Below are 72,089 nucleotides of genomic sequence, written 5' to 3' on the forward strand. Positions count from 1 at the left end.
AGGGGATCTTCCAACTCAGGAATAGAACCCAGGTCTCCCACTTTATAGGTGATCTCTTGCATTGCAGGCAGATACTTTACCAACTGAACCACCAGGGGTTAATAGTGTATATGTAAGTGCTTGTCACACTCTGCCATATTGAAAGCAAAGAGATGTTAGCTAGGATTTCCTATTAGAAACATTAATTCCAGTAGCTTATCATTAAAATTTTTGTCATCTTTCGATGCTTGAAGCTTTTAAAGTCCTTTTTTTCTTCTCAGACAGCAAGGGAATGTTTGTATAAAAATGCAAATTGGTACAGATAAAGACATTAAACTCATAATTTTTGAAAATTTAAGGGGGTAAAAGATGAATTTTCATAGAAATTTATACTTTTCAATAAAGGAGTTTGAAAAAATACAAACCACTTAAATGTTTATGAAACACCAACCTAACTTTCTTGTATCTCCCATTATTAAACTATACATTAAATATTGTCATAAAAAATAAACAGCAATTTATATGAATGAATACACCACAGTTCGGAAATATATTTACATAATGTGACACAAGTTATATAATATTAAAAGCAAGAACCTTACATCATAAAGTATAAATATGTTAATAAAGTATAAAGTATTAACATCAAAATATTAATAAAAGTACTTTCATGTCCCACAATAGTATCTCTTCAAAATACTTAAAAGCAAAGAGAAAATAAGCCATTACCTCATTTGTAATTTCCATTTTCACTTTGAGGCAAATAGAAATTCAAGGACACTCTTCATTTTATGTGGCAGGTATTCTGAGTGATGAGAAAAGCATTTGAGAGGGATTTTCTCAGTGAGGCAAACAGAGAATCAGATTCAAATAAGAAGACACAAACCACAAGCCAAAGAAGTACCTAGAAAAATGACAGCACCTGTGTTATTTGCTTGGATTTGAAAACTGTGCTGATGAATTGCCCTCTGGAATGTGTGGGCTGCTCCCCAGGTGAGAGCTTAGCACCTGGAAGATATGTCCATCTTCCTAATTTACTGATTCACTTATTCCTTCACTTAGGGACATCTCTTTTTTGGATACATTGTGCAGAATGGACTGGGTTCTACAATTCTGGCCTCATGTGTTGACGCATGAAGTATGCGGTGGATTAAAAGGGAAATCATTTGTAACATGGTAGATGAAGGAAGTGAAGGGCAGCAGCTACTTTATATTGAGATTTACTGTGTGCTCATCACCATAAGAGAAGCTTTGCCTGCCTAAACTTATTGAATTGCTTCATTATCACCAGGAGTAAACCCAATTGAAGATGTGAAGCTAAGTCTGGAAGACCATTTGATGGTGCCCAGCTCCTAGATTGAAGAAGGCAATGGCACCCCACTCCAGTCCTCTTGCCTGGAAAATCCCATGGACGGAGGAGCCTGAGAGGCTGCAGTCCATGGGGTCACTAGGAGTCGGATACGACTGAGCAACTTCACTTTCACTTTTCACTTTCATGCATTGGAGAAGGAAATGACAACCCACTCCAGTGTTCTTGCCTGGAGAATCCCAGGGACGGGGGAGCCTGATGGGCTACTGTCTATGGGGTTGCACAAAGTTGGACACGACTGAAGCGACTTAGCAGCAGCAGCAGCAGCAGCACCTAGATAAGTGAGAAGGAACTGACAAGGAACTGAAGGCAAATGTCCATTTCTCCAAGGCTTACTTCAGGGTCAGAAAGCAGGTATCCTACTCTCTGATATCAAAATATACTACAAAGCTACAGTAATCAAATTTGATTTGTTTGATTTGTACTGACACAAAAACAGACTCAGATCAGTGGAACAGAATACAGAGCTTATACCCACATCTGGGGACAGTTATACTGTTACAAAGGCAGCACTAATACACGATGGAGAAAAGACAGACTCTTCAACAAATTATGTTGGGGAAACTGGAGCTATATGCAAAAGGATCAAATGGGACTACTCTCTCACACCATGCACAAAAACAAACTCAAAATGGATTGACTTAAATATAAGACCCAAAACCATAAAGACCCTAGAAGAAAACACAGGCAGTATGTTTTTTGACATCAGTCATTGTAATTTTTTTTTTGGCTATATCTTCTCAGATAAGGGAACAGAGGCAGAAATAAAGAAATGGGACTACAACAAACTAAAAAAATTTTGCACCATGAAGGAAACTATCAACAAAATGAAAAGGCCGTCTACTATATGGGAGAAGATATTTGCAAATAATATATTCAGTAAGTCATTAATAACCAAAATATGCAACATATACTGGCTTCCCTTGTGGCTCAGGGATAAAGAACCCACCTGCAATGCAGGAGATGTGGGTTTGATCCCTGGGTTGGGAAGATCCCCTGGAGAAACAGTAGCTACCCACTTTCTTATTCTTGCCTGGAGAATTCCATTGTGGGGAAACAAGAGTTGGACATGACCTAGTGACAAACCACAGAGGACAATAAACGATATCCAAAATACACATCAAGAAAAAAAAAAAGGACCCAAACAACTGGGTTTAAAATAGGCAGAGGTTCTGAACATTTTCCCAAGAAAGACATACTAATAGCCGATAGAAACATAAAAAGATGCTCGACGCCACTAATCATGAGGAAAATGCAAATCATGCAAATGAAAAGTGACTCTTTGGGGTCACAAAGCATCAAACATGACTGAGCATTCACACATACCATCTTATCAGCTTGTCGCTGTAAAGATGGTCAACATACACTGAATTTCTCTATGCCTTTCTGGTCAACTCAATGAGACACAAGGCACTGTTTATTTGGCACACATTCCCAGTCCCTTTCTATGGTAGTCACCGAGGATTGCCTTTACTTGTCTCCTCTGTGTAGTCTCTATTTTCTGTGTATTCCTTCTCCTTTTCTATGGCACCTACACTCCAGGAGCTCCTTCAGGTTTGGAGCAAGATAAATGCAGTTTTGGAGATCTTGTCCATCTAAACACATGTATCCCCCTTGACTGATACTTTCGTTGGGAGGAGCCTGGTGGGCTACAGCCCATGGAGTCACAGAGTTGGACACAACTGAGTGACTAACACACACACACACACACTCGCACACATACACACACACAGTTGCAAGTAAGAAGTCAGCTGTCTTCAGAAGTTTGAAGTTATTGCTTTTTGCTCTCATGTTGCTGTTGATGAGCCCAAACTTTTCTTTCTACAGAACCTTATGGGATCTTTGTTCCAGGTGTTATATAGTTTCTTAAGGGTATGCCTTCATTTTGGCCTATTGACCTGCCCCTTTGGAGTGCTTTGTAGACCCTTTCAATCTGCTTTTATAAGGTGTTAAGTCCTGTGGCACTGTTTTGAATTATTCCTCAAAATTTATTTCCCTTTTGTCTCTCTTAAACTTCTATTATTTAAAAGATGGTGTCCTTTCTTCATTTAAAAACATATTTTCCCATTTCTTTACTGTCTCTTTTAGCTTTTGCTTTCTGAGATATTGTATCAACCCTATTTTACAAACCTTCTTTTTAATTTAATTTTTACTGTATTTTTTTTTGTCATGGCTTTAATTTTCAGGGGTTCTTTTTGTCCTTAAAGAGTTATCTTTTTAAAAAATTATGCTATTAAAGTTTTCAAAATTTTCTTCTTGTAGTTTTTCATTACCTTCACATCTCTAGAAAGTTTCCCATTTCTTCCTACTGCTCTTTTCCTAGAAATAGGATATGCTGATATACTGGGAAAACTTGAACATTCTTCTCTTGAGTAGAGGCGAACAATTTAAAAACTGACGTAATTCTCTGAGCATTGGATGCTAAGAGGTGTTGCTGTCTCTCAACTTCACGTGGGAGAGTTTTGCTGGAGAGTCTCTGGCCTTCTTTGGCAAGGTGACTTCTCCAGAAAGTCTTCAATCTCCTGTGTGGACAGTGTGGTCCAGCTTTTAGCGATCTGGGGCTTGTGTGCAGCACTTATTGTGCATGTGAACTCTTACTCCTGTGATTTAGGTGGGGTAAGACTCCACTCTGCTCCTGGGGTCCCAAGTACAGAAGTCACTTGACTGCCTTCTTTAAAGAATGTGCCATGTATTTGTCAGAGTGGGGAAGGATGGTAAATAAAGAGGATGTATTGTGTAAGGGCTTTTATCCATCTTTTCCAAAAATGTCTCGAAACTGTTCCTCTCTATTTTAGGTTACTGATGCTTCCTCCTTGAGTGCTTTAAAATCAGCTGTGGTGAAAATCAGCTCCCTACTTTTCCAGCCAAGGATCTGCTCTGGGCTCTGACTGCCAAGCTAGGTAGGCCTTGTCCTCCCATCTCCCAGTTTCCCAAGATTTAGCTCCTCTCCTGTTGTGGTATCCTCTGCTGTTGAAGAAGACACCAGTCCTATCTTATAGGGACCCTTCTCTACAGTCCACAACATAAGGTTCTGTGTTTCTGTTGTGTGTTAACCACTTGGTGTATATACACTTGTGTATATGGCAGAACAAGACTAATTTAGTGACATATTATTTTATTTAAAATGAAGATAAAGTGAGTTTAGAGAAAATGAGATTGCATTTGTGTATTCAAGGCAATATTAAATCTAGGCTTTGTAAATTAATTTCTAATTGAAGCTTTGCACCTTGAAATATTGTTGGAGTGTGTTTTATATGTGTTTTATGCTTGACTACACTTTAAAAACTACATTTATGAGACGCTGACGTTGCAGCAATTGTATTGGGACTTAAAATACATTGAGAAGCTGAATTTGACTTAAGTAGAAGTTGAAAGGAAAATAGGGACTAAATTTTAATAAGTACTTGTAATAGATGCTTAGAAGATACATCATATTGGCATCCTGATTACCTGAAATGGTACCTAGGAACTTAGGACACAACTGGGTGCTCAATAAAATATTTTTGAAATTTTGGTTCATAATATAATATATAATTCAATAGATGTTAGATTCAAATGCAGACACAAGGCTGACTCAGTTGGCCTTTCTTTTCTTCTCTCCTTCTCTCTCTTCCTACTTCCTTCTTTCCTGCCTCCCTCTTTCCTTCTTACTTCCTCCCTTTCTCTTTTTTTCTTTCTCTTGGCTTCTTTCTTTATGGCAGATTTAAGTTCACAGCAAAATGGAGGGGTAGGAATAGGAATTTCCCCCTTACCTCCTGCCCCTATACATACTCAGCCTACCCTGTTATAACATCTTACATCACAGTGATATAACTGTTACACAGTTTAGGAACTTACATTGATACATTGGAATCCCAAGGTCTGTAGTTTTCATTACAGCTCACTCTTGGTGTACGCTATATGGGTTTGGACAGTTGTATGACAGCATGTATGACCTCACAATTGCACTCATCTCACATGCTAGCAAAGTAATGTTCAAAATTCTCCAAGCTAGGCTTCAACAGTGTGTGAACCAAGAACTTCCAGATGTTCAAGCTGGATTTAGAAAAGACAGAAGAATCAGATCAAATTGCTATTTGATCAAATTGGATTATCAAAAAAGCAAGAGAATTCCAGAAAAACATCTATTTCTGCTTCACTGACTATGCTAAAGACTTTGACTGTGTGGATCACAACAAACTATGGAAAATTCTTCAAGAGATGAATATAAAAGACCACTTTACCTGCCTCCTGAGAAACCTTTATGCAGGTCAAGAAACAACAGTTAGAACAAGACAGGGAATAATGGACTGGTTCCAAATTGGGGGCTGTATATTGTTATCCTGCTTATTTAACTTATATGCAGAGTACATCTCATGAAATGCTGGGCTGGATGAAGCACAAGCTGGAATCAAGATTGCCAGGAGAAATGTCAATAACCCCAGATATGCAGATGACACCATCCGTATAGCAGAAAGCAAAGAGGAACTAAAGAGTCTCTTGATGAGGGTGAAAGAGGAGAGTGAAAAAGCTGGCTTAAAAATCAACATTCAGAAAACTAAGATCATGGCATCCAGTCCCATTGTATCATGGCAAATAGATGGGGGAACAATGGAAACAGTGAGAGACTTTATTTTTGTGGGCTCCAAAATCACTGCAGATGGTGATTTCAGCCTTGAAATTAAAAGATGCTTGCTCCTTGAAATAAAAGCTATGACAAATCTAGGCAGAAAGCAGAGACATTACTTTGCCAAAAAGGTCCATGTAGTCAAAGGTATGGTTTTTCCGGTGGTCGTGTATGGATGTGAGAGTTGGACCATAAAGAAGGCTGCACACTGAAGAACTGATGCTGCTGAGCTGTGGTGCTGGAGAAGACTCTGGAGAGTCCCGTGGACTGCAAGATCAAGCCAGTCCATCCTAAAGGAAATCAGTCCTGAATATTCATTGGAAGGACTGATGCTGAAGCTGAAGCGCCAAACTTCTGGCCACTTGACACAAAGATCCAATTCATTGGAAAAGGCCCTGATGCTGTGAAAGATTAAGGGCATGAGGAGAAAGGAATGACAGAGGATGAGATGTTTGGATCACTGATTCAATGGAAATGAATTCGAGCAAGCTCTGGGAGATGGTGAAGTACAGGAAAGCCTGGTGTATTGCAGTCCATGGGACTGCAAGGAGTAAGACATGACTGAGTGAACAACAAATGATGTCATGTATCCATTATTATGGTATTATATAGTACTTCCTGATGTTCAAGCTGGTTTTAGAAAAGGCAGAGGAACCAGAGATCAAATTGCCAACATCAGCTGGATCATGGAAAAAGCAAGAGAGTTCCAGAAAAATACCTATTTCTGCTTTATTGACTATGCCAAAGACTTTGACTGTGTGGATCACAATAAACTGTAGAAAATTCTGAAAGAGATGGGAATACCAGACCACCTGACATGCCTCTTGAGAAATCTGTATGCAGGTCAGGAAGCAACAGTTAGAACTGGACATGGAACAACAGACTGGTTCCAAATAGGAAAAGGAGTTCGTCAAGGCTGTATATTGTCACCCTGTTTATTTAACTTATATGCAGAGTACATCATGAGAAACGCTGGACTGGAAGAAACACAAGCTGGAATCAAGATTGCCGGGAGAAATATCAATAACCTTAGATATGCAGAGGACACCACCCGATGACACCACCCTTATGACAGAAAGTGAAGAGGAACTAAAAAGCCTCTTGATGAAAATGAAAGTGGAGAGTGAAAAAGTTGGCCTAAAGCTCAACATTCAGAAAACGAAGATCATTGCATCCGGTCCCACCACTTCATGGGAAATAGATGGGGAAACAGTGGAAACAGTGTCAGACTTTAGTTTTCTGGGCTCCAAAATCACTGCAGATGGTGACTGCAGCCATGAAATTAAAAGACGTTTACTCCTTTGAAGGAAAGTTATGACTAACCTAGATAGCATATTCAAAAGCAGAAACATTACTTTGCCAAGAAAGGTTCGTCTAGTCAAGGCTATGGTTTTTCCTGTGGTCATGTATGGATGTGAGAGTTGGACTGTGAAGAAGGCTGAGTGCCGAAGAATTGATGCTTTTGAACTGTGGTGTTGGAGAAGACTCTTGAGGATCCCTTGGACTGCAAGGAGATCCAACCAGTCCATTCTGAAGGAGATCAGCCCTGGGATTTCTTTGGAAGGAATGATGCTAAAGCTGAAACTCTAGTACTTTGGCCACCTCATGTGAAGAGTTGACTCATTGGAAAAGACTCTGATGCTGGGAGGGATTGGGGGCGGGAGGAGAAGGGGATGACAGAGGATGAGATGGCTGGATGGCATCACTGACTCGATGGCCGTGAGTCTGAGTGAACTCCAGGAGTTGGTGATGGACAGGGAGGCCTGGCGTGCTGCGATTCATGGGGTCACAAAGAGTCAGACACTGAGCAACTGATCTGATCTGACAGTACTTCCCTCCCCTAAAAGTCCTCTGTGCTCCACTTGTTTACCCTTCCCTTCTACTCACCATGCCCTTGCAATCACTGATCTTTTTACTAACGCCATAATTTTCCTTTTCCAGAATGTCATAAGAGTTGGAAACATATAGTATGTAGTGTTTTCAGATTAGCTTCTTTCACTTATTAACATGCATTTAAGGTTCTGTCACTTTGTGTAGCTTGATAGCTCATATTTATGTTAAGTTGTGTTTAGTTCAGGCTTCCCTGGTAGCTCATCGCCTGCCAAGCAGGAGAAGCAGGTTCAATGCCCATATGGAGAAGATTCCCAGGGAAGGAAATGGCAACCCACTCCAGTTTTCTTGACTGGGAAAGCTCTATGGACAGAGGATCCTGGGGGACTACACTCCATGGGATCGCAAGGGGTGGAATGTGATTTAGTGACTAAACAACATGTCTAGCTTTGTAGGAAATTTACAAATTGTCTCCAAAGTGGCTGTACCATCTTGCATTCCCACCAGCAATGAGAGCTCCTGTTGCTCCACATTCCCAGCATTTGGTGTTGTCAGTGTTTTGGATTTTAAACATTCTAATAGTGTTTAAAATCTCATTGTTGTCTTAACTTGTATTTCCCTGATGGCATGTGATGTGGAGCATTTTTTTCAAATGTTTATTTGTCATTTATCTATCTTCTTTGCTTGGTTGTCTGACCCTCTTTTTCAGTAGGTTATTCATTTCTTTTTTTTTTTTTTTTTCTTTTTCTTCTGGCTCTGTAACTGTTGTTTTCATTTATTTATTTTTCTTAAGAGTTCTTTGTATATTCTGGATAGCATTCCTTTATTAGATGTGTCTTTTGCAAAAATTTTCTCCAGTCTCTGGTCTGTCTTCTCATTTTCTTTGTATTGTCTTTCACAGACATTTTAATAAACTCCAGTGTAACAAGCATTTCCCACGTGGATTGTGCTTTTATGGTTGCATCTGAAAAGTCACTACCCATGATGGCCTTTAGATGAAATCTTTTAGACTGTCTCTAGATTTGCTCTGATTTTGGTGTAGTGAAATCCAGGCAATTTTTATATCCTCAGGTGAGTCATTTTTGTTTATCCACTTATAAAAATCTAACCAATGTCAGTCAATATCTAGATATGATTTTCTCTGAGTCCCTCCAGCATGTCTTTCTTTTTGATAGTAGATGAAAGCTGAGGACTTGAGATTCTGAATCCCTCATTTTCTGTGAAGAGTCAGATAGTCTAATTGTATGAAATGGGACGTTAGTCAACATCTCAGAACTGTGGTTTCTTCTCTGTAAATACAAATGATTGAATATGTCTTCCAGAGACTTTTAAGGGTGAATCTAAATGATGTTTAAGAATATATTTTGAGGATTAATCATACAGGAGGACATTAATGAATTGTTCTGCAGCTGATGACCCACAACTTTATTTTCTTAATATGTTTCATGAAGATCACAATTCTATGCAGTGTCTCATGGGTAATGTAATATATTACTCTCTATTTCTCCTATCTGTTCTTTATTTTCCCTTCATCTGATATCCTTTTGTTTACTGCACTGGGGAACTTTGGGGCAGCAGGATCTAAAGAAGAAATGGAGTCCAGAAAAATAGAGTATACCTCACTTGTTTTTAAAGACACAATCCCTGTGAAACTATTACGTTCATTGAACCTGGATGCAATGTGAGCAAAGTGCATATTTTGATTCTGTGTATGTGTGTCTATTGGTGACAGGGATGTTTTTCATAAGCCTGAGTGGCAGAGTTTTTTTGCTTTTGTTTTTTTTCTGTTCACTCAATACAGAGACTTCAAGCATATTTCCTTGACTCTTTCTGGTAAGAGACAGGCGGCTTATTGCTCCCTTCTGAGGCTCTCTGGCTGCCTCTCCATCTCTTGTTTGCTTCCTGAGCTCTGCCCGCACTTCTGAAAAGACCATTTTCTTTACACGTCTTCAGCATCTCTAACACAGTAAAAATACCATGATGGGCTGCAAATCCTATATTTTCCCCTGCCTTCCTAATATTTCCTAAGTTATAGGGATGGGAAAAGGATTCCAACAGTAATTAACATTAATATGTCACCAAACCATAAGGCGAGGTTTATCATTAGTGTTTACATGAGTTGAAGGTAACATGTGTTGTATAAATACATTTGTGATTCCAACTCTATACTCACTCCATATATAGAAGAATATGGATAGCATGGGATATTGTGATGGCTAAATAAACAAAAAATTATTTCACACCATCTAGTTCCATATCCGAGGCATATTATTTGCTGAGTAAATGATAGATGCTCTTTCTTGAAGTTGACTTTGTGATATGTCATTTATTGTCCATCTGAAGAAAAGTAAGTGGCGTCTATTTCCTTAGTAAAGTGGCCTGGAAACGGTTCCATGGCCTGGATGCAGGCAGACTTGGATTTCCCCTCCCTGTGAATGCTGGGGTGATATGAGACCAGAAAACATGTGGTCAGCTGCATTAGCCTTTACTTGGGTGCTGACACCTTTGATCCCCTCCATTATTTATCTTTAGGGCTGGGTTGATGTAGTGAGCCTCTGGGAGAGCTATCTAGAAGAGGTTCCTGGACATGCCGATGTGTACCTGTGTGTCCTCATTCATATGTAAAGTAGGATATGACATCCGCTAATGACAACACTGTGTATGAAATGCGAGTAACAATAGAATTAGTGACATTTCCTAAATAAGAGGAAGCCAGCCATGTGGTACGCTGTCTACAGCACAGCGCTGAATTTGGCTCTGTAAGGTGTGAGTCATCTTCCCAGGGCTCTGTGTCAGTAGCTGTGTGACAGTAAGACCTTTCACAGAGGCATCACAGATGCTGACTTCCTGACAAGTTCACTGACTCTTCTCAGTTAGGGATTGTGAGGTCCATACACTTTTCAAAATGAAAAGTGTGGGCGTGAAATCCACCCCTAGCATCAAAGTAGTTCCCATTTTATTCAAAAGTGCAGTCCTCTAGCAGTATGTTCTTGAGAAACCACAAGATGTTTGATAATCATCTTTGTTCAGTAAGTATGGAAGTCCATCAGCCACAGAGCACAGCTTTCTTTCGAAATGCCTTGTATTGGTGATGTCTCATGAGCAACTCAAGAACTTACCTGGCAATCATAGCCTCTGTCGACCTCAGAGTGTCCACAATTCATTCTCTTTGAATGCTGAACTTGTCAACTGGTTATAGTAAGCCACCTAACCAAGAAATATTCATTAGGAAACAACTTTTCTACTAAAGGCAGTGATGACTGGAAAATAGTTGTCATGCAATAGAAAAGATACATGGGCTCTTTGTCACTTTTGAAAAAAGCAGTACAAGGAATCCAGGCTGTTCAGCATTGGCAAAGCAGACATTCAGACGGAAGTAGCAGACAGCATTTCTAAAGTGGTCAGAAGACTGAGCCAGGAAGTGTCTGACATTTCCAATGCTGGCAAATCTGAGTGATTCTGAAATAAGCATCCACCTGGATGTGATATAACACTGACTCCGATCCTTGTACTCTCCAGTTAAAAGTTAAATAACACCCATTATATTAAGATGAAATTTGAACTGAAAAGTAAAACAAAACCGAGCAAATGACTTCATTTTTTTCTCCAGTGGTTTGTGGAAAGACACTTTCTAAAGTCAGAGTTTCTGAACTATCAGCAAGTTTCTTAAGTTTCTGAGTCTAGATTTTATTATCCCTTATCTGTGAAATAGGGTTCATGATATATTCAACCTCAGGATTGTCATGAAGATCAATTGTCAAAGTCTTTATCAACACTTGAAGGCAGTGATGATATATACTAAGGTGAATCATTATACTCTTCAATAAATTATAAATGTCTACAAAACTCAGGTGGTGACATGAATGGAAAGGAACATTTTGAAGAAAGAAATACCATAATGTTGATGAGTTATTAGATGGGAGAGTGGCAGGAGAACCAGAAGATCTAAAGTTAATTCATATTCATTCACCAAAGTCAAGCACTTAAATGGTCCTCAGCTAATATGGAGTCTGGAACCTGATTATGAAGAAGGAGGTTGGAGAGGTCGGTGGAGAGTGGATGGTTGACCGAGTGGACCTTATTTAACCTAATGAATAAATTAGTCTCAGGCAATAACATAGAACCATTTCCCTGCAGTCTCTTAGGGGATCCAAGGTCAGGACCCAGTTAAATCTGTAAGGAAGTTGCTTTACAGAGAGTCTGATAGCTCCAGGAAGCAGGCGGCAACAGTGCATTGGAATAATCTCATTAAGCCAAAATAAGGATGCGTGTCCTATCCTGAAAATGTTCAGACACTTGGGATTTCTTAATAGATACTCTGTGCACAGCAAATTAACTCGGCATCATAGTTGTGTGTTAAAAAGGTGAAAAACAGGTTTGTCACCTAGGGTGTAAAGCTATTTACTCTAAACATCAGCAGACACAACTGATAAATACAGATTACAAAGGCACACAAAAGCAGACTTTGCTTATGGAAAATGTTGGAAATTAGCAATAGGGCTTTGTTCCTTTAAAAAAAAAAATACTGGAAAATCCTTAAAAAAAAAATGCAGAGGACTACTAGACTACTAGTTTGGTGCATTAAAGGAAGGAGTATCACCACTTTCTGATTAAAAATTCTTGACAAAGCATGTTCACACCTTTCCAAAGTACTTTCATACATCTGGGAGGAAAATGTTTCCATTGTATACTTAATTATGTTGCTTGCCACAACACACGGTTGAGATTTGAACCAAAGTCTTTTAAATGCCAATAATTTATCTCCATCACTCTGCATTTCTTGGTATATTTTCAATAAGCTCCCCAAATGCCTTTGCTTTCACTAGCTTTCTCTTTCATCCATCCTTACTGCTGCTCCCTGATTAATTTGCACCATTATACATCCCACTATCTCCAATCACATTAACTGTGTACCCAAAAGCCCAAACTTAGCAGTTAAATGCAACTTTCTAAAAGCCCTATTATGCTCTAGAATTTCCTCTCATCAACATCAGTCTGCCATTCAGGCGTATTGATCTCCTCATCATCCTCTGAACAAGACCAGGCTTTTCAGGTCTTCTCAGGTTGAGTCTCTGTGATGGTCATTTCTGATTTTTCCACTCAAAATCTGAACCCGCCAGCAAGAACAGCTACAGCCTCCCCTCCTTGTGAAGATGAACCACCTTGACTCAGAGTCCACTCATACGTGTGGGATTGGTGGCCATTTTGTAAGCATCACCTTGGAGTTAGAAGTTAGTTATGCTTTACACTCTCAGCCTTTACACAAGACAAGCTATAATAGTTTAGTCACTAAGCAAAGCCAAGGACCTTTGGTTACTGCTCAAGGTCTATAGATAATATTCTGAGCCTGTGAGCTCTTTTGAAGATACTGAAGCCCCTGGTGGAAGAAGATGACTACAAGATGACCAGATTGAAGCCACGACATGAGCTACTCCACTTCACCCAATTGCAGGAACTGGCCTCAAAGAAATGGGAACAAACCCTGGAACTAAAGACCAACTATATTTAAAACACCCAAGATGACACTGATCAGACCACCACATCATTGATTTCAAGATGACCGTCAGGCTGACTATGCTGTTCTACTCCTTTTCTCTAGAAATCTAGAAATCCCCTTTAAATGCTCCTGATGCATGAGCAATAATCAGGAGATGGTTCTTGGACAGAAGTCCACCTTCTTCCCCAGGTGCTGGCCTCCAAAATAAAGCATACCTTCCTTTTCTACCAACACTTGTCTCTGGATAACTGGCTTTAGAGTGGCAAGCAACTGGACTTGGGTTTAATAACAGTTTCACTACTGGGGAAAGTGCCAGGCGTGGGAGAGATCTTGAGGACCATGGAAAGGAATTTTTATTTTTGCTCAGATGGACAAAAGCCACTGACACATTTTAAATGAGGTGGCACGTCTTGGGTTACATGGCATCATTAAGAATCAAACTGAGAGAAGAAAGCAGTGATTGTCCACCCAAGAAATAAAGGCTCACAAAAGTGAACAGAATTGAGCTTATACTGCACAGCTGTACCACCTGGCTTGTACGTGGCATTATATTTTGCTTCTACAACATCTGGTGACCAGAAGGCTGTGATTGTGCTCAAGTGGCTTCCATTACAGTGTTTTTAGCTCCTTCTGCATTATGCTAGCATGACCCAAGTAGTAGACACCTGCATTTATGTTCTTGGAGAGAAACCCATTAGCAAGCCCCAGCCTGAGTGTTGGGAATATTAATTCCCTGTCCATGTGTTTCTCCTCTATTGAATCTGCTCCACCTCTGTGTGTGTGAGTGTGTATCTCTCTGTGTCTTTCTCTCTCTCACACACTCATACACACACTCTAGGTCTGCTATGATTACAGGGAAGCTCAGTGCCCCCACAGTTGACCCTGTCTCTTTGTACCAGGCCCCTGATGACTCCATCCCAATCCACAGAATAAACAGAGTTCACAGCAGGTTTTGCTTCAGAATTTTCTAGAGACCCAGTTTGAGTCCACAAACATGACCCTCAGTCCTTTGCTTTTGGATTACAGCAGCATCTATCATGTCTTAGGTGGAGAAACTTTTTCTGTTACTATTTTTTTGTAAAAAAAAAAAACTTTCTCTGCCACTTCTTCAAATAAATATTAGGAATTGAAACAGAAACTTCTCTTTGTGTGCACTGGACTCTCCCCAAGGGGAAAAATGCCATCAAGTTGTTTTTCACACAGCATCAGTCTTGGAGAACAAAATCAGCAGGTGAGAAGAAGAAAAACTAGCCAGGAATGTGAACTTTGATGGTGGCACAGAGAAAAATTTCAGTGTGGAAAAAACCTTAGAACTCACCAGTGTCTTTCTTTAAGAAGGTAGTAATCCTAGAGGGCCTATTAGAACTGCCCGCTTTTAGGTATCTGTGCAGTATTTACTGCCTGTACAGGAGGCACCATTTACAAGCTACTTGCATCTCTATGGCTTTTTATTAAAAATCTCAAAAACTAGATAGAGCATTTGGCATGAGCCCTTATTTGAAGATCCTGCAACAGTTTTAGGAAGGCTGCAGTCTATGGCTATCACACATTTGGATCCTCTGGATGTGAATTCTGAGGCTGTTTTCTGACCCAGAGGCCTGTCCTGGTCCCTGGTGGCTCAGAGGTTAAAGCATCTGCCTGGAATGTGGGAGACCCGGGTTTGATCCCTGGGTTGGGAAGGTCCCCTGGAGAAGGAAATGGCAATCCACTCCAGTACTCTTGCCTGGGGAATCCCATGGAGGGAGGAGCCTGGTAGGCTACAGTCCACGGGGTCGCAAAGAGTCAGACACGACTGAGCGACTTCACTCAACCTCAGTGAAGTGCACACTATCTCTTGTCTCCTCACGGTTAGCTGGATATTTATCATCATAAATCAAGGTACACTCCTGGCCTTGCAGAAACTGTGTGTCCTGGGAAAGTGAACTGACAAGTAGGTAATAGTGGAAGGAAAAATATTAGAAATCAGAGGAACTACATTATCTCCAACCCCGTGATGAATGATAATTTAATGAAAATGTGGTATTTTGGTTAATGTTACACTGTAACTCAGAATTGCACGTTGGTATTTATTGGCTGACTTACTTTATGTCTCCCTGTGGAACAAATCTCTGTCATTTCTCCCTGGAACTATTATCATATGTCCATGACTGGGCTTCCAATTCCTAGATTCACCCCTCAGACCTGAATTCCACAGGGATCCATGTAACTGTTTAATCATGCCACTTTCCTTGTCAAAAATGTTTGATGGTTTCCTACTGCAAGTATTTATTTACTTTTTATTTTTAAAAGCAATTAAACAATTTATTTGAGGGAATTCTCTTTTGAAGCCTAAGAAAAGTGGTATTGATAGAGATTGCTTCCAGAAATTCTGAAGTGCTCACTTCCAAGGAGCTATAAGATCAAAGGGCACAGGACTGCTAAAATAACCCAAAGATTATTCCAGAGCTTCTCTTGGAAAACTGAAGCATAAATGTCTTTGCTGGTGACATTGATAGAGGAAAGATTTTATTTATGATTCCAGCTTCAAAGGGGTGTCCAGGGTAAAATTTGTTCCATATTTATGAGATTAAACAGGGAGCCCTACTCAGTGCTCCCTGTGACCTAATTGGGAGGAAAGTCCAAGGAAGAGGGGATATGTGTGTGTGTGTACGGGCTAAGTCACTTCAGTCTGTGGGGCTTTGTGACCCTATGGACTGTAGCCCACCAGGCTCCTCTGTCCACAGGATTCCCCATGCAAAATACTGGAGTAGGTTGCCTTGCCCTCCTCTTGGGGATCTCCCCAACCCAGGGACTGAATCTGCATCACCTGTGTCTTCTGCATTGGCAAGAAGGTTCTTTACCACTAGCGCCACCTGGGAAGCCCGAGGTATGTGTATACGTATCGCTGATTCACTTTGCTGTACAGTAGAAACTAACACAACATTGTAAAGCAATTATATGCCAGTAAAAAAAAAAAAAAAAACAAAAAAAAAAACACTCTTTCCTTATGAAAGAAGACTCGCAGTCAAGTCACAATTTTGTCAATTAAGTCTCAGTAAAGCTGAAAAACTAAAATACTGACTTTTGCTTTTAGATGAAGCCAAACTTAGCTAAGCAGTTAAGCATTACCAAAACCAAAGACACACACACACAAACAACGCAAGGAGATTTTCATAATTCATGGCCTTTGTTTCCTCAGATGGACTTCAAGTCCCTTAATAAATCATGTTCCCTCACGGTTAAATGTTCTGTGCTTTCTGTGTTTTTTGTGTGCCTTCCTAGAAATGCCTGAGCTGCCAGTCTTATTTGTTTTCTATTCTACCCGCTTCCCAGTGGAGTGAATATTCTTGATGAAAGGAGTGCTCTTACTTATCAAAATATCTCTAGCATCATACCTGGCATTCATAGACAACTCATTTTTTCAGTTAAGTTGTGTCCACCTATTTGCAACCCTATGGACTGTAGCATGCCAGGCTTCCCTGTCCTTCACTATCTCCCAGAAAACTCATGTCCTTTGAGTCTGTGGTACCATCCAACTATCCCATCCTCTGATATCCCCTTTTCTTTCTGTCTTCAATCTTTCCCAGACTCAGGGTCTTTTCCAGTGAGTCGGTGCTTCGCATAAGGTGGCCAAAGAACTGGAGCTTCAGTTTCAGCATCAGTCCTTCCAATGAGCATTCAGGATTGTTTTCCTTTAGGATTGACTGATTTTATCTCTTACAGTTCAAGGGACTCTCAAGAGTCTTCTCCAGCACCATAATTCAAAGGCATGAGTTTTTCAGGACTCAGCTTTCTTTATGGTTAAACTCTCATACCCGTACATGACTACTGGAAAAACAATAACTTTCACTATGTGGATCTTTGTTGGCAAAGTGATGTCTGCTTTTTAAAATACATTGCCTAGGTTTGTCATAGCTTTCTTCCAAGAAGCAAGTGTCTTAATTTCATGGCTGCAATCACCATCCACAGTTCTTTTGGAGCCCAAGAAAATAAAATATGTCACTATTTCCACTTTTTCCCCAGTTATTTGACATGAAGGATGCCATGATTTTCATTTTTTGAATGTTGAGTTTTAAACCAGCTTTTTCACTCTCCTCTTTTATGCTCATCAAGAGGCTCTTTAATTCTTCTTTGCTCTCTACCATTTTAAGTGGTATCATCTGCATGTTTGAGATTGTTGATATATCTCCCAGCAATTTTGATTCCACCTTGTGACAACTCAATAAGGGTTGTGAAATTTAAATTCTAAATATATAATATATCCCTTATTTGGCTTAAAGCTTGAAGGATACAATTAAATCTATTTTCAAAGAGTTACCAAAAAATCCCACATTCTTAGAGGTTACTTTAAGTACACTGTAAATTACTAGAGACAGAGGCGAGCAAGATGAGGTGGAACAGACTCAAATCTGAGGAATAAAACAGGATGAAAAGGGGGGAAATTGTTAGGTTTAAACACTAAATCATGACCAAGTATACATGAATACACAGGCATCAGGTCAGTGAGTAATTCCAGAAGGTTCTCAATTGTTCTCAGTCTGATATTAAAGTGAGTCCACTTTAAAGACAAACAAGCTCCCTACCCTAAATAAGCTGATAGAAGAATGAGTTTCTGGAAGGGACTGGGCATGCCTAAGAAACTCCTCTTGGATCCTTGTGAATGGTCCTGGGGGTCTGGCCCTTACTGAGTGCCCTTATGCAAGACACTTAACCACTTTGACAAAAAAAAATGATAATAATAATAATTTTCATTTATACAATTTGGGAATTGGAATCTGATCATTCTTAAGTTCTCAAACAACCCTGAGCTTTGCTGAGTCTGCAACTATGGATAAGCATCATCAGCCATCACTGGGAAGCCACAAGATTCAACCTCTTCTGTTTACTTTTCAAGTATGTGGTGTGGTGAGTAGCTGTGTCAGGCATTGTGGCCTGCGACTTATGTACATGACCCAGTATAATCATCAGATTAACCCTATGAAGGTTACTGTTTTCTTCATTCTATAGATAATTGGAGTCCAGAATACTGAAATCAATTGCAAGGTCTTATAAATCTTTCTGGATAAAATTTACATTCAGTTAAGAAATATAATAGAAGCATATTTCAAAAGATATTTCTTTTCAAGACAACAAAAATAGCATTAATCACAATAGCAACTACAGTGTCAGCTGTGCCAGTGGACAGACATTACTCGGGATCTTGGTGCAGGCAGCCCCCTCATACCCGCCTTGGATGAACATGGAAGGAGCAGAGGCTGTCCAGCCTTCTGTTCTCGCTGAGCTCGGGGGCTGGTGGGGGAGCGGCTCCGGGTTCTGACACAGGCTCACAGACCTCCATCTGTGCTGGGCTATCTCCACTCATTAGCGGAATGTCACCAACCACCCTGTCTCAGATTTTTCATCTATGAAATAAAATGGTTCAATGAGATTGATCTTTCTGATTTCTTCCAGCTATTATATTAAGCTAAGGCATTTGCATTTTAATTACAGTTCAGACCCCCAGGCTGAAAACTGGTGACTCTGTTTTAAGTTTTGCAGAGAGAACATTCACTCATTTGCAAAACCACATAGAAAAATGGGGCTAGTCTTCTCTTATAAAGTTATAAAAGAGCCTTACACATCTTTCCTCCTTTCCTATGAATCCTGGAGTTGGAAACCACATTAAAAATTACCCTGCTGAGTTGCTAGACATAGTGAAAGTTGAACAGCACCCCCCACCCTTTTTAATGCTAAGTCGCCAACAGCACTGAGATGAGTAGATTAAATGTATCCTGAAAGGAATTCGAAAATAAAAGGAACAGCAAACTAGCACAGGAATGTTCCATTTTACTAAGTGTAGATTCCCTGTAGACTTAGTTAAGATGGTTCTCTTCAGCACTGGCAGCTTTTGCACTCAGAGAAATGTGTTTTTCTTTAAGTGTTTAATGTTTGTCAATGCCCAGGGCTGATTGCAAAGCACAGGCTGGATTCTCAGGGCTGCTTCTGTGGCCATCATTATTTCTACTTTGCATCTTCCTCTGAATAGAGATGAAGGTTCTTATTTGACTTCCTTTCTTCAATATTGCTTTATTTCAGTTCACTGTAAATACAAATGTTAACCCACAGTTTTACATCAGTGTCACTGTTGATTAAAGCACAGACAGACACACATCAACACAGACACACACAGACACACCTGCAGTGACTCCCCATGAACTGCAGAATTGGGCCCACCTTCCTGAGAATGATTCAAGATCTTCAACTTGACCCTAGCCAAATTTTTCATTGTCTTCTCCTGATTACCCTTCTTTATAACATATATATATATATATATATTAGTATATTCAATATGAATTATTCCAAAGTAGTCAATGCAATTGACACATTTCCATTTCATCTCAGTATTCTGTTAGAACTGGTTTGTACCAGCTCAGAGGAGCCGATGACTTCATTTTTCAGTTTTATCATCTAGCTGTAAAGAGTCTTCATTAAAATTCAGTTATATAAACTGACAATCAGACCAATTAAAAACAATAATAATAAATCCTTGTCATTCATCACCTCTAAGTTATTTTGTGCACTTTCCCATTTATGTTTTGAGGCATCATGGGATATTTATACCACAGGGATTGACAAATAGTACAAATCAGAGTTTTTTCCCTTAGAGAGATGGTTAAACATTAAGTAGCTTGTCACTTTCCAAACCTGCTTCAGTGACATGTTACCTCAATTACTACATTTTACTTTACTTTCAAATCCTCCTTTTCCTCTAGTTCTTTACTTTCAATTTGTAACATATTGTAACTTTTCCCAGTTTATCCCATCTCAATAGTTTTCATTGTATTTGAGTTCAGGTCCTTGTGAGCAGGTGCACATGCTCTGACTTGTGCATTGTTGTAATGTCTGGTGCCCAACAGGAAGTACTGAATGCAGGGTGCTCTGAATAATTTGTTGTTGAATAAAGTAGTACCTAGAAAATGAAACAACCTCATCCTTCACACTCATTTTCCCCCAACTAATATCCCAACTGTATTTTCCCTTAAGGCCCAGGTCAAAAGTTACCATCCTTTCTAATCTTTGGGGACCTTTCCAATGTCATACTATCACCAATGTGGTATTTATTGACTTCTTAAACTTACTTTGAAATTCTGTTCCAGATGCATGGTTGATTTTAGAGTTTGTGGGTTTGAGAATAGCCCTCCTTGGGGCCCAGATGAGCTCTGGTTAAAAGAGATAATGAGATACTCATGGGAGGAGCAGAGAAAGACCAAGACAAATCCTTCCTTCTTCAGACCTTCAGTGGACCTGCAGTAGGGGCTTGGAAATTCACCATTAATTCTGCATCCTAGCAAGACATCTGATCTTTTGAGAAAAATAAACTGTCTTAAGAAAAAGGCTCTGTTGAAAATTTTATTGACAAAATCTATTATTAATAGAGGGTGTCCTATGTCAGTATTTCAACTCAGTAAATGCAGATGATTTATTTTTAGCATGTGTATCCCACTATAGGATAGTACATGATAACTAGTGGCAAATCAAAACTTATAAATAAGAAGATAATTATCATTCACAATTCAAAACTCCCAAGGGAATCCATGCTAAAATAATAAATTTTCATTGTCTTCTATATTACATATTTGGGGTCATTTACATATTTTGGGATCTGACCATAACAATTTTGGAATTTAAACATTTATGTTTGTTTGCAGGAAATTTAATGAGTAAATATCTTGTCACATAGATTTAGTAACATTTCCTAAAACATTTTTTATTTTTAGATGGTCTCCCTAAATTTCATAATTTAAAATAATGCTTCTTAATTATAATAGCCAAGACATGGAAACAAATATTGTCAACAGATGAATGAATAAAGAAGGTGTGGTACATATATACAATAGAATACTATTCAGTCATGGCTTTCCTGGTGGCTCAGATGGTAAAGAATCTGCCTGCAAAGCAGGAGACCCAGGTTCGATCCCTGGGTTGGGAAGATCCATTGGCAAGGGGAATGGCAACCCACTCTAGTGTTTTTGGCTGGAGAATCCCATGGATAGAGAAGCCTGGTGGGCTACAGTCCATGGGGTCACAAAGAATTGGACATGACTAACTCTTTCACCTTCCACTATTCACCCATAAAATATAATAAAGTTAAAAATTTTTTTTAAAAAAAGAATGAAATAGGCTTCTAGTTCAAGATGGCAGAGTAGAAGGATTGTGTTCATCTCCTCCTGTGAGACACCAAAACTGCACCAAGCTGTTGAACAACATTGACAGGAGGTCACTGCGACCCACCGAAAAAATGTATCCTGTGCCCAAAGACAAGCTGCAGCGAGATGGTAGGAGGGATGCAATCATGATAAAATCAAATTCCATACCCATCAGGTGGGTGACTCAGAAACTGGAGAATAATAACACCAAAGAAGTTCTCCCACTGTTGTGAAGGTTCTGAAACTCGTGTCAGGCTTCCCAGCCTGCGGATCCAACAAAGGGACTGGGAATCCCCAGGGAATCTGACCTTGAAGACCAGCAGGATTTTTATCATAAGACTTCCACAGGACTGGGACAAACGAAAACTCCAGTCTTAAAGGGCACAAACAAAATCTTGTGTGCACCAGGACTCCGTGGAAAGGCGCAGTGACCCCACACAGACTGAACCAAAACTACCTGCTAGCGTTGGAGGGTCTCCTGTGGAGGCGTGGGTCAGCAGGGGCTCGCCACAGGGATGGGGGACTGGCATCAGCAGGCCTGGAATGTCCCTATTGGCATGAGCCCTCTGAGTTCACCATTAACCCTATCACAGGACATGTAGACCCCAGGGTTGGGTTGCTTCAGGAAAAAAAACTAATAAGGAGGGAGTGCAACCCCATCCATCAGCAGAGGATTGGATTAAAGCTTTACTGAGCAAGGCCCTGAGCAGGAGCCAGTTTTGTCCATTGCCAGTCCCTCCCATCAGGAAGCTTACATAAGCCTCTTAGCCTCCTCCATCAGAGAGCAGACAGAAGAAGCAAGAACCACAGTCCCACAGGGGCTAAAGCAAAAAGCATGAAACAGAAAGTTAATCACAATGAAAAAAACAGAAAGTTAGGTCCCAGATGAAGGGACAAGATAAAACCCCAGAAAAACAACTAAAGGAAGTGGAGATAGGCAATGTTCCAGAAAAAGAATTCAGAGAAATGATAGTGAAAATGATCCAGGTTCTCAGGAAAACAATGGAGAAGACATATTAATTTAGTTTATTCATTCATTCATTTAGTTTATGTTTTCCAATTTCTCCCTCTCTTTTTTTTTGATGTTCTTTCTCAAGACTTTATCAAGCATAGTATAAAAGCTTTTGTATACATATATATATATTTAATATGTATAATGTATATATTTTAGAAGACATGAATTTTCACCTAAAAAATTTGTGACATTTTTATTTCACTAGTTTGACTTAGTATAAATAGAATGCTAGATTTCTAATTAAAAAAATAGATCTGCAACAAACAACAAAGGTTCACTGTAGAGCACAGGGAACTATAGTCAATATCTTGTAATAACTTTTAATGGAAAATCATTTCAAAAATAATATATGTGTATATGTATAACTGAATCACCTTGCTGTTCACTTGAAACACTGTAAGTCAACTTTACTTCAGTAAAACATATATATTAAGAAAAAAAAAGAATGAAATAATTCTGTTTGCAGCAATATGGATGGACCTAGAGACTATCATACTAAGTGAAGTAAGTCAGAGAAAGGCAAAGACCAAATAATATCATATGTGTAATCCAAAATATGACACAAATTGACCATATTTATGAAGCAAAAATATACTCACAGACATAGAGAACAGAACATGTGGTTGCCAAGGAAGAAGATGGACTGGGAGTTTGGGATTAGCAGACATAAACTATTATATACAAGATGGACAAACATGGTCCTACTGAATAACACAGAGAATTATATTCAATACTCTGTAATAAATCATAACAGAAAAGAATATGAAAAGGAAAATATGTGCTTAGTCGCTCTGTGTGTCTGACTCTTTGCAACCCCATGGACTGTAAGCCCACCAAGCTCCTCTGTCCATGGGGATTCTCCAGACAAGAATACTGGAGTGGGTTGCTGTTATCTCCCTTCCAGGGGATCTTCTCAACCCAGAGACCTAACTCAGGCAGATTCTTTACTCTCTGAGATATCAGGGAAGCCCATGTATGTATGTATGTATATATGTATATATGTATATGTATATATATATATATATATATTGCTGTTGTTGCTGTTGCTAAGTCGCTTCAGTCGTGTCCAACTCTGTGCGACCCCATAGATGGCATCCCACCAGGCTCCTCTGTCCCTGGGATTCTCCAGGCAAGAACACTGGAGTGGGTTGCCATTTCCTCCTCCAATGCATGAAAGTGAAAAGTGAAAGTGAAGTCGCTCAGTCGTGTCGGACTCTTAGCGACCCCATGGACTGCAGCCTACCAGGCTCCTCCATCCATGGGATTTTCCAGGCAAGAGTACTGGAGTAGGTTGCCATTGCCTTCATATATATATGTGTGTGTGTGTGTGTGTGTGTGTGTGTGTGTATAAATGAATCACTCTGCTATACATCAGAAACTGCTGCTGCTGCTGCTGCTAAGTCGCTTCAGTCATCTCCGACTCTGTGCGACCCCATAGACGGCAGCCCACCAGGCTCCCCTGTCCCTGGGATTCTCAAGGCTAGAACATTGGAGTGGGGTGCCATTGCCTTCTCCGTCATCAGAAGCTAACACATTGCAAATCATCTATACTTCAATAAAATCAATTTTAGAAAATGCTTTAATAGACATCATTTAATAGGAACTAATCACAACTTTGGGGCTTCCCAGGTGGCACTAGTAGTAAAGAACCCACCTGCCAAAGCAGGAGATGTAAGACACATGGGTTTGATCTCTGGGTCAGGAAGAACCCCTGTAGTGGGGCACAGCAACACACTCCAGTATTCTTGCCTGCAGAATCCCATGAACAGAGGAGCCTGGAGGGCTAGATAGGTTCACAGAGCTGCAGAGTCACATATGACTGAAGTGACAAAATATGCACACACACAGTCATAGCATGTCAAAAATTAAATCAAACACTTTAAGGTAGGATTACTTAGGTATGAATGAATATGATGGAAATTTTAATTTATATTTTTCTATTTTATTTTCAGAAACTTTGTCTCATTTCATGTAGTATCTCTATAATCTCATAATAATTTCAAAATAACTTTGATAACTTTAAGACAAAATGGTACTGTATTTGTCAATGCATTTTTCTTCAATTATATGTTCAATATGTTTTAATTCCATTTATTGTGTATTCTATGTACCCATGTTTCCAGTATGATTCAGTCTATCTGCCAATATGTTCTTTTGTGGTTTCCTTAACTGATTTTGTAGTAAACGTAATTTTAAATATTTAGGTTTGTAGAAAAGTGGAGATAACAAAATCACCCCAATGTAAGTATATCTAATGTCCCTTAGTATTGACATCTTATTATCCATATTTGTCACAATGAATGAACCAACATAAATATTATTAGCTAAAGCAGATACTTTATCCAGGTTTCCTTCGTTTTTACTCAATATCTTTTTTATGTCCCAAGATCTCATCCGGGAAACCATATTACATTTATTCTCCATGGCTTCCTAGGCTGTGACTATTTCTTGGACTCTCCTGATTTTTGATGCCCATGGCGGTTTGTGAAGTATTGAGTAGGTGTGTAATAGACTGTTTCTCAAATGGGTTTGTCTGATATGTTTCCCATGATTAGCTTGTAGTTACTGCTTTTACAGGAGGACAGTAGAGGCCATTGCCCTTCTCACCACATGCTATCAAGAGGACAGGCTAGCAGCATAACTTAACAAAGCGGATGGTAACCTGGTAACCCTGACCACCTGACTGAGACACTGTCAGAGTTCTCCACTTAAACTGTCCGTTATCTTTGGGAAAATGCCACAGTGTGCAGCTCACATCTAAAGAGTAAGTGTTGAGGGTGGAGTCTGTACATTAATTATTCAGAATTCTTCTCCTTGGGAGATGTGTGAATTCTCTCTCATATTTATGCATAAAATGATTGACGTATGAGTGTTGACTCACAGTCATTTACTTTATATTTTGTGTTACAGTTGTCCAGGTTAGGTCAGTTGTTTCACATGTTGTAATACATTCCCATGATCATTTTGTATCTGTAGCTATTTTTTGAGCTCTTCTTTATCCTAAGGTGTTACAGGATGCTCCAGGTTCATCTTCTATGCTTTTTGCCCCAGTTCTAGAATCAGTATTTCTCCAAGGAGCCCTTCTTCTTTCTATTAGACAATGGGATTAAAAATCCATGAATCTGGGTGCCATACTGCTCCTTGCTACTGGGGTCTAGTTGATTCAAAGGTCTCTTAGTTGACAGTGCAACTGACACAGATCTTTAAATACTTCTGATTGTAACCAGCTATATCTACATTAAGCTAAACATGAGTTTATGCAAATGTCTCCAAATCAATCCACTACCACAAGGTTCATTCTGGCCTCCTTCCCGTGCTGTCTGTAGCTCCCACTTCAACAGAGTGCAGCCTGGCCCCAGTCATCTGATATCTATCTGCTTAACTGTTTAATTCTATTATACATTGACAACAGTATCAGAATTGCTAACCCAGACTCCTGTTGGGGAATACTGTTATCAACTAGATAATAGTGCTTTTGTACAGTCCTTTGAGGTGTTTGGTCTTAGAGATCACACTGATTTCCATGGTTATCTAGGTCAGCACTGTTCTCTCACCTCTGATATTATTTCACACATCTATAAAGCAGTTATATTATTTTTTCAAATTCTGCATTACCTAATGAATCTCCTCTTAAATGTTTTATATCAATATATGGGAATAATTGCATTCATCTCATGGAATGGTTGTTAAGGGCCAATGATATATATATGCCAGACTCTATTAGTTGAATTCAAGCTTGTGTCAAACATTGGCCTGCATTAACCCTGATGCTGAGAAAGATTGAAGGTTGGAGGAAAGGGGGACTACAGAAGACAAGATGGTTGGATGACATCACTGACAAAATGGACATGAGTTTGAGCAAACTACAGGAGAGGGTGAAAGACAGGGAAGCCTGGCATGCTGCAGGCCACAAAGTCGCAGAGTTAGACATGACTTAGCAACTCAACAACAACAACATACCTACAGAAAAGCATTTTTATTTCTTACAGTTTGGGAGTTATTAATTAGATATTCATGTGCAGGATTTTGTATGAACATAATTTTTCAAATTGCCAACAGCCATTGGATCATTGAAAAGCAAGAAAGTTCCAGAGAAACATCTACTTCTTCTTTATTGACTATGCCAAAGCCTTTGATTGTGTGGATCACAACAAATTGTGGAAAATTCTTAAAGAGATGGGAATACCAGACCACCTGACCTGCCTCCTGAGAAATCCATATGCGGGTCAAGAAGCAACAGTTAGAATGGGACATGGAACAATAGGTGGGTTCCAAGTCGGAAAAGGAGTACGTCAAGGATGTATAGTGTCACCCTGCCTATTTAACTTATAAGCACAGTACATCATGCAAAATGCAAGCTGGAATCAAGATTGCCAGGAGAAATATCAATAACTTCAGATATACAGATGACACCACCCTTATGGCAGAAAGTGAAGAACTAAAAAGCCTCCTGATGAAAGTGAATGAGGAGAGAGAAAAAAGTTGGCTTAAAACTCAACATTCAGAAAACTAAGATCATGGCATCAGGTCCTATCACATCACAGCAAATAGATGGGGAAATAATGGAAACACTGAGAGGCTTTAGTTTTTTGGTCTCCAAAATCACTGCAGATGGTGATTGCAGCCATGAAATTAAGATTCTTGTTCCTTGGAAGAAAAGCTATGACTAACCTAGACAGCATATTAAAAATCAGAGACATTACTTTGCCAACAAAGGTCAGTCTAGTCAAAGCTATGGTTTATCCAGTGGTCATGTATGGATGTGAGAATTGGACTATAAAGAAAGCTGAGCACTGAAGAATTGATGCTTTTGAACTGTGGTGTTGGAGAAGACTTTTGAGAGTCCCTTGGACTGCAAGGAGATCTAACCAGTCCATCTTAAAGGAGATTAGTTCTGGGTGTTCATTGGAAGGACTGATGTTGAAGCTTAAACTCCAATACTTTGGCCATCTGATGCAAACCACCGACTCGGGAAAGACCCTGCTGGTGGGAAAGATTGAAGGCAGGAGGAGAAGATGACAGAGGATGAGATGGCTGGATGGCATCACTGACTCAATGGACATGAGTTTGAGCAAGCTCTGGGAGTTGGTGATGGACAGGGAAGCCTGGTGTGCTGCAGTTCATGGGTTCACAAAGTTGGACAGAACTGAGCAACTGAACTGAACTGAATTTTTCAAACTGTTGTACAAATACCTAGGAGTGTGAATCCTGGATTGTATGGTAAGATTCTATTTAGCTTTGTAAGAAATCGATAAACTGTTTCTGGAAATGCCTGTACATGGTATATTTCCAAAATTAATAAATAAGAATTTCTATTGCTTGCATCATCACCAGAAATTGATAGCATCAGTTTTGCAGATTTTAGCCTTGTGCTAGATACATAGTGCTATATCACTATTGTGTTAATTTCAAAGTCTTTATGGACAAAAAAACTTTGAGGAACTATTTATATGTTTATTGCCTTCTGTATATCTTCTTTTCTGATGTGTCTGATTTTTTCTTCCTCCATTTAAAAAAAGGTTTACTTGTTTTCTTTATGTTGAGTTGAAAGAGTTATTTGTATATTTGGTATACAAGTACTTTATCAGATATATGTTTTACAAATATTTTTTCCTAGTCTCTGGCTTGTCTTTTCAGTCTCATAAGTGTTTTCACACTAACACACATACCCAAAATATTTTTAATTTCAATTAAGTTAAACTTGTCAGTTTTTTCTCTTACTGATCACTTTTTTCGGTGTTATGTCTAAAAACTCATTTACAAATCCTAGATCGTATACATTTCTCCCAATGTTTTCTGTTGTAGGTGTTATAGTTTTGCATTTACATTTATGTCTATGATCCATGATTAGTTAATTTTTGTGTAAGTGAAAAGTGTATGTCTAGGTTCAGTATTTTGCATACAGATGTTCACATTTTCCAGGAAAGATTGTCTTTTGTTCAGTGAATTGGTTTGCACTTTTGTAAAAGCTCAATTGACTAAATTGTGGATCTATTTCTGGACTCTCTCTTCTGTTCCACTGATTGATCTGTCTGTTCTTTCACCAATACCACACCGTCTTAATTACTGTAGCTTTATGGTACACCTTGCAATGGATAATAGTCCTGCAATGTTGTTCTTCACTATTTGTTGGCAATTCTAGGTCCTTTGCCTTATCAGAGAAATTTAAAATAAGTTTCCTGGTATCCACAAAATGACTTGCTGAAATTTTGACTGGGGTTCCATTGAATGTATGAATCAAGGTGGTAAGAAGCTTGACATTTTAACTGTATTGAGTCTTCTAATCCATGCAATTTCTCTGTTTCTGTAAATTTTTCTTGACTGCTTTCATCTTTGTCTCCCATTTATATGCAAACAAATCCTGCACACATTTTATTAAATTTATGCTTAAGTAACTGTGTATACTGTTGTAAATTATATTGCTTTAATTTTAAATTCTGATTATTCATTATGTTATAGAGAAAAACTATTGACCTTTGTATATTGACATTCAACCCTAAGCCCTGAACTTGCCTATTAGTTCCAGTAATTTCTACTGTAATTTTTATTATTTCATTTCTTCTACTTGCTTTTAAGCTTAATTTGTTCTCCTTTATTTATTTTCCTGGGAGGTTAGACTATAACTTTACATGCTCCTTCTTTTCCAAGATATGCATTAATGTTATAAGTTTCCTTCTACGCACAGCTTCTGCTTTGGTCCACAGATTTTGACAAGTTGTATTTACCCTTTAATTTAGTTGAAAATCTGTTTTACTTTCCCTGTGACTTTTCTGGGATCCATAACTTACTTAGAATGTGTTGTTTAATTTCCAACTATTTGGGGATTTTGCAGCTATTTACTGTTACTGATTTCTAGTTTAATTACATTATGGTTCAAGAACATGCTTTGTAAGTTTCCTATATTTTAAACTGTGGAGTTTTCATCTGTTGTGGATATCTAGGTTGCTTCCATGCCCTAGCTATTGTAAATAGTGCTACAATGAACATATGGGTACATATGTGTTTTTAAGTTATGGTTTCTTCAGGGGATATGCCCAATAGTGAGATTGTTGGGTCATATGGTAGTTTTAGTCCTAGTTTTTTAAGGAATCCCCATACTGTTCTCCATTGTAGCTCTATCAGTTTACATTCCCACCAACAGTGCAAGAGGCTTCCCTTTTCTCCACACCCTTTGCAGCATTTATTGTTTGTAGACTTTATGATGATGGTGTCATTGTGGTTTCAATTTGCATTTCTCTAATAATGAGCAATGTTTAGTATTTTCCATGTGTTTTTTAGCCATCTATATATCTTCTTTGGATCAATGTCTGTTTAGATCTTTTGCCCATTTTTTGATTGGGTTGCTTGATTTGTGGTTTTGAGCTACATGGGGAGCTTATATATTTTGGAGATTAATCCTTGGTCAGTTGTTTCATTTGCTATTATTTTCTTCCATTCTGAGGGTTATCTTTTCACCTTGCTCATAGTTTCCTTTGCTGTGCAAAAGATTTTAGGTTTAATTAGATCCCACTTGTTTATTTTTGTTTCTATTTCCATTATTCTAGGAGGTAGGTCTAGACAATCTTGCTGTGATTTATGTCAAGGAGTGCATTGCCTTTGTTTTCCTCAAAGAGCTTTATAGTTTCTGGCCTTACATTCAAGTTTGTGAGCCAGTTTGAATTTATTTTTGTGTGTGGTGTTAGGAGGTGTTCTAGTTTTATTCTCTTACATCTAGCTGTCCAGTTTTCCTAGTACCATTTATTGAAGAGGCGGTATTTTCTCCACTGTATATTCTTACCTCCTTTGTCAAAGATAAGGTGCCCATAGGTACGTGGATTTATCTCTGAGCCTTCTATCTTGTTCCACTGGTCTGTATAAAGCTGTGGTACTTGTATACAATGAAATATTACTCAGCCATAAATGGAATGCATCTGAGTCAGTTCTAATAAGGTGGATGAACCTAGAACCTATTATATGGAGTAAAAGTAAGTCAGAAAGAGAAATACTACAGATTGACTCATCTCTATGGAATCTAGAAAGATGCTACTGATGAACCTACTTGCAGGGCAGCAATGGAGACACAGACATAGACAACAGACTTGTGGACACAGTGCGGAAAGGAAAGGGCTGGCTGAATTGAAAGTAACATGGAAACATATGCATCACCATGTGTAAAATAGACAGCCAGCAGGAATTTGCTGTATGGTGTAGGGAGCTCAAGCCTCGTGCTTGCCGACAACCTAGAGGGTAGTGGGTGGGAGATGGAAGGGAGGCTCAAGAGGGAGGGGACATATGTATACCTATGGCTGATCCATGTTGATGTATGGCAGAAACCAACACAATATTATAATTATCCTTAAATTAAAAATAAAGAAAAAAAATGAACATGTTAAGTTTATAGTAATACCATTTTTTCCTAAATAGTAAATTTCATCAATCAATTTTCCATAAGAAAATCTTCAGTTGAAATGGTGCCTTTCTAAAATGTTTCCATAGTTTGTTTTTATTACATACCTCCACAATTTTAATGCTTACGAGTTTTGCCAAGAAAATGCACTGGTCATAAGAAACACCCTCTTCCAACAACACAAGAGAAGACTCTATACATGGACATCACCAGATGGTCAACACTGAAATCAGATTGATTATATTCTTTGCAGCCAAAGATGGAGAAGCTCTATACGGTCAGCAAAAACAAGATCTGGAGCTGACTGTGGCTCAGATCATGAACTCCTTATTGCCAAATTCAGACTTAAATTGAAGAAAGTAGGGAAAACCACTAGACCATTCAGGTATGACCTAAATCAAATCCCTTATGATTATACAGTGGAAGTGAGAAATAGATTTAAGGGCCTAGATCTGATAGATAGAGTGCCTGATGAACTATGGAATGAGGTTCGTGACATTGTACAGGAGACAGGGATCAAGACCATTCCCATAGAAAAGAAATGCAAAAAAGCAAAATGGCTGTCTGGGGAGGCCTTACAAATAGCTGTGAAAAGAAGAGAAGTGAAAAGCAAAGGAGAAAAGGAAAGATATAAACATCTGAATGCAGAGTTCCAAAGAATATCAAGAAGAGATAAGAAAGCCTTCTTCAGTGATCAATGCAAAGAAATAGAGGAAAACAACAGAATGGGAAAGACTAGGGATCTCAAGAAAATCAGAGATACCAAGGGAACATTTCATGCAAAGATGAGCTCGATAAAGGACAGAAATGGTATGGACCTAACAGAAGCAGAAGATATTAAGAAGAGGTGGCAAGAATACACAGAAGAACTATACAAAAAAGATCTTCACGACCCAGATAATCACGATGGAGTGATCACTGACCTAGAGCCAGACATCCTGGAATGTGAAATCAAGTGGGCCTTAGAAAGCATCACTATGAACAAAGCTAGTGGAGGTGATGGAATTCCAGTTGAGCTCTTTCAAATCCTGAAAGATGATGCTGTGAAAGTGCTGCACTCAATATGCCAGCAAATTTGGAAAACTCAGCTGTGGCCACAGGATGAGAAAAGGTCAGTTTTCATTCCAATCCCAAAGAAAGGTAATGCCAAAGAATGCTCAAACTACCGCACAATTGCACTCATCTCACATGCTAGTGAAGTAATGCTCAAAATTCTCCAAGCCAGGCTTCAGCATTATGTGAATCGTGAACTTCCTGATGTTCAAGCTGGTTTTAGAAAAGGCAGAGGAACCAGAGATCAAATTGGCAACACCTGGTGGATCATGGAAAAAGCAAGAGAGTTCCAGAAAAACATCTATTTCTGCTTTATTGACTATGCCAAAGCCTTTGACTGTGTGGATCACAATAAATTGTGGAAAATTCTGAAAGAGATGGGAATACCAGACCACCTGATCTGCCTCTTGAGAAATTTGTATGCAGGTCAGGAAGCAACAGTTAGAACTGGACATGGAACAACAGACTGGTTCCAAATAGGAAAAGGAGTTTGTCGAGGCTGTATATTGTCACCCTGTTTATTTAACTTATATGCAGAGTACATCATAAGAAATTCTGGACTGGAAGAAACACAAGCTGGAATCAAGACTGCCGGGAGAAATATCAATAACCTCAGATATGCAGATGACACCACCCTTATGGCAGAAAGTGAAGAGGAACTAAAAAGCCTCTTGATGAAAGTGAAAGTGGAGAGTGAAAAAGTTGGCTTAAAGCTCAACATTCAGAAAACGAAGTTCATGGCATCCAGTCCCACCACTTCATGGGAAATTGATGGGGAAACAGTGGAAACAGTGTCAGACTTTATTTTTCTGGGCTCCAAAATCACTGCAGATGGTGACTCCAGTCATGAAATTAAAAGACGCTTACTCCTTGGAAGGAAAGTTATGACCAACCTAGATAGCATGTTCAAAAGCAGAGACATTACTTTGCCAACAAAGGTTCATCTAGTCAAGGCTATGGTTTTTCCTGTGGTCATATATGGATGTGAGAGTTGGACTGTGAAGAAGGCTGAGCACTGAAGAATTGATGCTTTTGAACTGTGGTGTTGGAGAAGACTCTTGAGAGTCCCTTAGACTGCAAGGAGATCCAACCAGTCCTTGCTGAAGGAGATTAGCTCTGGGATTTCTTTGGAAGGAATGACGCTAAAGCTGAAACTCCAGTACTTTGGCCACCTCATGTGAAGAGTTGACTCATTGGAAAAGACTCTGATGCTGGGAGGGATTGGGGGAAGAGGAGAAGGGGATGACAGAGGATGAGATGGCTGGATGGCATCATTGACTCGATGGACGTGAGTCTGAGTGAACTCCAGGAGTTGGTGATGGATAGGGAGGCCTGGCGTGCTGCAATTCATGGGGTCGCAAAGAGTCGGACACGACGGAGTGATTGATCTGATCTGATCTGAAGATGCATGAAACAGTGAGGCACTAAAACCTGTATGTCCCATATTTTTATTTATTTATTTTCAGCATCCATGTTCTAGCAGGACACTGGAATAAATAGAAAAAATGGAACATATAAATATTGAACCCAGAGTAAGGCCTTGGCTAGGATGTGTAGCAATGCAAAGTAGTAAGTCTGAGTCTGGAACCTAGGCATCCTGGAAACTGGAAGAAGAACCGGGTAAAAATGTGACCCATGGAAAAAGAATTGTATGAGTGTTAATATTTGAAAATTATGAAAAGTATAGTAAATTCCCTACATACAAACTTTCAAGTTGAGAACTTTGAAGTATGCAAATGTGCACGCCATCTGTTGTACTATTCTGCTATACTTTTCAAGGTACTGCAATGTAACATTAAACATGTTTTCTTTATTTTTTGTGTTTGTTTTTATGTATTACTTTTATAAACCTATTACAGTACAGTCTCATATCACTGATTTTGTTAGTTGGGTACCTAGATTAACTTTGTTGAGCTTATGAACAAATAGGAGTTACAAACATACTCTCAGAATGGAACTTGTTCATATGTATGAGACCTACTCTAGTGACTATATAAGCAAAGGGAACACTATTGGTATCATCCCATACTGTATTCAGGTTTCCCTGATATTCTCTAAAATGGCTTTCTCTGCTGGTTGATAAGGACAAGAATAAAACAGAGACCCCACACTGTGGGTAGTTTCTGCATTAAGATTAATCAGTGGGTTCATTTGGTGACAGCAGCCTCTCACCACTGAAAATGTTCCCACCTAATCTAATGTTGTCATCTGTTTGGTTGATGACCTATTACCTTGGAGCTTATACAATTTTCCAACACTTTCCTTTTTTCCCCTTACGTATTAAGTAGAATGCTTCTGTAAAAAGAAACTTTCCCTTATCTACTAGAACTTCCATTACCCAGAAATCAAAATTCATCCCTGAATCGTAAAACAAGTATTTTATCTTTCCTTTTATGATTGAGGAAATGTGACTTAGTTGCTTCCAATTACATCTGCTCTTGTTTTCTATTGCTTTTTAGCAAAATACTCCCAAAAGGAGCACCTTAAAATAGCCAGCACTATCTCACACAATTTCTGAGGGTTTGGTATCTGACAGTAGCGTCACTAAAGGTTTGAGCTCACGTCTCTCATGAGGCTGTGACCAAATCATGGCCACGGGCTGAAGCAATCAATGGACGTGACTGGGCATGGAGGATTTTTCTCTGAGAAAGTTCACTCACGTGACTCTTGGACCAAGATTCAACTCCTCTCTGGCTGTTGGCGTGAAGACTCAGCTCACCACATGGACCCTCTGGAATTTCTCATAACCTGACACAGCTTACTTTTCCCAGAGGGAAGAATCCAAAACAGAAGTGAGCAAGGAGAAAAGCATCCTCTCCAAAGTCACACCCCCCACTTCTGCTTTAAATTATCCACTAAGGCCAGTTAGTGGATAATTATCCACTATCCTCCACTCTGGAGGATGGAAATCGGACCCCACATCTTGAAGAGAGAATTAGTGCCTAAGGGTCAGAGAATCCTGTGGAGACATTTTAAATCACCACAGTGTCCAATGGCACAGTAACCTCAGCTCATCTCACAGAGCTCCTTCATCAGATCTGAAGTCAACCTTTCCTCCAAGGAAGCTGGTGATTTATGTTATTTGAAATGCAACATTTCTTCAGGGTACATTTTTGTTTTTATTAAAAGTATAGTCAATGCACAATGTTATATAAGTCAGGTGTACAATAGAGAGACTCACAATTTTTAAAGGTCATATTCCATTTACAGTTATTATAAAATATTGGCTATATTCCCTGTGCTGTGCAATGTATCTTTGTAGCTTATTTTGGCTTTTAGAGATGTTAATGAAGGAGGAAACATAATAGGCTCTCTCTTGAAAGCAGGACTCCATCTTGGGCTGGACTGTGGACTTTGAGCTATACGCCCACCAGGCTCCTCCATCCATGGGATTCTCCAGGCAAGAATATTGGATTAGGTTGCCATTTCCTTCTCCAGGGGATCTTCCCGGCCCAGGGATTGAACCCAGGTCTCCCGCATTGCAGGCAGATACTTTAACCTCTGAGCCACCAGGGAATCCATCAAAGGGAAGCCACCCTTTAATCTATGGAAATAACATACCAACTGGAAAACCAAGCCCCAGAAGGAAGAGCCCCAGGGCTATCCGTTGCCTAAAAGAATACTCTAATTATCTGTATAACCGAATAGAATCATACATTCTATTATGCTTATTGGGGTGTGACCACAAGCCTATTGATAATTGTCCACTGTTAACTACCTAGGCTTAAGGCATATGATCACCAGTTAACTTTGATTGTATCTTCTTTTTCTTTTGTTCAGACTAGTTTCAGGGAACCTTCCATGCTTAAGGTATATAAGGTTTTCACAAAAACTGGTCAGGGTCCTTGGCTAAGAGGAGACTCTGCCTTGGGCCCGCTGGTGTAATAAGCTGCACTCCACTATCTGCATTGTCCTTCTGAGTGAGTTTGTTTCCTGGAACATGTGGCTACATTTTGCCATGGGGCTGTCATGGATTTTGTACATTTTTAGCAGACAGAGCTAGAATGCATATATTTTAAAAGAAAATGTGTGAGGCTATATTGATATTTTTACTTCCAATTCTACAAATACAGGTTTCACTTCACTGCATTGCTTTTATGATGTTTTCTCTTTTCCCTTACATTGAAAATATTGACTGCTGACAATAGAAAAGTGAGAGCGCTAGTTGCTCAGTCATGTCTGCCTCTTCATGACCCCGTGGACTGGGCTCCTCCGTCGATGGGGATTCTCCAGACAAGAATACTGGAGTAGGTAGCCATTCCCTTCTCCAGAGAATCTTCCCAACCCAGGGACAGAACCCAGGTCTCCTGCATTGTAGGCGGATTCTTTATCATCTGAGCTAACAGGGAAGTCCCTGCTGACAATAATGGCATATCAATTATTTGCACTTTTCTGCCATATAGTTTTCAAGTAAGGTATGTATATTACCAATATATCTATCAATTGAAATTTATAATTTTTTTTTTTGTGGTGGTGGTTTAGTTGCTGTGTCCAACTCTTGTGACCCTGTGGACTGTAGCCTGTCAGGCTCCTCTCTCCATGGGGTTCTGCAGCCAAGAATACTGGAGTGGGTTGCCATTTCCTTCTCTAGGGGATCTTTCTGACCCAGGTATCGAACCCAGGTCTCCTGCATTGCAGGCAGATTCTTTACCCACTGAGCTACCATGGAAGACCCCTTTAGGTAGTGTAGTAATATCAAATTTGTTTTAATCATTTTATCCCATTCTAAATAGCCATTCAAGGAATTTTTAAAAATTCATTTGCGGTAAGTCCTTTCTTAAAAAGAAAAAAAAATTACCTCATTAAAATAATAGCTAGAACTTTTTTGTTTTTTTTTCCAAGTTTTTTGTTGATATTCTTAATTGCTCTTATTAACATCTGTAAGGTCCATAGAGAAGGCTTCAATGAAGCTTTCTAAACAGGTTTCTTTCAGTCAAAAAAGTTCTTACATTAATTTAACTACTGTTTTATAGGCACCAACAAAACGGTTGTTTACAATGAGAGCACTCTAGATTTGATAACTTGTTAGTTTCTCTAATTTTAAAAGGATCCACTGTTTGGCCACCAATTAAGAATGCAAAAGTACTGCTTATAAGCTGAGTATACACAAACAAACAAACACTAGAATAACCTTGGAAGATCAGATAGGATATTTACATCTCAAAGATACAGAGAAATCTGAACTTCCCCCAGAAGACCTTGCTTAAGATTTTACCAAGCCAGGTTTCAATTTTTAACTGCATACTTGTTAAAGAGCCCCCTCAAAATTTAGGGTGAGAGTTAGTTTCTCCAGTTAACTCAATACTTGCAAATGAAACAGATAACCACAGATTGGGACTTAAATCCTTGTGCCGGGACTCTAACCCAGCCAAAAGCTTGCTTGGGACTTGAACCCACGTGCATTCCCAAGTTGTCTTCTGCCATATTTAGATCCAGTCATCCTGGATTGTGAAGTCAAGTGGGCCTTAGAAAGCACCACTAAGAACAAAGCTAGTGGAGGTGATGGAATTCCAGTTGAGCTATTTCAAATCCTGAAAGATGATGCTGTGAAAGTGCTGCACTCAATATGCCAGCAAATTTGGAAAACTCAGCAGTGGCCACAGGACTGGAAAAGATCAGTTTTCATTCCAATCCCAAAGAAAGGCAATGCCAAAGAATGCTCAAACTACCACACAATTGCACTCATCTCACATACTAGTAAAGTAATGCTCAAAATTCTCCAAGCCAGGCTTCAGCAATACGTGACCTGTGAACTTCCAGATGTTCAAGCTGATTTTAGAAAAGGCAGAGGAACCAGAGATCAAATTGCCAACATCCACTGGATCATCAAAAAAGCAAGAGAGTTCCAGAAAAACATCTATTTCTGCTTTATTGACTATGCCAAAGCCTTTGACTGTGTGGATCACAATAAACTGGAAAATTCTGAAAGAGATGGAAATACCAGACCACCTGACCTGCCTCTTGAGAAATCTATATGCAGTCAGGAAACAAGTGTTAGAACTGGACATGGAACAACAGACTGGTTCCAATTAGGAAAAGAAGTATGTCAAGACTGTATATTGTCACCCTGCTTATTTAACTTATATGCAGAGTACATCATGAGAAACCCTGGACAGGAAGAAACACAAACTGGAATCAAGATTGCTGGGAGAAATATCAATAACCTCAGATATGCAGATGACACCACCCTTATGGCAGAAAGTGAAGAGGAACTCAAAAGCCTCTTGATGAAAGTGAAAGTGGAGAGTGAAAAAGTTGGCTTGAAGCTCAACATTCAGAAAACGAAGAACATGGCATCTGGTCCCATCACTTCATGGGAAATAGATGGGGAAACAGTGGAAAGAGTGTCAGACTTTATTTTTGGGGGCTCCAGAACCACTGCAGATGGTGATTGCAGCCATGAAATTAAAAGACACTTACTCCTTGGAAGGAAAGTTATGACCAACCTAGATAGCATATTGAAAAGCAGAGACATTACTTTCCCAACAAAGGTCAGTCTAGTCAAGGCTATGGTTTTTCCTGTGGTCATGTATGGATGTGAGAGTTGGACTGTGAAGAAAGCTGAGCACCAAAGAATTGATGCTTTTGAACTGTGGTGTTGGAGAAGAGTCTTGAGAGTCCCTTGGACTGCAAAGAGATGTAACCAGTCCATTCTAGAGGAGATGAATCCTGGATGTTCATTGGAAAGACTGATGCTAAAGCTGAAACTCCGATACTTTGGCCACCTCATCGAAGAACTGACTCATTGGAAAAGACTCTGATGCTGGGAGGGATTGGGGGCAGGAGGAGAAAGGGACGACAGAGGATGAGATGGCTGGATGGCATCACCAACTTGATGGACATAAGTTTGAGTGAACTCCAGGAGTTGGTGATGGACAGGGAGGCCTGGCGTGCTGCGATTCATGGGGTCTCAAAGAGTTGGACACGACTGAGTGACTGAACTGGACTGAACTGATACTTAGATCAGACATTGAGAAAGGTAAATGGACTCTTATTGTTCCTCGATTTCCATCAGGAACTTCTCTCAGAGGCAAAAGTGTAGGGGCAGTTGTTTGGTAACTTATATCACTGACAGTGCTAGCTGAGCTAAGGATGGGCTCCTTGGGTAACTTAGGGTACAAAGAGATTCCTGAATATGGGTGTGGCCTCTTTTCATCCCTAGTTGAGTCTTCCCCTGAGGCAATGATTCCTACCAGTAGGCAGGAGTAGTTCTGGTTCCTCCTCGTAAATGATTTAACCTGTGGAGGGCCCTAAAGGGTAAATCAGTTAAATATAAACCTAGCCGCAATATAGTATCATAACTCAGAGACCCATTTAGTGGCCACTTTTCTTGGCTTTCTAGCTTATACTGTGGTCAAACATGATTACACAGCCTAACAAGTTTCTATGATTTTAATCCCAGTAGTTCAAATCTTTGCCAACACTGGAGGATAAGACCCAGAAAGATATTGGTTGGGATTGATTCCTCCTGACCCATTTCAGACCCAAACCAGAGATGATGCCTCTAACTCCTACTCTATCCAAAATTTTACCCTTAAGTCAAAATCCACCACACAATTTGATCAAGATTTGCACTTATGATTTTAGATGCTATCCCTTCCAAGGCAGTCTCCCAACCAGTTGTTAGTGCCCAAAAGTTGTTGCAAAGAAACCTTTTCTTACCTTATCACCATCCCTTTGTGGGTGCCAGCTGAAACAGTTAACCACAGATTGGGACTTGAACCCACGTGCTGGGACTCGAACCCAGCCAAAACCCTGCTTGGGACTTGGACCCACATGGCTGGGACTTAAACCCAGCCAAAACCCACAGTACCTGGTTTCAGGACCTAATGAAGCTCAGGCCCTTGATGACTCATGGCAGAAAGAATTCAGTGAGAGACAAAGTGATAGGTAAGAAGTGGATTTATTCAGATACAGAGAGAAGCACACACACTGCACAGACAAGAGTGTGGGCCATCGCAGAGGGTGAATGCAGCCATAAAATGTGGCAGGGTTAGTTTTTATAGGCTGGGTAATTTCATATGCTAATGAGTGGAAGGACTATTCCAACTAGTCTTGGGAAGGGGTGGAGATTTCCAGGGTTTGGGCCACTGCCCACTCCTTGGTCTTTTGACAGTGACTTGGAACTGTCATGGCACCTCTGGGTGTGTCATTTCACTTGCTGATTCAGGTTCAAGGTCTAGTCTTGTCTGCCCTCTTGGTCCCATTTGATTCTAAACAGTTTGTGTTGTGTCCCTGGGCTATGTCATTCTTTCAAAAGTTGTGCCCTGCCCCTTTCCCTCTTGTTACACTGTGGTTAACACATACAATATATGTTACCAGTTGCTGAAAATTGATGCTGTTGCTTCATTAAATTCACAGGTATTCTAATAAAGAAGTATTATACATAGAAACTAAAGTGCAAGGTCTCCTGGATACGTCCAAGTCATATACCCATTAGAAGAAAGCAGCTTCAGCTTCTTCAGCATTGCTGGTCAGCACATAGACTTGGATTACTGTGATACTGAATGGTTTGCCTTGGAAATGAAGAGATCATTTTGTTGCTTTTGAGATTGCACTCAAGTACTGCATTTAGGACTCTTTTGTTGACTATGATGGCTACTCCATTCCTTCTAATGGATTCTTGCCCACAGTAGTAGATATAATGGTCATCTGAGTTAAATTCACCCATTCCAGTCCATTTTAGTTAGATGATTCCTAAAATGTTGATGTTCATTCTTGTCAAGAAGCCGAAGTTAAAAGGTTCTAGGTAGTGGCGAGGGTTATTCCAATTATTCTTGGGAAGGGGCAGAGATTTCCAGGATTTCTGCCACTGCCCATTCTGTGGTCTTTTAACAGTGCCTTGGAACTGTCCTGGCACCTCTGGGTGTGTTATTTCACTTGATGATTGAAAATCAACATCTACTCTTGTTTGCCATCTTGGTCCCATCTGATTCTAATCGGTTTGTGTTGTGTCCTTGGGCTATATCATTCTTTCAAAAGTTGTGCCCTGCCTCTTTCCCTCCCATTCCACAACTAAGTATGAGCTCCTTATGTCTTTCTACAATGAAGCCACCTAAGTATCTTTCAACTGAGTCCCAAATATTTCTCAGTGAAAACTGAGCCTGCCCCCACCAGTGTCTTTCCAGCGGTAGGTATTTTCTCTGTTTGTTTCAACTGGGACCTGGGTGTCCTTAACTGACTCCCTGCCCCTCCCAGCATCTTCCAACAGAGTCCCACTCATAATCTAGACCCTGGGGGAATATTTATTTCCCAGTGTCTTCCCAGAAGGCCCCTCTCCCCAGTATCTTACTGAGATGGGGCAGGTACCTGCTGTACCCCACCAATAAAAATTCAGGATCTCAACTGGTATGAGAGATCTGAGGACCAGGAGAGACTTACCCAAAGCCACCAAATGCCCAAGGAAGCGAATGGGCACAAGGGGCCTCTGCTGGTACCACGGTTCCAGTTTCTCCTAGAGTTCAGGTGGGAGAGAGAAATTGTTCCATTAGAGTTACTAGTTTCAGCATGTTTTTAATATTTAGTGATTTCTTCACTTTTCTTTAAAATTTTGTTTTTACAAGTATATAAAAATTAAAGGATTTTGAAGTCCATATTATGTACCAAAATACTTTCAAAAAACTTGCAATTTCATCCCTGTGCATCCTACCTTTTTCCTTCTAAAACATGACTTACTGCTTTATATATTGTATCATATATCATATTATATATTATGTATTATATATTATACTTCTAGACTTTCCCTTTGAAAATATATTCTCTCCTCTGCCCTTCCCTCCATCCTCCTTCCCCTCCAGAGTTACAGTAGATGATGCTATATATGGATTTCTACTCTTTTGTAATGTAATAAAATATTCTAATGATGAATTCACAACCGAAGGCCTTAGTATCCTTCTTACAGACACATAGTATACCACAGCATGGATCTATTCATAGAAACAGTTTCATATTTATGGAAATTTGTTTCTAATTTATGCTATTATAAACATAGTTGTACAGGAAACTTATTTTTGGCCTGGATGCATTGTTATAATTTCTGGGTGTAGGAATGATAAACTCAAAGGTAAATGTATATGCCATTTCCCCAAATATTTCCAATTTCTTCTCCCTGGAGAGTGTATAATTTTACATTCCTACCAGAAATATAGGATACTCTTGTTTTATACCTAAGCTAAGTGTATATTGTCATACTTTTGCATTTTTACCAGTCGATAAATGAAAAAATCTCAATGTAATTTTAATTTCAATTTCTCCTACAATAATTGAGTTTGAAAAAGCACCCCTTATTTTAAAGATAATTATTTTAGCTTCTCGTTTAACATATTGTTCTAACTTTACAGAAGAGTTGCACAGAGATTAAAGAGTGTTCAAATATGCCTTTCATCCACTTTCTTCTGTTTTAATATTTTACACAATGGTGGTTTATTCATCAAACTAAGATATTGAGCAAATATTACTAAACAATGACAGATTCTATTCGGATTTCACAGTTTTTTCCCTGAAGTCCTCTTCCTGCTCCAGGATCCCATGCAAGACACCCACTGCGTTTACTCCTCATGTCTCTTCTATCTCTTCAGTTGCAGTTTTCCAGGCTTTCCTTCATTGTCATCATTTTGACACTTCAGAAGCACAGTGTTCAGGTGTTTTGCCAAATGTCTCAAATTTAATTTAATCTAGTGTTGTCTCATGATTATATGGAAATAAGGGAAAGACTGTTTACATGTTTGGTTTTGGTTTCCTTGCTTGAAAAATATAATCCATGTTTCTAACTGTATTCTTTCTAAGCATGCTTGTCACTATGTTGTCTTAAATCTATCTTTAGAAATAGGCCAGTTTCTTTATAGAGATTAAATCCAGGCAGCAGATCCTCTCTTCTCTTTCCTTCACATGGTATACAATTTCAGTATAGTTTTACATTAACTGCCTAGAGATTATAGAATTTGAAACTTCTTTTGAATCCCTCTATGTGGTAGCTTCAATATGCCAGAAATGGGGCATGAGAATGACCAGATGTCATACAAGTTCACGCCCATATCTCCAGCATAAAGCCCCCAGTTCACAAAATGTGCCTTTTTGGCTTAGAACCAGCAGTAAGATGCCCTTGTCTTGCAGGTCTTTGCAGAAATTCCTTCTTATTTCTTTTCACCTACAGCCTCCTTCTAAGGCAGATTCACACCTGTCCTTCAATATATAGGTTTAGAGATCAGTAAAATATGATGAAGTTATTTGCAGGGATGTGTGTTGATGAGAATCTTTATTTTATTGGGGCTCATAATTTTAATCATACTTATAACATATCTATGGTTTTAAAAATGTTAATCACCATCAATCAAGAAAAATGAAAAAACAAAACCCAGACTTGATTCAAATCCTTTTTAAGGAAAACTGACATTTCCTTTAATAAAACTGTGACAACAAATGGAAAATCAATGTTTAGGAACTGACCTGCTACGCTGCTGCTGTTGTTAAGTCGCTTCAGTCGTGTCCGACTCTGTGCGACCCCATAGACGGCAGCCCACCAGGCTCCGCCATCCTGGGATTCTCCAGGCAAGAACATTGGAGTGGGTTGCCATTTCCTTCTCCAATGCATGAAAGTGAAAAGTGAAAGTGAAGTTGCCCAGTCGTGTCCGACTCTTCGCGACCCCATGGACTGCAGTCTAACAGGCTACTCCGTCCATGGGATTTTCCAGGCAAGAGTACTGGAGTGGGGTGCCACTGCCTTCTCCTATGGGATCTTGCCTATAGGTCCTGAACATCTCCCCACAATTAAAACACCCCTTTCCCCCACCCAAAACTGCCCTTTACTGATCTGGCCCCTGTGTGGCTGCAGCCTTCAGCCCAGCTAGATGGAGAGCAATGACCCAGCCACACTGAACTCCAGGGATAAACAGGACAGTGCTGCCTAACTAGATGATCTTGTTTAGAAACCATGCCCTCCCATGTCCAGCTTATATTCTGTGCAAGAATTGTCCCCACCATTTTTTTTTTAAATTGTTTTTATTATTTTTCTGTCACTTAAAAGTAGTCTCAATCATTTTAGGATCCCAGGTGTATGAAAGGGAGTTCCATAGGAGACATCCTAGCAGGCCCTCTGGGAGCACTTGCCCCCCCAAGCTCACCATGAGGATGCTGCCTGTGGACATGTCCTCTCCAGGGACTGACCTTGGCAACGATCTGCTCCTACCTTTGTTTGTCTTTGGGTCTTAACTCCTTCCTCAACATCCCTCAAAATTGTTTCTTTCCTTCACATATCCCATATGCTTTCTGTATAGTTATCTTCCTGGCCCATTCTTCGTATCTACAAAACTGCTTCAGGCTAAAATGTAAGCATTCCCCTTTTTGTGAATTTTCTCCATAGCTGAGAGACAAAAGCTTACATAGTGCACTGGGTCAGTAATTGGCACCTGCCTCTGGCAGAAAGACAAACATGTGCAAACCAGAAGTCCAAGAATGCATTTCTTTCGGTCCACACCTCTTGAATCTAAGACAAGCCCATTTATGTATGATTTTCTCAGCTATCTGACCCCCAGAAAGGTAGAAAGTATTTGACAACTGCTTGGTTAAGTGGTTCCCCTTTCACTCCAATGACTGTTGTCAATACCTGGAAGTTCAAATATAGCACATGTGTGTCCTGATCAACTGAGTGCAACAGAAGGTATTGTTTCATTCACTCAATGGTTTTCACATACCAAATATTGTAAAATATTACAGGTAATGGGATAGGCAATGGTCATACAATATGGAAAGTTTCCATTATAGTGGGAGAAACAGACTGACAGGCGTGCAGTTAATGACCAGGATACAGAAGAGGTTTTTCCTAAAACTATGATGAGGAGACTGAGGAGACTCCTGCCTTAAACAAATCATCCATCGGGAGAGATTATTCCAGGGCCAGGTGGTCAGAGGAAGACTGCCAACTCTCCACATGAGGGAGAGTCCTGGGAGTGTCCTGGACGTCAATGCAGAGGATTGTGACAAGACGAGGTGTTCCCACCTTCTAGTGAGCAGTAAAGATGACATCTGAGGTGTCAGGTGGGTGCTCACAGCAGAGGTCCCTCCAGATCCCCCTTTCAGCTCCTTTCAAGAGGCATGTTCCATATGTGCCAAAACTTCAAAGTTTGGAGACAGGATGGGTCTCTGACATTGGATTCTCCTTCTTTAATCACAATCCAAACACCTGAATGACATTTAGTATGTGTGCCAGTCCATATAAAAAAGCAAAGTAGAGCAAAATTGACCCTAAAACCTGATGTATCTCCTGTGTATTTATAATTTTAAACTAACCCAGGAGGGAACATGATAAACATATTCAAGGTATTAATAGTAACTACAGAAGACAATAATTACAATACATTTAAAAGTGAAGCCAATGTTAGATGAGAGAACTATTATTAACAGTAACTAAAATGAAATTAATTAGATCTAGATTCATTAGTTTAAAAACAAAAATCTTTAGAGGCATAGAGGTCCCTGGAAATTCCATAAAACTCAGCACAGTTCAGTTCAATTCAATCTGATTTAACTCAAACACACACAGCAAGCATTTTATGTGCCTTTTACCTTGTGCCAATCCCTATAGAGCAAAATGGCAATGCAGAAACCGCAAGGCATAAAGCCTGTTCTTGAGGGAGACAGTAATCATGATGATCATAATAATGCAGCGATGTGTTCAGGGTGCTCATACACAATGTGTTCAGGGTCCTGGGAAGCATAGGTGGGTGTGACTAATTCAATCTGGGAAAAATAAATATCACTTCCCAAAGAGGTAATTTTATAGTGAGCCTTTGGGTTGAGAAAAATTTCATATAAAGGAGTGAATTATGGATGGGTGATCCAGACAAAAAGACAAGAGAAATGAGCTCCGCCAACACAGAGGGTACACTGTTCCTTTATCTGTGTGTGCAGACTGCTGTGCCCATGGCACTGGTCGTGTTGAGAGAGGGGAAGAGAATGAAATGTGAAAGGCCAGGGTGAGACTGAGAAGGGCAAACTTTGTCAGGGTAAATCTACTAGTAGCACCATCATTAGAGCTCTATATAACCTCGGGATAACTACTAGAGTTAATTGCATCATATATGATGTCATCAGAATGTGTTGAATTCTGAATTATTAGCCTCAGTTGCAGTACTTTTCATACATCGATCTTTTCATAGCTTTGCCTCTTTGACCTTTACCCTATAAGCTCTGGTCTCACAGGGGCTTTGATGTTGGTCAAATGCCAATGTGTTTGGTGGTACATTGGGCATCTGACTTTGGAGAAGGCAAAGAAGGATAATCAGAGTGGCTGTTTCCAATATTCACAGATATAATAAAAGGTGACAATGACCAAGGAAAGCAGCAGGTGATCAATTTGCCAATACCCACTCATCTACCTGGAAGGAATTCCCATCAGTGAGAAGATATTCAGAGAGAGACCAAAAATTCAACACAGTTGCAAAATTGAAGATGAGAAAAATATTAGTCAAATAAAACTACAGAGTTTGTATTGATGAGAGATAAAAATAGAAAATATAAATTACAATGATCTCAGCTTAACTAAATCTAGAAAGAAACTACAATAAAGCTTGGTATTCAGTATGTATTTCGTGATAACCTGGCATAATTCTTAATATTAAAAAATTTATTTATTCAACACAGATCGATTGGATAATTATGAATATTTGGAATCATATTAGGTTGACTTGCAGGGTCCTCATATCTCCTATAGAAACAAAGATACAGTGGGACACATGTAATCATAGCAATATTTTCATGAAGTGAAGGAGTGTGAATTGATTAATTCTGGCTCAATTAATTTTCCCTGACTTCACACAACAAACACATTGCTGAAATTGTCAGAGAGAACTGCAGTCTGATTTGTAGGCAGTACTTTTGACTGAATGCTCTCCATGCTAATTTGAGATTTTATCGTTGAATTTTCTGAAAGTTAGCAGCATCTTGTATCATGGTCATTTTCCAGTTTAAAAAATAATACTAAGCAAAAATTATTTATTGAGCACTGTATTTCAAGTTGAAACTTTTTAAAGAGGTACAGTAAACCAAGGCTTTTTGACATTCTTTTGCAGAGCAGGCTCACACACCTCTGTCTGCACAATCTGCCCATGTTCAGCTCATGGTAAGATCTAGGAACTCTTCCAGAACCATATTTTCTTGTAATAAGCAAGCAATATTGTTTCATCAATGCATCCTGAGATCTAAAAATGATATTTCAAACTTCATCAGCCTCAACACTTCAAATTTATAACAACACACTTTAGATGAATTGGCAAGTAATCGTGGTTCCCCATATTGCAACCATTTCATAAAATTCTCTTGATTTTGAAATTTTAGTATAAACCTGAATTTTCAAAGTCAGTGATTTCTCTTCTACCTCTCTCTCTCTCTGTCCTTTCAGTTGGGAAAGAATCTCTGCTCTTAGGTATTAATGTCCTTAAATGTCTTAAAACCCAACATTCAAAAAAACAAAGATCATTGCATCCAGTCTCATTACTTCATGACAAATAGATGGGGAAACAATGGAAACAGTAAGAGATTTTATTTTCTTGGGGTCCAAAATCACTGCAGATAGTGACTGCAGCCATGAAATTAAAAGACACTTGCTTCTTGGAAGGAAAGCTATGACCAACTTAGACAGATACTTTATTTGCCAACAAAGGTACGTCTAGTTAAACTTATGGTTTATCTAGTAGTCATGTATGAATGTGAGAGTTGGACCATAAAGAAACCTGAGTGCCAAAGAATCGATGCTTTTTGAACTGTGGAGTTGGAGAAGACTCTTGAAAGTCCCTTGGACTGCAAGGAGATCCAACCAGTCCATCCTAAAGGAGATCAGTCTTGAATATTCATTGGAAGGACTGATGCTAAAGCTGAAACACCAATACTTTGGCCACTTCATGTGAAGATTGACTCATTGGAAAAAACACCGATGTTGGGAAAGATTGAAGGCAGGAGGAGAAGGGGACGACAGAGGATGAGATGGTTGGATGGCATCACTGACTCCATGGACAAGAGTTTGAGCAAGCTCCAGGAGTTAGTGATGGACAGGGAAGCCTGCTGTGATGCAGTTCATGAGGTTGCAATGAGTCAGACATGACTGAACTGAAAGACTGATGTGATTGGAGTGGGTCTATTTGAATAATCCAAGATAATCTTAGGACCTCCCTGGTGGCTCAGATGGTAAATTGTCTGTCTACAAGACCCAGGTTTGATCCCTGAGTTGGAAAGATTCCCAGGAGAAGGAAATGGCAACCCACTCCAGTACTCTTGCCTTGAAAATCCCATGGATGGAGGAGCTTGGTGCAGGCTCCATGGGGTCACAAAGAGTCGGGCACGACAGAGTGACTTCACTTTCCCTTTCAAGATAATCTTACCACCTCAGTGTCAATGTTTTTAATCACATCTTTTTGTCATGTAATAAATTCACAGATTTGAGATGTCAGGGGATTGTGTAATTTCTTCGGTTCTGTCTTGCCTCAGCAAAGATTTGAAATAGTGGACCCATGTTACAGCTCTGCTACAGCAGTTTTATTTGGCAAGCAAGGGAAAGTATACACTCAAAGCATGAGGGTGGGCTGACCCCAAAGCAGAGACTTCAATCCTTCTTTGCTTCCTCCTTTTATACATTTGTCTCCTCCCTGACTTGAGCCAGCCCTATGCAAATTGAGCTGGCCATGAAGGGGGCATGTTTGTTTCACCTGAAGTTGTCACTCCAGTCCATGGATTTTCTTTTGTTCTATTTTGGCGGGCTTTCCCCTTTCTTTGTCTTTTAGCCGCTGCCATTTTGGACTCCTTTTTCCTATTCTAACTACCTAACATTACCCGTTCAATAGATGGGAGGCCTAATTCTTTGGGAATAGGGGTGTTGAGATCTCTCTGGCTACTTCCTGCTGAGCTGGGATAGTGAGGGGAATTGGGCCTCCCCTTCTTGCTAGTCTCAAGCCTCAGAGTCCTTATAGTGGTGTCCGTCTAAGGGTGAGTGACATTTTCCATGGTCGGGTATACTTTTATATATCCTTGTTGAACTAGCACTGTATTTTGTAGCTTGTTGACTTGGAAAGAGACAAAATGGGTTAGACAATTGATAATACATGGAGCAATCATAAGCAGCATCAATATGATGATAACAGGGATTAGTAATATCAATAATCTCAGATATGCAGATGACACCACCCTTATGGCAGAAAGTGAAGAGGAACTAAAAAGCTTCTTGATGAAAGTGAAAGAGGAGAATGAAAAAGTTGGCTTAAATCTCAACATTCAGAAAATGAAGATCATGGCATCTGGTCCCATCACTTCATGGGAAATAGATGGGGAAACAGTGGAAACAGTGTCAGACTTTAGTTTTTTGGGCTCCAAAATCACTGCAGATGGTGATTGCAGCCATGAAATTAAAGGACGCTTACTCCTTGGAAGAACAGTTATGACCAACCTAGATAGCATATTAAAAAGCAGAGACATTACTTTGCCAACAAAGATCCGTCTAGTCAAGGCTATGGTTTTTCCTGTGGTCATGTATGGATGTGAGAGTTGGACTGTGAAGGAAGCTGAGTGCCGAAGAATTGATGCTTTTGAACGGTGGTGTTGGAGAAGACTCTTGAGAGTCTCTTGGACTGCAAAGAGATCCAACCAGTCCATTCTGAAGGAGATCTGCCCTGGGTGTTCTTTGGAAGGAATGATGCTAAAGCTGAAACTCCAGTACTTTGGCCACCTCATGCGAAGAGTTGACTCATTGGAAAAGACTCTGATGCTGGGAGGGATTGGGGGCAGGAGGAGAAAGGGACGACAGAGGATGAGATGGCTGGATGGCATCACCGACTCGATGGACATGAGTCTGAGTGAACTCTGGGAGTTGGTGATGGACAGGGAGGCCTGGTGTGCTGCAATTCATGGGGTCTCAAAGATTTGGACACGACTGAGCAACTGAACCGAACTGAACTGACTAGCCAACTCCAAATTCCCCCTCACCAGGAGAAGGATCCACCAAAGAGAGATTGTAGTCACCTGAAAACTCTCCAGCTCATACTTTGAGATCTTATAAGATCTAAATGTTTTTCTTGAGGACTGTGAGACTTTATTTAACTTAGCTAGAGATATTTACCCAGAAACAACACATCTCATTCAAGATGGCTCAAGTCCCTCCTTGTTCAGGGATCAGGAGATCTATCTCCTGCCTATTTTGGAGCACAACCCCTGCCAAACTGTGTTGGCTCTTTAGAGCTATCCTGAGAAATCTTATCCCCAGAGACTTAATTTTGGGGGTGTTCACTATAATGGCACTCATTTGTAGTCCTGAATAGGTATCTGAGATCTCCCAGGGGCTCACAGGTGTATTGAGTGTCCTTTTCTGTTTTTTTCAACTGTTTCACTCATGAGTGGTGAATCCAGGAGTTGTGTCCTGATACCTTGAGTGTTGTGGGGGTAGAAAGTATTACAGGGTAGGGGCCCTTATATGTGGACTGGAGTTGAGGCTTTGGGCACCCATCCTTTCAGACTTTAATTAGGACTTGAGTCCCTGGAGCATAGAGTGCTGGTTCTTTAGAATCTTTTGGGTCCTAGTCAACATCCCACAAGCATATATCTTGTTGGAATTGCCCAATGGCCATGGTATAATAAGACCAGAGGGTCTGAGCCTCTGGATCTAGGAAGAGGTCATGACATAAACAAAAGGATTCCCATATAGCATCTCATTGGAAAAGGAAATGGCAACCCACTCCAGTATTCTTGCCTGTAAAATCCCATGGACAGAGGAGCTTGGTAGGTTACAGTCCATGGGGTCTGAAAGAGTCAGACATGACTGAGCAGCTTCACATGGTCATAGCATCTCATAAGGACTAAGATCAACCTGTTCCTTGGGGGAAATATGGGTGCAGAAAAGAGCTATTGGTAAAGCCTCCTTCCATCTGAGGGAGGTCTCCTGGGATATCTTTTTATCACTGATTTTAAGAATTGGTTGGCTCTTTCTACTTTTCCTGAATACTGAGGCCTCCAGGCACAATGGAGGTAATAAGTAATGCCCAATGTTCTAGAGACCTCTTGGATGACATTAGAAATAAATGATATCCCATTGTCACTTTGTAGTGACCTGGGCAAACCAAACCTTGGAATGATTTCATGGAGCAGTTTTTTTTGTTTTTGTTTTTGTTTTTTACCACGTCCTCAACCTTCTCAGTTCAGGTGGGAAAAACTTCAATCCATCCTGTGAATGTATCTATCATGACTAATAGGTATTTATACCCCTAAGAAACTGGCATCTGGGTGAAGTCCATCTGCCAGTCCTCCCTGGGTAGATCCGACAAAGCTGAATGGGCTAAGCCAGCTGGGGTCTTCAAGCTCCTTGGGGGTTGTTTAATTGGAGAATGGGACAAGAGGAGACCACTTGCCTTATAGTCGTTTGGTGGCCTGTTCCTCTGAAGGACCTTTCTAGTCATCTTTGGAGGGCCTTCACTCCTAAATGAGTGGTGGCATGTTAAGAGTTAACCAACTTCCATTGGAGGTTCCAGGCAGAAAAGGGAGTCCCTCCTTTTGGATCCACCGCATATGATTTCTTGAAAGCCTGCACTCTTAGCTTTAAGAGTCTCACCTTCAGTATATGAAGGAGTGTCTGACAAAGACGTCTGTGGAACTAGGGTGATAACCTCTATTAGGTCATTGGTCTGTAAGGCTGCTCTTTTAGCTACCTGATCAGCTGCTTTGTTCCCTCACACCACTCTGCGCTCCCTTTTGGAGTCCTTTACAATGGGAGACTGAAACCTCAGTGGGCAGATGAACTGCCTCCAAGGCCCTAAAGATTTGATCACCACATCTGATTGGGGACCCTCAGGTGGTCAAGTGGCCTATTTCTTTCCAAATAGCATCATGTGCATGTAGCACCAGAAAGGAATACTTGGAGTCAGTGTAAATGGCTACTCTTTTCTTTTCCCAGCTCTAAAGCTCAAGTCAGGGCTATGAGCTCAGCTAATTTGGATGAAGTACCCGGGGGCAATGGTTTAGCCTGCATGGTCTCAAGACTGGAGACTACTGCATATCTGGCTCTTCTTTTTCCATCCAAGACAGTGCTACCAGATTTCCTCAGGATTTGTCAGAGGATCTTCTGAAAATCCCTCTCAGGGTTTTGTCCAGTGGTACAAAGTTTCTAGGCAAGAGTGAAAGGGGAAAGAGCCCTTGAGGGTAGGCAGGAGGGGAGCTGGCTTAAAAACCTCACAAGGGGATATAGTCAGGCCCGGATTTTCCATCAGCACTACCTGATATCTGAGGATCCTCTGATAAGACATCCATAAATGCCTCTCCCATTGAGGAGTTGTTTCACTTGGTGGCGAGTAAAAATAGTTTGCCCCCAAGAGAGAGTTTTAAAGCATCTTTTATCAGGACTTCAATAGCTGCAAGATTTCGAAGGCAGGGAAACATCTCTTTTCAATAAGGTAGCAGGACACTCAGGGACCACCAGAAACTGGTGGGAAAATATTTGTCAATCCCAGCAACAAAGTCCTCAGGTGAATCTTTTTGTAATTGTTTTTCCTGTAATGCCCAAAATGGTACAGGTTTGAGAGAAGACGACTCTGGAACAGGAGGTCAGGACCGAGTAGCCCCTGTGTCAATCAAGAAATTCTCAGACCTACCCACCACATCCACTTGCACCCTTGGCTCTAGCCCTTTGATGGTTATCTGTGACAGGCAGGTTGGCTGGAGCGGGCTGCTTCAGTTGCATTGAACCATTGTGAGGGAAGGCTTGGTGCTTGACCTTGAGGCTTTTAGGTCCCAAGGGTAGAGGGCTGCCCAATGTCCCAATTGATGGCATCTGTAGCAAGTCATTTTAGGAGACTTGTCACAGTTTGGACACTCTTTGGCCCAATGTCCCGCCTGTCTACAGATTAAATATTTGTTTCATGCTTTGTCCTTTAGGGACTCAGGGTTTGCCATAGGGCTTCCCTGGAGGGTGGCCAGCAACTGGTTATGCCTTGTCTCTTTCATTTTCTCCCTTTCCTGGGCCTTGGCTCCCTCTCCTGTTCTCTGTTATAAAATGTATTGGTGGCTGTCTGGACCATCTCATTTAAAGAGGCAGCAGGGTCCTGCTGCTGAAGCTGTTGTAACTTTATCCTGATGTCTAATGCACATTGGGACAGGAATTTGTCCTTTAAAATCACCTGTTCCTCATAAGAGTCTAAGTCCAGATTGGTAAACTTTTAGATAGCCTCTTTTAGCCTTTCCAGAAAGGCAATGGGGTTCTCATAGGACTCCTGAGTTATTGCTAAGAGTGGTCACAGTCCCACAACTAATAGGCTTCCTTCTATTTCCATGGGTGGACTTCCTTAGGGGTGTGAGTCTTTATGAAGCTTATCCTATCCAGTACTGTTGCAACCTCAGAGCCAGGCATCCCTGGGTCATGGCACAGGCTCCCAGGCAGGTTGAGACATGACAGCCTCCTGGATATTGAATTCCCAGCAGGTCAAGGCATTTCAGACTCCTGAGAATTGGGTTCCCAGGCATGTCCAGGCATATCGACCTCCTGGGACCCCTGGACTGGCAGATCCCTGAGCAGGTGGAGGTACGACAAACTTCCGAGTACCAGATCCCTAGGCAGGTCAAGGCAGGTCAACCTCCTGGGATTCCCAGGCTGGAGCTGGGTATCCCCAAGGTCTCCAGAGTGACTAGTGCTGGGTAAGATTAAGGGGTTGTAATCTTAACTCATTGCTGGTTTGTCCATTGTGGATGGGAATAAATACCATGATGTAAAGCAATCCAAGCCTATGCCCTAAGACTGGGAACCTGGTGAAATAGCCATAAGCTTTATCTGCTTATTGCTCGAAGGGAATGTAAATCATTGATTTCCCCCACTAGTCCTCCATAAGTACAGCTTAGGGTGTCTCCAAATGTAAACATTTCATTGTCATAGACCCACTTTAGGTAATAGCAGAAGTAATGACAAAGAAATGGGTTATTTGGTCCTGTTAGGGGCATTAAGAGTATTTTAATACTAAGCAGGGTGGAATGATGTTGGCTACAAAGGGGCAGGGTCCTGGTTGTAGGAGTTAGTAAATGGCTTAAGAACAAATTGATAAGAGACAACAGACCAGATGTTCTATAAAGGTGGAGTGGAGATTTGACCTTGGGGTATGTTTGTAACTTTAGGAGAAGAGTGGTAAGGGTTTGGGCCCAAACGGCCTTCAGGGCTAACTCCCAAAGTGGCAAACATTGTCCCTGGAAATGCAATTGCCCTTGAAGGGCTGCAACAGATGGACTTCTAGCAGGCATTGTGTGCCTGTCCCCTGCCCTAGCAGGTTCACGAAGAGATGCTGTTGTTGCACATGTTGTAGGAAACATGAAAGATAAAAACCTGAATATCTAGAGGGATTGGATATTACACAGTATTTCCCTCCCAAGGGTCAGCTATTTTTTGGTTGTCCCTCCAGAATATTATAGAAGCAACATTGTGGGCCTTGGGTGGGGATCAGGAAAAGAGCATGAAACAGGAGGGAAGGGGGGCAGGGCACAGCTTGACCGAATGACATAGTCCAAGGGTATAACATAAACCAATTAAGATCAAATGGGTACAAGATGACAGACAAGTCAGATTCAACTAAACCTTGATTCTCAATCTGCAAGCTAAATGATACACCCAGAGGTGCCAGGCCAGGTCCAAGGCACTATCAAAAGACCAAGGAGTGGGTGGTTTCCTAATTGTTGGAATGACCCTCCCACTTATATGAAATCACCTAGCTCAAAAAACTAATCACACCACATTCCATGGCCACTGTACCCTCCATGATGGCCCACACCCTGCGGAATAGATTTCTCTCTAAATGTGAATAAATCCACCTCTTACCTATTTCTGTCTCACTGAGTTTTTTTGCAATGAGACATCATAACAGCCTGAGCTTCATTAGGTCCTAAAACCAAGCACCGTGGGTTTTGGCCAGGCTCAAATCCCAGTCAGATACAACTGAGTGACTAAGCATAGCACAGAGTCCCTTCCATGTGGGTTTGAGTCCCAATCTTAGGTAAACAGTTTTAAACACAACTTTCAGAAATGGAAAGATGATGACTTGCCCAACACTTTGTAAAACAGTGACATAGATGGAGACAGGAGCTGAAGGACTGGAGGAAAAAACAGTGGGAAAAAATGTGCCAAGGAATGCCCTTCATAACCTGTCATAAACTCTGCTATATACCTGACCTGTGCTCACAGTTTTCATTGGCCCAATCCTCGGCACAAAGAAAATTAAGGACAGAGGAACCCTCACCTGCTTGGGCAACAGCCACCAAAGTGCAGCAGACAGTGGAGCCTTCAGGACACACTGGGGAGGAACCCTGGCCAGAGTCCCTCAGTTGCACCCACTGCTTCTCACCTGTTCACAGGGGGTTTGAGGAAACAAAAAACGAGAGATTGTAAAGGAATTAAGATTTCGTTAGCCGTGTCCTTCCAACCAAAGGGGCGAGTACCTCCTCCTTAACCACAGGTCTTCTGGAATCTGAGTCTGAACTGTGTGAGCTTTCTTCTGTGTTTGTTTTTGATGTCCTGGTTTCCAGCACGCTGGGCTTCTTTTTACTTTCACTGCACTGGGTTTCCTTCGTGTTCAGCTTCCACAGCCTAAGCTTTCACCGAGTTGGGCTTCTGCTGTGCTTGGCCTCCACCTCGCGGGGGCCAAGCTGGGATTTTTTTTCAGCTAGCTTAAATCTGAGTCACAGCAACAGAGATGTTGGGGGAATGTGTAATTTCCTCGGTTCTGTCTCACCGCAGCAAAGATTTGAAATGGTGGATCAGTATTACAGCTCTGTTACAGCAGAGTTTCATTTGGCAAGCAAGGCAAAGTATACCCTTGACGCATGAAGGCAGGCTGACCCCAAAGGAGAGGCTTCAATCCATCTTCTGTTCCTCCTTTTATACATTCGTCTCCTCCACACCTTGAGCCTGGACTATGCAAATTGACTGGCCATGAAGAGGGCATGTTTGTTTCACCTGAATCTGGTCTTTGGATTTTCTTTGATTCCATTTTTGTGGGTTTTTTCCTTTCTTTGTCTTTAGCCACTGTTATTTTGGATTCCTTTTTCCCATTCTAACTACCTAACATAGGGATTAAGACATGGTTACTTGGGAATGATACTGAGCAGGACCCTGTGTGGTGCTGGGCACAAAAGCCTTTCTGTGGACCCCATTTTTTTTTTTTTTTTGCTGCTAGGAACAGGGGCATACAAATATCTGTTTTAGGTCCTGCTTTCAATTCCTTTTGGTATATGTCCAGAAGTAGAATAATTGGATTAAATGGTAATTCTGTTTAGTTTTCTGAGGAACCATCATACTATTTTCCACAGCAGCTCTACCACTTTGCAATCATACTAAGAATACACAAGAGTTCCAGTTTCTCCAGTTTTTCTATATCCTTACCAACGCTTGTTTTCTGGCTTTTTTGGATAGCAGACTTTTTCTCCTTGGAAGAAAAGCTGTGACCAACTATACAGTGTATTAATAAGCAGAAACATTATTGCTGACAAAGATCCATGTAGTCAAAGCTATGGTTTTTCCAGTAGTCATGAGAGTTAGATCAGAAGCTGAAGCTCCAATACTTTGGCCACCTGATGAAAAGAACTGACTCATCAGAAAAGACCATGATGCTGGGAAAGATTGAAGGCATGGGGAGAAGGGGATGACAGAGGACAAGATGATTGGATGACATCACTGACTCGATGGACATGAGTTTGAGTAAGCTCCGGGAGATGGTAAAGGACAGGGAAGCCTGATGTGCTGCAGTCCATGGGGTCTCAAAGAGCTGGACACTACTGAGCGACTGAATAACAACAACAAGAAGCCATCCTAACGGATGTGACATGGTATCTCCTTGTGTTCTTGATTTGCATTTCCCTATTGATTAGTGACATTGCACATTTTTTCATGTGCTTGTTGGCTGATTCATGTCGATGTATGGCAAAAAAATCACAGTATTGTAATTATTCTTCAATTAAAATAAATTAATTTTTAAAAAAGAAATTTTCATTCCTGTATCTTCCGTTTTTTAAATTGAGTTGTGTTTTTGTTGAGTTTTAGGATTTCTTTATATATTCCAGATGTGAATTCCTTATTAAATATGTGATTTGCAAATGTTTTCTTCCATTCCGTGGGTGGCCTTTTACTCTGTTGATGGTGTCCTTGGATACACAAAAAGACTCAGCAGTGTGAGTAGACATTGCTCTGCATCAGGGAGTATTAACATCTTCTCATTTTTAACTTGCATTTGCCTCTACAGCCATCTCTGCATGCACTCAAAACACAGGGGACTGAGCAGCACAGTGGGCTGGCACCACTCCAGGTGCTGGGCACAAAAGCCTTTCTGTGGACCCCATTTTTTTTATTTTATTTATTTATTAATTGATGGAAATTGCTTTATAATTTTGTGTTGGTTTCTGCTGTACAACAATGCAAATCAGTCATAAATTCATACACACACACACACACACACACACACACATATATATATATCCCTTCCCTCTCTCCCCTTCCTGCCCTCCACTATCCTATCCCTCTATGTCATCACTTCAAATTATACTACAAAGCTACAGTCATCAAGAAAGTATTTTACTGGCACAAAAACATAAATATAGACCAGTGAAGCAAGATAGAAAGTCCAGAGATAAACCCACGAATCTATGAACATGTTATCTTTGACAAATGAGGCAAGAATGTACATTGAGAAAAGACTCCCTCTTCAATAAGTGATGCTGAGAAAACTGGACAGTTACAGTAAAAGGATGAAATTAGAACACTTCCTAACACCATACACAAAAAGTAACTCAAACTGGATTAAGGACTTAAATGTAAGGCGAGAAATTATAAAGCTATTAGAAGAAAACATAGGCAGTACACTCTAACATAAATTGCCGTAAGATTCTGTCTGACCCACCTGGGTTCATTCAGTCTCTAAGATCTTACCTGGGTTCCAGTGAACAGGTTCAAACACTTGCTAATCAGGGGAGGGGATGCAGAGACAAGAGAGGGGCAGCCAAGAAACAATAGTGCAGCCTTGGGGCAAGGTCCTGGTTCCCCTTCAAGGAATACAGACAAGAAGTCTTTGAGCTGTTTTGCTAGTACTAAAACCCTCACCAGATGGGATAAGTTAACTGTCTGCTGCCCACAAGCATGAAGACCCCAGACCTGTTGGAACGAGAAAGTTGATGATGCTGACTTCTAGTTACCTCACCACCAACCAATCAGAAGAATGTTCACGAGCTAATCATGCCCTCTTTGAACCATTACTATAAAACTTTTCCCTACTCCTTCCAGGGCAGGACGTACAGTTTTCAGGGCATTAGTCCACTGTGGCCCCCTTTGGCCTGGCAAAGCAGTAAAGCTATTTTTTTCTACTTCACTCAAAACTGTCCCTGAGATTTAATTTGGTGTTGGGCTACAGAGGCCAGATTTGGCTTCAGCAGAGGGTTGTTATTCTGCTTATCACTCAGTGCAAACAAACAGGAGGGACCCATAGTCCATCTCTGGGGAGCATCCTTGTCGTCCAGCAGAGAATGAAATGAAGCTGAGTCATGCAGTGGCTGTTATTTAGACAGAATAGGAATGTTAAACACATAGAAAACTAGACTGTAAAATTTACAGCACAGTCTCTGGGGCAATGGAGTCTGGGCTGGACTTTTAGTGCCACGATTCACTATTTTGGATTCATTGACCTTGGATATGCTACTAAAGTTCTCTGGCTCTATAATGGGAATAATAATATCATTTAGGATAGATGTGCAGAACAACAACAACAACAACAGAAACTTAGCACAAATATTTATTACAGAGATTGGCACATAGCGAGTCTCCTAAAAGCATTACTTACTGTGCTATTCTCAACAACATCTCTGGAGAATTCTAAATATTTCAATGTGATGTGAACAGAGCAACAGGGATCCAAGACTTGAGAAGTGAGCCTAGAGGGCTCAGAATTCACTAAAAATAGACACCTTCTCACTGCCTTGTCTGAAATGTGACCTTTATCATAGGGTCAGCATAAGCAGTTGCTTTCTGAAGAATTTCCAGTATTAGCATGACATGAGATTGATTTCGGTTTAGAATGATCCCTCTGGATCACATATGGAAAAGTGAATCAAGGTATATATTGAAAGTTGGAAGATAGGAGATGAGTTAAAAAGATTTTTCAAAAACTCAGGATGACTGTCAATGGTCTAAATTATATGCAGCGTTGGAGATGAAAAGAAATGCAAACATTGGATGTTGTTTAGCTGCTAAGTCATGTCCTACTCTTGCTACTTCACAGACTGTCAGGCTACTCTGTCCATGGGATTTCCCAAACAAGAATACTGGAGTGAGTCATCATTTCCTTTTCCAGGGTCTCTTCCTGACCTATGGATTGAAACTGTGTCTTCTGCATTGGCAGGCAAATTCTTTATCACTGAGCCACCAGGGAAGCCCAACATTTGATGTGCTGGAACCAATAGATCTTTGGAATTTGGATGAAGATGAAAGAGGACTTTCAGAAACTTCTGGTTTCACATGTTAGCAAATAGATTGAGCATTCCTTCAGATTAAACACATGCACATAGGTGGGTGAACAAGTTTTAAAGCCACAAATTTAAATACTAGAAATGCTTATATGGAGGTCTCTATGGAGCACTCAAGCATGTTTTTCCAGTGGACTCTCATACGTGGCATGACTCAATCAATATAAGCATCTCTATCAGTAGGTAGAAAAATGACCCCCAAAGATGTCTATACTCTATTCCATGAAACCTGCCAGTATGTTGCCTTACTTGGCAAAGGGAAATTTGCTGATGGAATTGAGAATATGGACCATAAGTTGGGGAGATCATTTTAAATTATCTATATGAGCCAAAACGAATCACATGGACCCTTAAGAGTGAAAGAAGGCTGAAGAGTAAATCAAAGATGTGACAGAAGAAATTGGAGATATTAGAAGAGTAAGAAGAACGTTCAGCTAAATTCTGCAGAATCCTGCATGAGCCTGCAGGCAGGTCTCCCCAGAGCCTCCTGGAGGGAATTAGGTGCTACCACACCTGGATTGTAGTTCCCTGGGACCTGTGACAGGCTTCCAACCTACAAAGCTGCAAGATAAGAGGTGTGTGTTTTGCTCCATTACGCTTGTGGTAATTCACTGTGGCAGCAGTGAAAACAAATTCAGCATCTGAGATGACAGTCTAGATCTGAGTCTTTTGCCTGGAGATGGTAATTAAAGACATGGGGTCGCTCATTGTCTGCGGTTAACTTCAAATCTGTATAATTTGAAAGAGTTAAGTGGAGATAGTTTGATGTAAGTGTTTGTAAATTAACCTTAACCTACAAATCCAGGCTAATTAGCTAAAACTCAGATTATCATAATCAGGATGATACACACCAGGGATGGAGAATTAACATCTGAAGGCCTCTAAGGAGGCTTTCCATCCCCAAAGCACTTCAAATATTTCTATCTAGATCTTTAGCATAGGCATTATATTTAGCATGACAATAGATCAGAATGCATTTCATGATTTAAATGAGTGATGTTTAAAATGCGTTCAGGGTAAAATTTGGTTGTAAGTGCATAAATATGTTAGAGTTACTTCTTCCTCTTATATAATGGCTCCCATAATGTGATGGTGATGTGCTCACACCTCTGGAGTATTTACCTGGATCCTTAACTCAATTTTGGTTCCCACTTAAAGATGATCTCTGTTGCCCTGTCAACCTCAAAGTTTGGCTGATTCAGCAGCAGAAAATCATTGTTCCCACTTAGATTGAACCACTTACCCTAAAGGCCACTTGTGAAACCTTACTTAGGACAGAGTACAGGGATTCCAAAAAGCTTAAAGGAGAAAGTTATGGATCTGAATATGGAAAAAAGAATGCAAGTCTGTATGCTTGGCAAATTTGGATTTATACTTCTTTTACTGTAGCATACAACTTGGAAGAAAGATTGTGTGTGTGTATGTGTGTGTGTGAGTGTGTTTGCATTCTTTAATTCCTACATAGCATTTCACTGGAAGTCACCTATATGAATGAAAAGAATGCCATAGTTGTTGAAGAAGCAAAATGATTCAGGTCATTTTTCAATAAGAGTGGGTGTAGTCCATTTAGGGTGTGAGAAAAAAATGGAGACTGAATTTGGAACTCTTGTATAATTTAAAGAGTGTATCAATTCCAGGTGAGCAAAGGAATTGGAGAAAATCTAATTATTTCCTATACTATTGAGAAAATTGCATGAAGTAACATGACAGTCATAAATAAGCAATTTATAGAGCAGAAGTCATGGAAATGATTTTAATACATTATATAATTTAGTTTAAACACAGTGAAATAATTGCCATTGCCATTTTACAAATGAGGAAGCAGAAGATTAAAGGAGGGATAGTCAAACCATTCTTAAGGTCACATATAAAGTAAGTTTCAGAGACATTTTTTAAACACAGGTATGTAAGAAGTGACACCAGCAGTCCCTAAGCAGCAGGATTAAGGGCTCTTGATTTTGAACTTCATAAGGGGCTGGTTTAAATTGTGATTCAAAAGACACTTAGTTTCTTTCTCTGCCTTGTGCTACAGAGAAATTAGCGCAATATGACCAGGACCTGCCAGGGAAAGACTGGCAGTAGCAATTTGATTTGAAGCAGTAGAAGTTTCTGTTACTGTGAATGTCACATCTGTTTATGGTAGAATACATGGCAACAGAAAGATCCTTCCTTGCTGAGAAAAACAGGTCAGTTTCCATTTTCAGTGAATTCAGTGTATAGGGCAAAGGGCCATTCAACACAGTCCCTCATGTGAGTGTTGAGAGATAACAGGAGAATGTGAGAAGCAGAGATACGTGATGGAGAGAAGCCAGTTTTGGGGCTTCCATTCCCCAAAACTAATATCTAATAGATAATGAAGTACTTGGGATCCAGCAAGAGGGATGTTAAGTTACTAGAAGAAGCCTCACATAGATTTAAGTGCACTTTTGCGATTAAGGTTATAACTATGCTTGGTCTCTCTGGCCTCCTTGACGTAGACACTGTTTCATTTAAAAAGTGCCATTAGAGGAAAGAAGAGGATGATGACAACGCCTTGGAAAGAAATGATAAATAATCGTTTGGGTGTGAACATGCTTACTGAGAGGCTATCTTGGAAGCTTCTAAAGAATCAGATAATTTTGAGACTATATAAAAATTCAACCTTCAAATAATGTGCAAAATATCATAAATGCATTTTGGTATTGCATTATTCATATAAGAGTAATGCTATTATTTATTGTCATTTTGTTTTAGCAAATAAAATATTGCTGTTGGCATTTTTAAATTTTAGCTTTTTTTTTTTTTTTTTTCCGGAGATATTTTAGCTCATTACTTTTTAAACTTGGTCACTCAAGATGCATTGACTCACACTGATTACTTAGCAGGATATGAAGAAGGCATGCTGGCATAAGGCATAGCTTTGCCCTTACTAAATATACCACTCAACAGTGAGTGAGATCTAGACACACAGTGCTAGAATCCAAAGTAGAAAGTCATATTAATTCATTACACAGTATTTATTCAGTACATTATATGTGCCAGAGTCTATTGGGGATATGGCAAAGATAAAAACTGGTTTAATGATGAAAATTGTTTTTAAACTTTGACTTTATAAAATTTACATTTTAGTTGTTGAAAATATATAAGCAAAAATGAAGACAGAATGCTTAGAATTTTGTCAAGATATCAGTTTTTCCAAACTTGATTTATTAATTTGATGCAATACTAGTCAACTCTCAGAAAGTTATTTTGCAGACATTAACAAAATTATCCTAATATTTCTATGGAGACTCAGAAAACTCAAAAGAGCCAACACAATACTGAAGGGTAGGAGCAAAGTTAGAGAATTGACAGCATCTGACTTTAAGGCTTACTATGCTGCTAAGTCACTGCAGTTGTGTCCGACTCTGTGCGACCCCATAGACGGCAGCCCACCAGGCTTCCCCGTCCCAGGGATTCTCCAGGCAAGAACACTGGAGTGGGTTGCCATTTCCTTCTCCAATGCATGAAAGTGAAAAGTGAAAGTGAAGTCGCTCAGTCGTGTCCGACTCCTAGCGACCCCATGGACTACGGCCCACCAGGCTCCTCCATCCATGGGATTTTCCAGGCAAGAGTACTGGAGTGGGGTGCCATCACCTTCTCCGAAGGCTTACTATAAAACTATAGTAATTAAGACAATGTAGTAAAAAAAAAAAAAAAAAAAATACAACAAAACTGAACAAGATGAACAAGAGATCAAGACCAGAATGGAGAGCCCACAAGTAGACCCACCCAAGGTCAATTTATCTTGTTTAAGCAGTTGAGGCAAGACAATGGAGTAAAGCTGCTGGAACAATGCGAACATTCAGAAAAATGTATCTAGATACAGGACTTACCTTTTTCACAGAATTAATTCAAAATAACATAGATTTATACATAAAATGAAAACCTATAAAACTCTTAAAAGATAATGTAGAATCTTAGATGACTTTAGGTTTGGCAATGACCTCTTGGGTATAAGACTAAAAATGCAATCCATGAAAGAAACAATTTAAAACAAAAAATTTTTTAAAACAAAAATCTTGTGTCTGTAAAAGACACTATTAATATATGAAAAGATGAGCTACAGATTTTGGGAGAAAAATCTTTGTAAAACACCTCTGATAAAGGATTGTAATTCAAAATATACAAAGAACTCAACAATATAAAAATTAAAAAGTGGACAAAAAGATCTGAACAGACACATCATCAAAAAAAAAAAAATAAGCGGATGGAATATAAGTATGTGGAAAGATGCTCACCACCATTTGTCATTTGGAAAATGCAAATAAAAACAGTTAATTACTCTTACATACCTATTAGAATGGATGGAATTCCAGGGCAGTGACAACACCAAATGCTGGTAAGAATGTGGAGCAATAGGAACTCTCATTCATTGATAGTGGGAATGCAGAACGGTGCAGCCATTTTGAAAGACATCCTGACAGTTTTTTATAAGAACTAGTCATACTCTTACTGTATGAGTCAGTAATTGTCCTCCCTGATATTTACCCAAATGAGTTGAACATTTATGTCCACACAAAAAGTGTGTGTTTAAAGCCTCCTTATTCATAATTGTCAAACTTGGAAGCAATTAAAATGTCTTTCAGTAGGTGAGTGGATAAATACACTGTGCAACATCCAGAAAATGCAATATTATTCAGTGCCAAAGTGGAATGAGCTATTCATCCATGATAAGACATGGAGGAAAAGTAAATGTATGTCACTAAGTGTAAGAAACCAACTTGAAAAGGCTGAGAACTTAAGCCTGAGGTACAGCTTCTCAAATAGCTCTGAAGGATTGTTCGAAAGAGGTAAGGGAGGAGCCAGGATGTGAATTAGTTTTTTGGACAAAAGCTAGATAAACATGTGTTCAAACATCAAAAGCTTGCTGCTGATCACAAAAACAGACATCTCAAGTTAGTGCACTCAGTGCTTTTCTTTGTATGGGAAGAAACAAGAATCTAGGCTTATTCAAACCTTTCCTTTGATATACAAATTAACTCTCCTGGGCCAGCATCCTCTTCTCTCCCTCCTGAATTCCCTGAGGATGCACCATTGCAGGGGGGTCTCTGCAGAGGCTCCTGGCTTCAGGGATGCAGCATCCTTTGTTTACTGAAATGCCAGGTGACATTCTTTGTCCACAATACCAGCTCTATGATATTCTAGAAAAGGCAAACCTATGGAGACAGAATACAGTTCTGTGTGGGTCTACATGCAACATGCTTGCACACACACATACGCATATGGTATATAGTGAATTTACGATTTAACATTGAATCAAATCAAGGAATGGAGTATGGTATTTCACTGTGAAAGTGATTCTCTGTACTGAGGGAATGGCTCTCAAACTTTCCTGTGCCAAATTATCACCTGGGGGAGATTGTTAAGAGGCTGATGGCCAGAGATTCTGACTCAGTTTTTCTCCAGTGGATCTCCACACAGGATTCCAAAGAAAAGTAAAGCAAAATATTGCTGCTTTTCTCATCCTACACTTTGAAAAACAGGGAGAGTATTTTGAAAATTAGTTTCAGACTCTGGAGTGGTTGCCACTGGGGAACTATGTATTCATTCCATTCTCAATTCAATTTAACTGATTTAAGTTTGACTCCACAAATATGTATTCATAACATGCTAAGGTAAGCATTACATTAGCATAGAAAGCAATAAGGGCAAAAACTTCAATATATTATATATTGTTAGAGCTTCTTCCAGAGAATGAGAAGGTGCTACAGTTTAATGAGTACACCTTGAAAAAAGGAATTGATCATTTTAGACTTCTAACAATTCACCAAAGAGATCCTCCTCTTTAAAATACAATTTGCTTCTCTGTTAGGTTTTTTGATTCCTGAAAGTTTTTAAATAGCTATCTTTTAGCTAGCATTTTATAAAATTTTTCCCAGAATGTTAATATATGACTTATAAATTAGCTTAAAAGACTGAACATTTGTGTAAAGCATACCATAAAAAATAATTTTAAAAACTGGGTTATGAAATGAGATATATTGGTTCCCATTTTGAATCTGTAAATTGCTTGTCTGTGATTGCTTAGTTACATACATACAGCCAAATTTTATAAGAAATTTCGCATTGTGGTAAAAGCTTTTCCCCGTCACTAGGATTACTGAAGTGCTTCATCACTTTGTTGAGCTGCACTAATTTGAGGTCTCTCCCTCACATCTCCTAGACATTCCTCCACTGTGGGTGTTAGTCACTCAGTTGTGTCCGACATTTTGCAACCTCACGGACTGTAGCCCATCAAGGTCCTCTGTCCATGGAATTTCCCAAGCAAAAATACTGGAGTAGGTTGCCATTTCCTCATCCAGAAGGTCTTCCTGACCCAGGGATTAAACCCATGTCTCCTGAGTCTCCTGCAATCTGAACTGCAGGCAGATTTTTTACCACTGAGCTGCCAGGGAAGTCCAGACATTCCATTCCCCCATGTAAAATAGAAATGGTGTGAATTCTGAAAGTGATGGGAATCATTAGAAAGAAATAAAACCAATATTTCTTGAATAATAATAGCTACAAGTGCTAGGCACTTTTTATTATAATATATTTTAATTTTCATTTTAACACATGAAGTTGTTATCACTGAATCCACATAAACTATTTTTAAAAAATATCTAACTGTGTAAATGTTTAAGATATTAGTGCCTTTATCCAATGACTCATGAATCGAGCAGATGGAGAGGAGCTCTGAAGAGCTATACAAGGTAAGAGATTTTATAGACAAGAGGGAACAGGAAAAAGGAAGTTATTCTAGGCAAAAAAAGCAAGTGAGCTGGTTACTGCAAGGTTACCTTCCTTTAGGACTAGGAGGGCTCTGCCTGGTAGATCACCTCACTAGTGCTGAGCAGGTGATTCTTGACTGGCTGGCTTGAAATTTCATTTCTGAAACAGCCAAAGTCTTATTAAGTTAAATCTTGGTTTGGTGATGAGACTTAGCATGACTGACTCCATTTTGGGACTGTTGTCTTCTTTTAAACATTAATATTAAGAAAGCTTAAAGAAACTGTTCAAGGCTTCTTCAACATTTTACTGAAGGCACTGACATGAACAAAACACCGTGAAAGAAAACAAACTAACTTCTTTTTTAAATGCAATTGAGAGAGATTTTGATCTTATATTAGCATATTTGAAAACCTATCAAAACCAAACCTGTGAATCATATAGTTCTAAACGTTGTATTTAAAAGAAAACACAGATTTTTCTCTGAACAACAAGAACTGGGTAAAATTTCTCATTAGTTCAGAGATTTATTGAGGAAAACCTTTACTAAATTCAGGGCAGAGCTCTTTTGGGATAACAGATGAAAATACATGAGGAGAATATCTCCCCATGGGTTAACAGTTGAGATTAAAAAAAAAAGAAAGAAAGAAAAGGATATTTAAACTGGACATGGCAAGTTGATATAATCTAGGAATACATAAAACAGGAAAAACATTGATGGTCCATTAAAATCCATATTTCTACAACTTTCTTCTTCCTGAGTTTTCTAAGGGGAGTTATAATTTTGAAAGAATTGATCTTTCTTCAGGTTCTAAAGAATTGCTGATATTGTGTTCAAATTACCATCTTAGGTTTCCAATTTCCTTATATATGTAACTTGTGAAACCCTTCTTTCACTGCCTGTTTATATCTTCCTGACAGTTGATAGATTTAATGAAAACTTCAACCTAATAAGAATGTTAATGTGATGAGTGGAAGTACTGATTTCATTTTCTGTCACAGACTTTATCTTGTCTCCCATTTAATGAGATATAAATTAACTTGTTCATGAAGTAAAGTCAAATTTATGCATGACATTCTACTTAATAATGTAAGAAGCTGAAGACTAAATAAAATATGTACTTGAAGACATGTTTACAGTCTAATGCCAGAAAGCATTAGAATATCTATAAAGAAAGCTGTCTATGTTTTGAAGCTCATCTATCTTACATACTTTGAAACAAATGGAAGGTTAATGGAATATTAATAATAATTATGCAAAAAATGTATAAAAATTCTGGAATCATTATTCAAATAAAATCAGTTTAAATAGACCCTTAAACTTTCAGAGTTGTTTTCACATACTCCCTTTGAGTCATTTAAAATAAACATATCAGAGATTTCATATATAAAATATCATCAAGTATATTCTCTAAAATATACAGAATCAATTTAATATTTAATAGAATCACATACGAACTTAAAAGTTGAATTCATCTAATTCCTGCTTTATATGTGACCATGAACAAGTTGAAAAAAAAGTTTTAAATTTCAATTTATTCAGTAAAAGAAAATGAGGATAAAAGTAAGTACCACTCCTCATAGCTGTGAAAATTCAATAATATGATTATACTGTGCCTAAAACAGTGTCTTAGTTTCATCACTCAATAAGTTATTTCTATTTATTTTTCTTTTACCTGCATTTCCTTTTTAGTAAGAACTAATATTTCCAACAATAAATCCAGAATTCCCATCCTAACAATAAATCTTTGTTCTGTTGTTATATCCTCAGAGAGGCTTGCTCTGGTTCAGTTCAGTCGCTCAGGTCCAACTCTTTGTGACTCCAAGAACTGCAGCATGCCAGGCCTCCCTGTCCATCACCAACCCCTGGAGCTTACTTAAACTCATGTCCATCGAGTCAGTGATGCCATTCAACCATGCCATCCTCTGTCATCCCTTCTGGTTACATAGTATAAATTTTAGTTCTCTCCAACCTGCAGTAATCATCACCTTACCTTGCTCAGTTGTTTTTCTATGCTGCTGTTCAGTCACTAAGCTGTATCCACCTCTTTGTGACCCCATGAACTGCAGCATGCCAGGCTTCCCTGTCCATCACCAACTCCTGGAGCTTACTTAAACTCATGTCCATCGAGTCAGTGATGCCATTCAACCATGTCATCCTCTGTCATCCCTTCTGGTTACATAGTATAAATTTTAGTTCTCTCCAACCTGCAGTAATCATCACCTTACCTTGCTCAGTTGTTTTTCTATGCTGCTGTTCAGTCACTAAGCTGTATCCACCTCTTTGTGACCCCATGAACTGCAGCATGCCAGGCTTCTCTGTCCATCACTATCTACCTGAGTGCTCAAACCTGTGTCCATTGAGTCAGTGATACCATCCAACCAACCATCTCATCCTATGTTGCCCCCTTCTTTTGCCCTCAATTTCTCCCAGCATTGGGTCTTTTCCAATGAGTCAGTTCTTTGCATCAAGTAGCCAAAGTATTAGAGCTTCAGCTTCAGCATCAGTCCTTTCAATGAATATTCAGGATTGATTTCTTTAGTATTGACTGGTTTGATCTTTTTGCTTCCTTTTTTTTTTATAGAAAGTTTTCCTATAGCAATATATTATTTCCTTATTCATAATACTTAGAGTCTGCTTTCCCAAATAGAATGCAAGCTCCATTACAACAGAAATTTTTCTGTTTATTCATTATTTTTCTCCCAATTTTGAACAGTGATTGGCACATATTAAGCATTTAATAAATACTTAAGTAATTAAAAAATAAAACAACCAGCATTTTAAACTATTGAAAACATTATTGCTTACCAAAGGACCATTCCATCAAGAATATATAAAATTTATAAACATATATGTACCTATCATAATATATTAAACAAAACTTCAGAAAGAAGAAACTAACATTTTAAGAGACTTTAAATGTCAGATACTAGGTCATAAAGCAAATATTAATCAATTTAAGAGAATTGAAATTATAAAATGAGTTTTATTCAAAACAATGCAATATAACCAGAATTACATAAGAAAACCCAAAATTATGCAAAATTAAAAAAATATAGAAGAAAATATAAGGTAAATTTAAAAATGCCTTCAGTTCAGTTCAGTTCAGTTCCGTCGCTCAGTTGTGTCCGACTCTTTGCGACCCCATGAATCGCAGCACGCCAGGCCTCCCTGTCCATCACCAACTCCCGGAGTTCACTCAGACTCATGTCCATCGAGTCGGTGATGCCATCCAGCCATCTCATCCTCTGTTGTCCCCTTCTCCTCCTGCCCCCAATCCCTCCCAGCATCAGAGTCTTTTCCAATGAGTCAACTCTTCGCATGAGGTGGCCAAAGTACTGGAGTTTCAGCTTTCGCATCATTCCTTCCAAAGAAATCCCAGGGCTGATCTCCTTCAGAATGGACTGGTTGGATCTCCTTGCAGTCCAAGGGACTCTCAAGAGTCTTCTCCAACACCACAGTTCAAAAGCATCCATTCTTCGGCGCTCAGCTTTCTTCACAGTCCAACTCTCACATCCATACATGACCACTGGAAAACCATAGCCTTGACTAGATGGACCTTTGTTGGCAAAGTAATGTCTCTGCTTTTGAATATGCTATCTAGGTTGGTCATAACTGTTCTTCCAAGGAGTAAGTGTCTTTTAATGCCTTAAGATGAGTAAAAAAAGAAGCACATCATACCAGACTTAGATATAGTTAAAGCTGTGCTTAGAGGGAAATTTATTGCTGTAAAAACCTCTTTCAGAAAAGAAGTAATGAATAACAAAATATTTCATTTCAGCTAACTGGAATAAAGGACAGCAAACTAAACCCAAAACAACATAAGGAATAAATTATAAAATTAGAACAGAATTAATTAAGCTAGAAAATATAAAACATTAATAAAAATTAAAGAAACCAAAAGCTGTTTCCTTGGAAAGATTAATAAAATTTACAAGCCTTTACATAAGCTGATTAAGGAAAATAGGAGTCTAATAACTAAAATCACACAAAAAAAGAGAGAAGATATCGTTAATGACTTTGAAGACAGGCAAAGGATTATAAGAGAAAACCATAAGCAGCAGAGGAAAAGTTTCCTGGAAAAACACAAACTAACAAAATTGATTCAAGTAGAAATACAAAATCTGAGTAGACATAAAGAAGGCTGAGCATTGAAGAATTGATGCTTTTGAACTGTGGTGTTGGAGAAGACTTTTGAGAGTCTCTTGGACTACAAGGAGATCCAACCAGTCCATCCTAAAGGAAATCAGTCCTGAATATCCACTGGAGGGACTGATGCTGAAGCTGAAGTTCCAATATTTGGCTACCTGATGCAAAGAACTGACTCATTTGAAAAGATCCTAATGCTGGGAAAGATTGAAGGCAGGAGGAGAGGGGGACAACAGAAGGTGAAATGGTTGTATGGCATCACTGACTCAATGGACATGAGTTTGAGCAAACCTCAGGAGTTGGTGATGGACAGGGAAGCCTGGCATGCTGCAGTCCATGGGGTTGCAAAGAATCGGACACGACTGAGCAACTGAGCTAACTGACTGACTGAGACATAATGTTTAATGTGACTTAAGTAGTCATTTAAAAACTCCCCACATAGAAATGTCAAGCCAGAAAAAGTCATTGGTGAATTCTACCAAACATTCAAGCTAGACCAAGAATCTTTCATGAAATATTTCAAGAAACTTAGGAAGATGTATTTCCCATCCCATTTTATGAGACCAGTATTATCTTGATACCAAAATGAGAGAAAAACATCACAAGAAAAGAAACTTACAGATGAATATTCTTTATGAATATAGATACAACTATCCTCAACAAAATGCACAGCAACTGAAGAAATACATAGAAGGAACTGCTGTTGTTTAGTTGCTAAATCATGTCTGGCTCTTTGGACCCCATGGACTGTACCCCACCAGAGTCCTCCGTCCATGGGGTTCTCAAGGCAAGAATACAGGAGTAGGTTCCCATTTCCTTCTCCAGGAAATCTTTCTGACCCAGGGATTGAACCTGCACCTCCTACATTGCAGGCAGAATCTTAATTGTCTGAGCGGAAGCCTTTGGAAAGACAAAGCTGTTCTAAATTAAATTGTGATAACTGTGCAACTCTGGATACACTGAGTCAAGAAATTGTAATTGTTAAATGGGTGAATTTTAGTTATTTTAAATATAAAAAATTTATATTAAAAATTTTTAATTAATTATTTTAATTATATCTAAATAAAACTCTCAAAAAACAAGTGCCCATTTACTAATTATGAACTTTAAATATTAAATGAAGTGTTGCTTATATTCACTTTGTTTTAAAGACCGTAAGTCAAATATTTGAAAATTTTCCTCATCAAAATTAATCCAGTTTAAACCAACATATTGATAACAAAATTCAGAAAACTCTTGTTTTTACTGTAATCCCTATATTTGTCTCATTTTAGAAGATTGAGTTTAAGTTCACATTTAACTCTTTAGATGGCTTTCATCAGGCCCTCAAAGTGAGCCCAAATGCCCAGTAGCAATTGCTTCTGCTGCTGCCACACCATCGCACAGAGCAATTTCTGCTGTGCTGTTAAAAGTCTTTTTAAGTTGTATATGTATTCCTTCGGTCTGTTATGATTTTCGCCTATCTACCCTTATTCTTCTTCATCTTTTTAGGTTAGATCAAAATTTCTCTGATGGCCATCCAAACCAATTTAAATCCACTTCCATTGTATTTCAACTCATTTGTCAAAAATATAGTTAGACAAGTAGTCCTTTGGACCAGTATGCTTACCTGCATCATCTCAGCATCTCTAATAGCTCTGTACAGTGCCTGATATATAGGTGATCACCACACATCTTTCATCAAGTCAAAGTATATAAAAGTAGATTAAAAAGTTTGTTGATCAGAATTCAGCAGAAATGACCATGATATTAAGATTTAATATTAGCACTGTTAGGTAGTTAGAATAGGAAGGAGTCCAGAATGGT

The 72,089-nt window shown here is 39.5% G+C and overlaps 1 long non-coding RNA gene across 1 annotated transcript; it reads right to left on the minus strand.

Annotated features, from left to right (window-relative positions):
* Positions 1–19,066: 19,066 nt before the first annotated feature.
* On the minus strand, positions 19,067–39,710 carry LOC123334879. The gene is made up of 2 exons (XR_006553072.1): positions 39,563–39,710; positions 19,067–19,339 (listed from the first exon to the last, which is right to left on the minus strand). It is a non-coding gene; the product is annotated as an uncharacterized LOC123334879 (long non-coding RNA).
* Between the last annotated feature and the right edge of the window lie 32,379 nt (positions 39,711–72,089).

Source organism: Bubalus bubalis, chromosome 8 (genome assembly GCF_019923935.1).
Source record: "Bubalus bubalis isolate 160015118507 breed Murrah chromosome 8, NDDB_SH_1, whole genome shotgun sequence".
In the NCBI taxonomy this organism is placed as follows: Eukaryota; Metazoa; Chordata; class Mammalia; order Artiodactyla; family Bovidae; genus Bubalus; species Bubalus bubalis.